This window comes from Loxodonta africana, chromosome 1, assembly GCF_030014295.1.
Source record: "Loxodonta africana isolate mLoxAfr1 chromosome 1, mLoxAfr1.hap2, whole genome shotgun sequence".
Lineage (NCBI taxonomy): Eukaryota > Metazoa > Chordata > Mammalia > Proboscidea > Elephantidae > Loxodonta > Loxodonta africana.
The window spans coordinates 106,757,751-106,829,839 of record NC_087342.1 but is presented as its reverse complement, the minus strand read 5'-3'; the positions used below and the strand labels follow the sequence as shown (position 1 = coordinate 106,829,839).

Sequence of the window (72,089 nt, the reverse complement as noted above, 5' to 3'; positions counted from 1 at the left end):
TTTTTTTAATGCTGAAAGATGAGCCCCCTAGGTTGGAAGGCGCTCAAAATACACAGTGGCCGCCATAACAGACTTTAAGCATGCTGTCTTAGTCATCTAGTGCTGTTATAACAGAAATACCACAAGTGGATGGCTTTAACAAAGAGACATTTATTTCTGCACAGTAAGGTAGGCTAAAAGTCCAATTCAGGGTGTCAGCTCCAGGGAAGGTTTTCTCTCATTGTTGGCCTTCTCATCAATCTTCCCCTGGACTAGGAGCTTCTTTGCACAGGAACCCTGGGTCCAAAGGACACACTCTGCTCCTGGCACTGCTTTCTTGGTGGTATGAGGTCCCCTATGTCTTTGCTTACTTCTTTCTTTTATATCTCAAGAGATTGCCTCAAGACACAATCCAATCTTGTAGATTGAGTCCTGCCTCACTACCACAACTGCCGCCCATCCTCCCTCGTTAATATCATAGAGGCAGGGTTTACAACATACAGGAAAATCACACAATACCAAGAATCATGGCCCAGCCAAACTGATAACACATTTTTGGGGGGACATAATTCAATCCATGACACACAGCAATGATTGTGAAGATGGTGCAGGACTGGGCAAAGTTTTGATCTGTTGTGCATGGGGTGGCCATGACTTAGAACTAACTGGATAGCAACTAGTAACAATAACAACAACAACAACATATATAGAGAGTGTCCTTATTCTTTTTTAATAGTTGCGTAGTATTTTGCTGTATGGATGTACTATAATTTATTTAGCCAATTATCTATACATGGACATTTAGGTTGTTTCCATTTTTTTTTTTTCAATTATAAACAACGCTATCTTGAACATCCTGTACATTTACCTTTGGACACTTGCATGAATGCTTTTGCAGGATAAAATCCTAGAAGTGAGACTGCTAAGTCAAAGAGTATGAGCATAAAGAATTTAATGTTACTGTTGTTAGGTGCCATCGAGTAGATTTCAGCTCATGTCGACCCCATGCAATGGATTTGGACTGGCCCATAGGGTTTTCTTGGCTGTAATCTTCATGGCAGCAGATCGCCAGGTCTTTCTCCTGCAGAGCTGCTCGGTGGGTTCAAACCAGCAACCTTTTGGTTAACAGCCGAGGCCTTAACCAGGGCTCCTAACTTGTAGATAATGCCTAATTGTGCTCCAGAATATATTGATTTGCATTTCATTACCATTGTCCGAGACTGTTTGTTTAGCCACATCCTCCACAACACTATGCTTTATTAACTTTTGCCACTCAGGTAAGTGGAAAATCATATCTTGTTTTAATTTGCATTTAAAATTACCAGTGAGATTGCACATTTTGAGTATTTTTATTAGCCAGTTGTGTTCTCTGTAAATGATCTGTTCATATTCTTTGCCTGTTTTTAAATTGGATTGTTGGGTTTTTTTCGTTTGTTTGTTTTGTAAAATCTGTCTTTTCTTAAATTAGGAAAATTAGTACTTTGTCACACATCTTGCAAACATTTTTTCATTTTATTTTGTTCTTTGATTTTGTTCGTGGAGTTTTTTTCTTTTGATTTCTATGCAGGCACATTTATTAATCTTCTCTGCTATAAGTTCTGTTTTGTTCCATGACTAGAAAAGCCTTTGCCACCTTAGGGTCATAAAAACACTGACCTGTGTTTTCTTTTGGCACTTTTATGACTTTATTTTTAAAATGTTTTTAAATCTTTGATTCAGCTGGAATTTATTTCTGTGTTAGGAGTGAGGTAGGGATACAGATTTATCTATTTTTGTCCCACATGTTTGGTGAGTGTCTCAATGTATTAAATCCTCAATTTTTTTCTTTGTTGATTTCAAATGCCTTCTTAGGCAGATGCTTAGTTCTCATGTTTGCTTAGGTCTATTTCCAATTTCTTTATTCTTTACTGCTGATGTGTCTGCCTACACCAGTCCAAGACTACTTTAATTACTGTAGCTGAATAATAGTAAACAAAAATGTTTTATAGGGCTATTGCTCCTTTGTTAGTTCACTATTTCCACTCCCCAGGAATTTTCTGGTCATTGTTTTACATTTATTTTTCCAGATGAATTTATAATCATTTTGTCATGCTATCCCCTCCCCCCAAAAAAAATTTTTTTTTTTTATCCCAAAAAGGCAACTGAGATTTTGTATAGAAATCCATTGAATTGATAAAATAATTATGGGGGTACTGACGTGCCTAGAGGATTATTGGCTTTTTATCCAAGAACGAGATCACCCTCTCTCCCCATTTATTCAAATCTATGTTTTATAGCTTTTTCATGTACATTTGCACATTTTTTCTTACCTGTTTTATGTTATGTTCTTGTTACCTTTGTGGATGGGACTTTTTTCTATATTCTTTAAGTAGTTATTTCTTGCGCTTAGAGGATCTTTCTATAAATTGCCACCTTGTTAAATTCTCCGATTATTTCTAAAAAATTTTTAAGCTGATTTTCTTGGGATATACAAGTATAGAATAACATTACCTAATAATAATGGAAACCCTGGTGGCGTAGAGGTTAAGTGCTACGGCTGCTAACCAAAGGGCCAGCAGTTGGAATCCACCAGGTGCTCCCTGGAAACTCTATGGGGCAGTTCTACTCTGTCCTGTAGGGTTGCTGTGAGTCGGCATTGACTTGATGGCACTGGGTTTGGTTTTGGTTTGGAATAAGAGTAATAATTTCTCATATATATATATATATACACATACCTCTTACTTTATTCTTCTATCTAATAGCATCGATAAATGATTCTAGAACAATGTTAAATACTAGTGGTAATACTGATGGTGATAGTTTACGGTGACAGTTTATGACGTCCCAACTTTAATAGGACTATTTCTAGAGAGTCTCTCCATTAAACATGTTCGGAAAATTTTCTCTATTTTAAATGTTAATATAGTGTGTTACGTTAAGATTGCTAGTACTTAGCTTTCTTGCACTTCTGAAAGGACCCACACTTAGTTTTGATGTATTCTTCTATTCATAACATGTAAAAAATACCCCCTTCCTTAGCTCAGAGCTTCCTTCTTGGCTGATCATTCCTCCTTTGGGAGTAGAGGGACCCAGACAAGGGACTGAGATCTGAGATGGAGACTCGGCCAAAGGGAAGAGCTGAAGCTTATGATGTGGACTCTCAGCCTCCTGGCCCCAAGGGAGTGAAGATTCACAAGGGCCTTCCCCCAGACTGAGGGAGGAAGCAGAGCTGTGCGGGGAGAGGAGGAGGGCAGAGCTGAGAAGCAGGAGGCAGGAGTCCTTAGAAGAAAACCAAGGACTCTTCTACCTGTCCCCTGAAGATGTCCTTCTCCTCTATCACTTTCAGCTATCTTGAGCCCAGTCTTTTTGGAGAGACCTGGTCTTGTACCTTGGCCACTCTCAGGCTATGGAATAGACACAGGCACAGTGGATATTTCTGAGCCGGGGAGGTGAGACAGGCTAAAAGAGTGCTCTGAATCTGGTAGGAGATCAAGAGAGATGTCCAGTCTCTTTTAACTACTTCTCAACATCTGGACTTCGTGAAGCAGTGTCTAAAAGTAATGAGCATTTGTCTCCCCTACCTCCCTCTCAACCCACCTTCCCTCCCCTGTGAGTCCCTTCAACCAGTTGCTGTAGAGTCAGTTCCAACTCATTGTGACCTCAGGTACATCAGAGCCGGGTTTTCAATGGCTGGTTTTTCAGAAGCAGAGTGCCAGGCCTTTCTTCTGAGGTGCCTCTGGGTGGACTCGAACTTCCAAACTTTTGGTTAGCAGTTGAGTGTGTTAATCATTTGCACCACCTAGGGACTCCGTACAGGTCTCCAGGGCTGTTCTTTTGTCCTAAATACCTAACCTTGCCCCACCTTCCCTCCATTTCCTGATGCAACCATGAGGTCCTCTGGCCGTGACTCTTTCTTAGGAATCTTGTTTGATCTTATTGTCACCCTTGGGCAAACATCACTGTTCCCAAGGATTCCTGGAGAGAGAAGAGGGTTGGGGGAGAGAAGGAAGGGACTTTCCAATGTGGGCCACGACAGGTGCAGGAGATCAAGTGCATCTATGAGGTGTGGGGTGAGGACACTGCCAGGAGGAGAGAAGCAAGCCCTTCAGATATCTTCTCTGGTCTGACCTCCCTCTCCCTACCACAACCTTTAGCTCCAGGAGCACAGAAGGAACAACCCTTTGGTCCAGAATCTCAGCATCTTCCACGCCCACAAACTCCATTTAGCCCATAATTAACCCCCTCATTTAAAAGGAAGGGGATGTCTTAGTTATCTGGTGCTGCTATAACAGAAATACCACAAGTAGATGACTTTTTATGAACAGAAATTTCTTCTCTGACATTTTAGGAGGCTAGAAATCCTAATTCAGGGCACCAGCTTTAGGGGAAGTCTTTCTCTCTGTGTCGGCTCTGGGGGAAGGTCCTTGTCAGCAATCTTCCCCTGGGTCTAGGAGTTTCTCAGTGCAGGGAATCCTGTGTCCAAAGGGCACCCTCCGCTCATGGCTCTTCTTGCTTGGTGGTAATGAGGTCCCTCTCTTCTCTACTCGTTTCTCTCTTTTATGTCTCGAAAAAGATTGACTCAAGATACAACCTAATCCTGTAGATTGTGTCCTGTCTCATTAACATAACAGCTGCTAATCTTGTCTCATTAACATCATAGAGTTTAGAATTTACAATACATAGGAAAATCACATCAGATGACAAAATGGTAGACAATCTCACATTACTGGAAACCGTGGCCTAGCCAAGTTGACACACATTTTTGGGAGGCACAATTCAATCCATAACAGGGAGTGACTTTGTGGCTGTGTTTATATTACTCAGGTGGGAGTAGATACATTCCCTGATGCATCCCCACTTTCTCTCATGAGGAAAGATCAAGAGCGTATAAACAGGTGTGTGAGTAGTAACACCAAGTTTCAGGCAATGGCCAGCCATGAGATGATGAAAGGCCAGCAAGAGTTAATGATGGACACCCTGTCTTGGAGGCAAGAGATTGAATGCAATGCCCTCCGAATGCTGACGGTGCTGTGTGAATTAACAAATTCTTGAGTTTTTCCTGCCGCTTTTGGGGCATCTCAAAAGGATGCTAACTCCATTTCCCAGCCATGGGAGCTAACTCCATTTCCTAGCCATGGGAGACTAGGAATACAGTAAGGAGGTTGGTAACCAGGAAGGGGGTTCTGACTGGACTGGGGCTCATGGCAGAAATATTCAGTCCCTGGGTGGTGCAAACAGTTAAGCACGAGGCTGCTAACAAAAAGGTTGGAGGTTTGAGTTCATCCAGAGATGCCTCAGAAGAAAGGCCTGTGATCTACTTCTAAAAAATTAGCCATTGAAAACCCTATGGAGCACAATTCTACTCTGACACACATGGGGTCACCATGAGTCAAAGTTGACTCGACAGCAACTGATAAAACTGGGCAAGATAGGCAAGAGCAAGGCAGGTCCAACCTTGGAGGAGCCAGGTCCCCGGGTGGGCACTCAAGACAGGGGCTTGGATAGAAAGACTCAGGGTGCAGAATGAGGACTGGGCCTCAGGAATAAGGCAGAGGTACAGGATGGGATGAAGAATTCTTGGGGTATTTGAGCCGGCGTCTACCAACCACAGCCCAAGAGGACTTTCCCTGGAATTGTCTTGCAAAATCATGGTGGATTCTTAACTGATGTGGCTTCCTGTGGAAAAATAGGCACCATTGGTAGGTCCTGTTAAGTGCCCTGGCATGAGCCTTACTCATTTCCAGTCTTCTCAATTTCCACACCAGGCCCAGCCCCCCAGTGGGAGCTTCTAGTAAACACTTCCCAGATGTGCTGTGTGAGTTGAGCCAAGATGGCGGGATGACTGCATTTTGGAATAACAATGCCATGTCCCCAGAAATGCCTTCTCCTTTGGGCAGATATCGCCTGGTATTAACAGTTTACAAAGACCAATAAGAGCAACACCCTCAGAACCAGAGACCCTTAGGGGATTATTCTGAGGGGGTGGGAGGGCTGAGTAGGAAGGGCTTGGGCATCACCCAACCCTCCCCACTCCAGCTACAAGCAAAGAGGTGCGTCTGCTTTAATCTGTTGTACATACTGGGCTTCTGAGTACAGGATTTTTAGTGCCCTGCTTTTTCAGCTCATGTGATAGATTGGGGTCACTCAGATGATCTAGGAAAGTCTCCCTTTTTAAGGTCCTTAGCCTTAGTCACATTGCAAGTCCCTTTTGCCAGCAACAGTTAATGGTGGGCACCTTGCCCCAGAGGTAGGGGATTGAATGCAATGACTTCTGGATGAACATGTTCACCGGTTCCAGAAATGACGGCATGGGCATCTTTCGGCGTCATGATTTGGCCTACCACATTATGTGTTTATGTTCTCAGTTTTTTCTCCAGGCATATTATCTTTGTAAAGAAATATTTGTAAAAATGTGCAGGATTATCTGTTGGCGTCTTAGGCTAGGTTCTGTAGAGGAACAAAACCAGTGAAGTGTGTATATATACACTTTTATTTATATAAAATTTATTTCAAGGAAATGGCTCATGCAGTTGTGGAGTTTGGCAAGTCCCAAATCTGTGGGTCGGACGTCAGGCTGGAGGCCACTGACTCACAGGGGCTGACAAACCCCAAATCAGCAGGTCAGATAGCAGGCTGCTGGATCATTTCCCAAGAACCAGAGGTCAGAAGATGACAAGCCGGATGCAGGATCCAGAGTGGGTGAGCTTTGCCAGGATATCTGTATATATTGGCTGCAAGCCTGGTGAAACAGTGGTTAAGCACTCGGCTGCTAACCAAAAGGTCGATGGTTTGAACCCACCAACTGCTCTACAGGAGAAAGATATGGCAGGCTGCTTCCATAAAGATTTCAGCATTGGAAACCCTTTGGGGAAGTTTTACTCTGTCCTATAAGGTTGCTATGAGTAGGAATCGACTCGACAGCAGTGGCTTTGGTTTTGGTTTAGGCTATACCCCCAAGGAAACTCCCCTTTCAACTGACTGGCTGTTCACATCAGATCACAAAATAGAGGATGATTACATAATATCCCCCAAACCACTGAGAATCATAGCCTAGCCAAGTTGACACATAGCCTTAGCCATCATGGTCTACCCCTTGTCAACTTGGCATCTGTACATATCTTCTTAGATCATTTGTGATCTCTAAATAAAGAGAATTATGAAGTCATACTTACACCTAACATGGAAACCCTCATGGTATAGTGATTAAGTGCTACAGCTGCTAACCAAAGGATCGGCAGTTCGAATCCACCAGGTGCTCCTTGGAAACTCTATGAGGCAGTTCTACTCTGTCCTATAGGGTCACTGTGAGTCGGAATCAACTCAATGGCAACTTTTTTTTTTTTTTAACACCTAACATGATACAACTAACATGTATACAACAAAAAAACACACTAGGCCTGTTTACATCTTATATTTTATAACAAGTAGTGGAATAAAGGAGGAAAGAAAACAAAGACATTTGATACACACACACACACACACACACACTCATACAAGTATAATGAAACAAGGAAGAAATACCAAAAACAATTATAGTTCTCATTTCTGCAACTGGTCACATGGTCGTAGTTGGTATTTAGAACTACCTTCTTCCACTACCTATTCTGTATTTCTGTATTCCCTTTGCTCTCAGCAAGCAAGCACCTCAGCTGGTCATGGTTCTTTGCTTGGTGGGGTGATGCAAATCATCATTCCTGAAGGGTCTGGGCAATTAGTAGTCACGTTGAAATTGGGTTGCTGTAGTTTTCCAATGACTTTAATCACAGAGCATGGTAGCACTAAGAGACACCCTAAGGGAGCTCCAGTATTCCAGACATACTCTTCTTTACCTCCATTATGTAACATCAATCTACTTTTCCACTGGTAATCATATCAGTCACACCAGCCAGTATGGTAACTCTTTGTCTGTTGATCCAGAGGCATGAGGAGTGCAAAGTGGCTGGGTGGCATTCTTAATTTCCAGGTCAATGGAGTCAGTGTTCTATCTCCTGGCAGGAGCATTCCTCCCTTTGGAACTAAGACGTCTAGACCCACAGAGCATAGGATCACAGGGACAGGAAGCAAACATTTTGTGAGTGGATTACTAGGGGTAATAGTTAGTGGTGCCACTCCAATTTCCATCCCTTGATTCCTGGACCTGTGAATCCTTGCTATGGGAGAAACAGCACCATATATTGGATGCTGGCTTAGAGCATATACAGCCTCCTGGAGAACACTGCCCCAAACCTGCAAGGTATTGCCACCTAGCACTACTGTAATTGTGTTTTTAGAAGGCCATTCCACAGTTCTATCAAGGCAGCTGCTTCAGAATGATGGGGAACATGGTAAGACCAGTGAATTCTATGAGCATGGGCCCACTCCTGCATTTCATTTACTGTGATGTGAGTCCCTTGATCCAAGACAATGCTGTGTGGGATACCATGATGGTGGATAAGGTATTCTCTAAGTCCACAGATAGAAGTTTCGGTAGAAGCATTGTGTACAGTGAAGGCAAATCTGTATCCAGAGTATGTATCTACTCCAGTAAGAACAAAACACTGCCCTTTCCATGATGGAAGTGGCTGATCACCCGTAGGAATGGTGCCGTATTGGGGACTCAGTGTTAGTCTCTGCTGCTGGTAGATTGGGCACTCAACAGTGGCTGTAGCCAAGTCAGCCTTGGTTAGTGGAAGTCCAAGTTGTTAAGCCCATGCATAACCCCCATCCCTGCCACCATGGCCACTTTTTTCATGAGCCCATTAGGCAATGAAGGGAGTGGCTGGGGAAAGAGGCTGACTGGTATCCACAGAATGTGTCATCCTACTCACTTGATAAAATCTTTCTCACTGAGGTCACCCTTTGGTGACTACTCACATGAAACACAAATATCCTCACTTCTGTGGCTCATTTGGAGAGGTCTATCCATATTACCTCTTCCCCATACCCCCTTGTCACCAATTTTCCAATTGTGTTCCTTCCAAGTCCCTGACCATCCAGCCAAACCATTGGCCACAGCCCATGAATCAGTATACAGTCGCACATCTGGCCATTTCTCCTTCCAAGCAAAATGAACAACCAAGTGCACTGCTCAAAGTTCTGCCTACTTGGGGGGTTTCCCTTCACCACTGTCCTTCAGGGAGGTCCCAGAATGGGGCCGTAGTGCTGCCGCTGTCCACTTTTGAGTGGTGCCTGCATATCGCGCAGAACCATCTGTAAGCCAGGAACAGTTTTCTCTTCCTCAGTCAACTGACGTAAGAAACTCCCCATGAGGCCATAGGTGCAGACTGGGAGAAGGAAGGTAATGTGACAGGGCTGGGGACCATGGGCTTTTGGGCCACTTCCATTTGTAACTTATTTGTGCCTTCAGATCCTGCTTGAGCCTGATCTTGTATATACTACTTCCATTTAATAATGGAGTACTGTTTTGCACATTCGACTTTATGACTCTGTGGGTCAGACAACACTCAGTTCATGATGGGCAGCTCAGACCACATAGTGACTTGGTGTCCCATTGTTAAGTGTTCAGTCTCTACTACGGCCCAGTAACAAGCCAAAAGCTATTTCTCAAAAGGAGACTAGTTATCTGCAAAGAATGGTACAGCTTTGCTACAAAATTCTGTAGGGTCACTATGAGTTGGAATTGACTTGACGGCAAGAGGTTTGATTTTTTGGTACTGTGATTCACCAATAGGGGCCTGCTAAAGACTCCAAATAGCATCTCTATCTGCCACTGACACTTCAAGCACCATTGGATGAGCTGGATCATGTGGCCAAGTGGCAGAGTGGCTTGCACGGCAGCCTGAACCTGTTGCAGAGCCTTCTCTTGTTCTGGGCCTCACTCAAAACTAGCAGCTTTACTAGTCACTTGATAAATAGGCTGGAGGAGTACACCCAAATGAGGGATATGGTGCCTCCAAAATCCAAAGACTCCCACCAGGCATTGTGCCTCTTTTTTAGATGTAGGAGGGGCAACTCATCCTTCACTTTAGAAGGAATATCTCAGCATGCTCCATACCACTGGATCCCTAGAAATTTCACTGAGGTGGAAGGAACCTGAATTTTTGTGGGATTAATTTCCCACCCTCTAGCATGCAAATGTCTTACTGATAAGTCCAACATCATTGAGAATTCTTCCTTACTAGGTCCAATCAGCATAATGCCATCGATGTAAGGGGATCAATATGATGTCTTGTGGAAGAGAAAGGTGGTGAAGATCCCTGTGGACTACATGATAACATAGGGATGGTAGGACAGTGAAGATAGGATTGTGAAGGTATACTGCTGGATTTGCCAGGTGAAGATGAACTACTTCTGGTGTTCCTTTGAAACCAGAATCAAGTTAAAGACATTATTGGTGGATTAGCAGTACCCTCTTTACTACAGGAGACAGAGTCATCAACACCTTTAAGAGCAGCCAGCCTTGAGAACCAATTCAGAAAACTCATCCTCACGATTTTGTTTGTCTAGAACCACTCAGTACCAAATGTCTTAGGCTGGGTTCTCTAGAGGAGCAAAACCAATGAAGTGTGTAGATAGATAAGTATCTGTGGAAATGGCTCACACAGTTGTGGAGGTTGGCAAGCCCCAAATCTGTGGGTCAGACATCAGACTGGGGGCTTCCCCTGACTCATGTGGTTGCAGGGGCTGATGAACCCCAAATCGGCAGGTCAGACAGCAGGCTGCTGGCTCACGGGGTTGTGGGAGCCGGTGAATCCCAAAACCTGCAGGTCAGATGGCAGGCTATTGGCTCACGTACCAAGTACCAGAGGTTAAAGGAGGACGGTTTGGATTCAGGATCCAGGGAGGACATGCTTTGCCAGAACATCTATATATATTGGATGCAAGCCTGGTGATGGAGTGGTTAAGCGCTCCATTGCTAACCAAAAGGTCAGCTGTTCAAACACACCAGCCACTCTGTGGAAGAAAGTTGTGGCAGTCTGCTTCTGTAAAGATTACAGCCTTGGATACTCTAAGGGGCAGTTCTACTTTGTCTGATAGGGCTGCTCTGGTAGGAAATGACTTGATGGCAGTGGCTTTGGTTTTGGTTTTGGTTTAGGCTATACCCCCAAGGAAACTCCCCTTTCAACTGATTGGCTGCTCACATCAGATCACAAAATGGAGGATGATTTCATAATACCTGTCAAACCACTGAGAATCATAGCCTAACCAAGTTGGCACATAATCTTACCCATCACAGTTGACAACTCAATATCATTTCCCTCTTCCAGTCTATGCTCTTTCCTGCATGGCAGGGGCTGGAAGCCAGGGAGCTATAGTTCCCAGGATCCCCACTAGCCAGTAAGAAGGACTTATACAAAATTTGGCAGGTCAAAGGGAAACATAATTCATAGTATTGTTCTGGCTGCTGCAGGCAGATGTGTGGGCTTCAGCAGATATGAGACTTTAGAGCAGCTGCCAAGTATTTTGTCTGCTTTAGTGTTGAGGGCTGAGGTTTTGTGGTTTCATCTGCTTCCTGACTCCCTAAAAGCTAGCAATGCACCTGACAGCCAGCCCTTCCACAGCTTGTTAAATACCTAATCCCCTGTATTAAACCCCTTTCTACTTGAAATGTCTAGAGTGGTTCCTGTGTTCCTAACTGATTGATACGGGGACCTTATTGACTAGGGAATTATAACTTGCTTTTCCTCCCCACTTCATAACATATTAAAAAAAGAAAACAAAAAAATTTTTTTTTCCCTCCCAACTTCATAACATATTGTGAAGATAAACCTATCCATAGGTCATTCAATATTCTTAAAATAATAAAATGTGGATTTCCACAGCTGATATCATTATTATAATTATCGGATAGCATTACTATAATTTATTTATAACAAAATATAATGGATATACAGTTCTGGAAGTGCTTCCTTGTCTATGCCAAGAAATTTGGAAGACAGTTACAGGCCAACCGACTGGAAGAGATCCATATTTATGCCTATTCCCAAGAAAAGTGATCCAACTGAATGCGGAAATTATCAAACAATATTAATATCACATGCCAGCAAAATTTTGCTGAAGATCACTCAAAAGCGGCTGCAGCAGTACATTGACAGGGGACTGCCAGAAATTCAAGCTGGATTCAGAAGAGGACGTGGAGACAGGGATATCATTGCTGATATCAGATGGACCCTGGCTGAAAGCAGCGAACACCAGAAAGATGTTTACCCATGTCTTATTGACTCCGCAAAGGCATCTGACTATGTGGATCATAACAAATTATGGATAACATTGTGAAGAATAGGAATTCCAGAACATTTAATCGTGCTCATGAGGAACCTGTACGTAAATCAAGAGGCTGTCATTCAAACAGAACAAGGGGATACTGCGTGGTTCAAAGTCAGGAAAGGTGTGCATCAGGGTTGTATCCTTTCACTATACTTATTTAAACTGTACACTGAGCAAATAATCTGAGAAGGTGGACTACATGAAGAAGAACGGGGCGTCAGGATGGGAGGAAGACTCATTAACAACCTGCGTTATGCAGATGACACAACCTTGCTTGCTGAAAGTGAAGAGGACTGGAAGCACTAACTGATAATCAAAGACCACAGCCTTCAGTATAGATTACATCTCAACATAAAGAAAAAAAAATCCTCAGAACTGGACCGATGAGCGACATCATGATAAATGGAGAAAAGATTGAAATTGTCAAAGATTTCATTTTACTTGGATCCACAATCAACACCCATGGAAGCAGCAGTCAAGGAATCAAACAATGCGTTGCATTGCACTGGGCAAATCTGCTGCAAAAGATCTCTTTAAAGGATTAAAAAGCAAAGATTTCACGTTGGAAACTAAGGTGTGCCTGACCCAAGCCTTGTATGCATGTGAAACCTGGACAATGAATAAGGAAAACGGAAGAAGAATTGATACCTTTGAATTACAATATTGGCAGAGAGTATTGAATATACTGTGTGGACTGCCAAAAGAACCAACAAATCTGTCTTGGAAGGAGTATAGCCACAATGCTCTTTATAAATAAGCAAGTACGGCAAGACTACGTCTCGCATACTTTGGAAAAGTTATCAGGAGGGATCTGTCCCTGGAGAAGGACATCGTGCTTGGTAAAGTAGAGGGTCAGGGAAAAACAGGAAGACCCTCAATGAGATGGACTGACACAGTGGCTGTAAGAATGGGCTAAGGCATAGCACTGATTGTGAGGATAGCACAGGACTGGGCAGTGTTCCATTCTGTTGTACATAGTGTTGCTGTGAGTCGGAACCAACTCGACAGCACCTAACAACAACAATGGATATACTAAATTTATTTAACCAAGCCGCTTTTGGTAGATGTTTAAGTTGTTTTCTGTTTTTTAAATTTATTTATTGTGCTTTAGGTGAAAGTTTACAACTCATGTTAATTTCTCATACAAAAATTTATGCACATATTGTTATGTGTCCCTGGTTGCAATCCCCATAATGTAACAGCACACTCCTCCTTTCCACCCTGGGTTTCCCGTGTTCATTCAACCAGCTCCTATTCCTTTCTGCCTTCTCATCCCACCTCTGGACAGGAGCTGCCCGTTTCGGCTCAGGTATCTACTTGAACTAGGAAGCACACTCTTCACGAGCATTGTTTCATGTTTTATAGTCCTGTCTAATCTTTGCCTGAAGAGTTGGCTTCTGGGATGGTTTTAGTTCTGGGTTAACAGAGAGTCCGGGGGCCATGTCTTCAGGGGTTCCTCTAGTCTCAGTCAGACCATTAAGTCTGATCTTTACGTGAATTTGAGTTCTGTACCCCACTTTCCTCCCGCGTTGTCAGGGACTCTCTGTTGTATTACTTGTCAGGGAGGTCCTTGGTGGTAGCTGGGCACCATCTAGTTCTTCTGGTATCAGGCTGATGGAGTCTCTGGTTTATGCAGCCCTTTTTTCTCTTGGGCTAATATTTTCCTGTGTCTTTGGTGCTCTTCATTCTCTTTTGCTCCACATGGGTTGGGACTAATTGATGGATCTTAGATGGCTGCTCACAAGCTTTTAAGACCCCAGATGCCACTCACCAAAGTGGGATGTAGAACACTTTTTATTGCACTTTAGATGAAGGTTTACAGAACAAACTAGCTTTTCGTTAAGCAGTTAGTACACATATTGTTTTATGGCTTTGGTTAACAATCCCATGACATGTCAACACTCTCCCTTCTTGACGTTGGGTTCCCTATTACCAGCTCTCCTGTCCACTCCTGCCTTCTAGTCCTTGCCCCTGTGCCCCTTTAGTCTTGCTTTGTTTTGTAGATCTGTCTAAAATGGGTTGGAACCTTTGGCTGAAGGGTGAACCTCGGGAGTAACTTTATTACTGAGCTGAAAGGGTGCCTGGGGGCAATACTCTCAGGGTTTCTCCAGTCTCTCTCAGGCCAGTAAGTCTGGTCTTTTTTTGTGTGCGTGTGAGTTAGAGTTTTGTTGTACATTTTCCTCTAGCTCTGTCCGGGACCCTCTATTGTGATCCCTGTCAGAGCAGTCAGTGGTGGTAGCTGGGCACCATCTCATTGTACTGGACTCGGTCACATGGGTACCACGGTAGTTGTGGTTCGTTAGTCCTTTGAACTAATTTTTCCCTTGTATCTTTAGCTTTCTTCGTTCTCCCTTGCTCCCGGTGGAGTATCTTAGATGGCCACTCTCAGGCTTTTAAGACCCCAGATGCTACTCACCAAGGTAGAATATAGAACACTTTCTCTATAAACTATGTTATGCCAGTTGAGCTAGATATTCCCTCATACCATTATCCCCACAGCTTCCAGCCCAGCGATTCAGTCCCTCAGGGAGTTTGGATGTGTCTATGGAACTTCCACGACATTGCCTTGTACAAGTTGTGCTGGCTTCCCCAGAATTGTGTACTGTCTTACCCTTCACCAAAGTAACCACTTACCTATTAGTGTTTTCGCATCCTCACCTCTCCCCTCTTTCGTAACCATCAAAGATTGTTTCTTTTTGTGCATAAACCTTTTCATGAGTTTTTACAGTAATGATCTCATACAATATTTGTCCTTTTGCGATTGACTTATTTCACTCAGCATAATGCCCTCCAGATTCATCCATGTTGTGAGATGCTTTGCAAATTCATCATTGTTCTTCATCATTGTGTAGCATTCCATTGTGTGTATGTACCATAGTTTGTTTATCCATTTATCTGTCCACAGGTATCTAGGTTGTTTCCATCTTTTTGCTATTGTGAACAATGCTGCAGTGAACATGGGTGTGCATATGTCTATTAGTGTGACAAATCTTATTTCTCTAGGATATATTCATAGGAGTGGGATTGGTGAGTCATATGGTATTTCTATTTCTAGCTTTCTAAGGAAGCGCCATATCGTTTTCCAAAATGGTTGTATCATCTTGCATTCCCACCAGCAGCGTGTAAGAATTCAGATCTCCCCAAAGCCTCTCCAACATTTGTTATTTTCTGTTTTTTTTATTCATGCCAGTAATGCCGGGGTAAATTGGTATCTCATCGTGGTTTTGATTTGCATTTCTTAAATGGCTAGTGGGAAGCCCTGGCGGCATAGTGGTTAAGTGCTATGGCTGCTAATCAAAAGGTCGACAATTTGAATCCACCAGGCGCTCCTTGGAAACTCTATGGGGCACTTCTACTCTGTCCCATAGGATCGCTATGAGTCGGAATCGACTTGACGGCAATGGGTGTTGTGTTATGTTGTTGAATGGCTAGTGATTGTGAGCGTTTCCTCATGTGTCTGTTAGCTGCTTTAATGTCTTCTTTGGTGAAGTGTCTGTTCATTTCCTTTGCCCATTTTTAAATTGGGCTGTCTTTTTGTTGTAGAGGTGCTGGATTTTTCTGTACATTTTAGAAATTAGAACTTTGTCTGATTTGTAATAGTCCCAGTTTTTTTTCCAGTCTGTAGGTTGTCTTTTTATGCTTTTGGTGAAGTATTTTGATGAGTGTAAGTGTTTAATTTTTAGAAGACCCCAATTATCTAGTTTATCTTCTGGAGTTTGTGTATTGTTGGTTGTGGTTTGTGTCCTGTTAATGCTGTGTATTAGGGTCTGCAGCATTGATCTTGTTTTTTCTTCTATGAACTTTATAGTTTTTGGTTTTATATTTAGGTTTTTGATCCATTTTGAATTAGTTTTTGTGTATGGTGTGAGGTATGGGTCCTGTTTCATTTTTTTTTCCAGATGGACATCAAGTTTTGCCAGCACTAATTGTTAAAAAAATTTGTCTTTTTCCCATTTGATGGACTTTGGGCCCTTGTCAAAGATTAGGTGACTGTAGGTGGATGGATTTACATCTGCATTCTCAATTCTGTTCCATTGGTCAATGTATCTGTCTTTGTACTGGTACCAGGCTGTTTTGACTACCATAGCTGTATAGTAGGTTCTGAGGTCAGGTAGTGTGAATCCTCCTACTTTTTTCTTCTTCAGTAGTGCTTTACTAATCCAGGGCTCCTTCCCTTTCCATATAAAGTTAATGATTAGTTTTCCATCTCTTTAAAGAATGTTGTTGGTGTTTGGATTGGGATTGTATTGGTAAGTTGCTTTGGGTAGAATTGTCATTCTCACAATGTTGAGTCTACCTATCCATGAGCATAGTATATTTTTCCATTTATGTAGATCTCTTTTGGTATCTTGCAGTAGTGTTTTGTAGTTTTCTTTGTATAGGTCTTTTGTATCCCTGGTTAGATTTATTCCTAAGTATTTTATTTTTTTAGGAGCTATTATAAATGGTATTGTTTTCCTGATTTCTTTTTCACTGTTCTCTTTATTGGTGTGTAGGAATCCAACTGATTTTTGTATGTTTATCTTGTATACTGCTACTCTGCTGAATCTTTCTATTAGTTCCAGTAGTTTTCTCATGAAGTCTTTTGGGTTTTGTATGTATAGTGTCATACCATCCGCAAATAGAGACAGTTTAACGTCTTCATTACAAATTTGGATGCCCTTTATATCTTTTTCTTGTCTTATTGCTCTAGCTAGAACTTCTAGCACAATGTTAAATAGGAGTGGTGACAAAGGGTATCCTTATTTTTTTCCTGTTTTCAAGAGAAATGTTTTCAGCCTCTCGCTGTTAAGAATGATGTTGGCTGTTGGTTTTGCATAGATGCCCTTTATCATGTTGAGAAGTTTCCCTTCTATACCTATTTTATTGAGAGTTTTTTTTTTTTTAATCAGGAATTGGTTTTCGACTTTGTCATATGCCTTTTCTGCGTCGATTGAGATGATCATGTGACTCTTTTCTTTCCTTTTATTTATGTGGTTTATTATGTTGATTGATTTTCTAATGTTGAACCATCCTTGCATACCTGGTATAAATCCTACTTGGTCATTGTGGTTTTTTTTTTTTTTGGATACAATGCTGAATTCTATTGGCTAGAATTTTGTTGGGAATTTTTGCATCTATATTCATAAGAAATATTGGTCTGTAATTTTCTTTTTTTGTGTGGTGTCTTTGCCTGGTTTTGGTATCAGGGTTATGCTGGCTTCACTGAATAAATTTGGAAGTATCACTTCCTTTTCTATGTTCTGAAAGAATTTGAGTAGTGTCAGTGTAGGCTCTTTTCTGAATGTTTGGTAGAATTTTCCAGTGAAGCCATCTGGGCCAGGCCTTTTTTTGTTGGGAGTTTTTTAAAATTACCTTTTCAATCTCTTCTCCTGTTATGGATCTGTTCAGATTTTCAACATCATTTTGTGTTAGTTTGGGTAGGTAGCGTGTTTCTAGAAATTTGTCCATTTCCTCTAGGTTTTCAAATTTAATTGAGTATGGTTTTTCATAATACTCTGTCATGAACCTTTTTATTTCAGTTGGGTCTGTTGTAATGTCCCCTATTTCATTTCTTATTTGGGTTATTTGCATTCTCTCCAGTTTTTGTCACTTTGGCCAGTGGTTTGTCGATTTTGTTGATTCTTTCAAAGAACCAACTTTTCCTTTTGTTGATTCTATTATTGTTGTATTCTCTGTCTTATTTAATTCTGCTCTAATTTTTATTATTTGCTTTCCTCTGGTGGCCGAGGGCTTCTTTTGATGTTCTCTTTCTATTTGTTCAAGTTGTGTAGCTAATGTTTTTATTTCGTCCCTTTCTTCTTTTTTGATGTGTGCATATATTGCTATAAATTGACCTCTAAGCACTGCCTTTGCTCTGTCCCAAAGGCTTTGGTATGATGTGTTTTCATTCTCATTTAATCCTAGGAGTTTTTTATTCCATATCTGATTTCTTCTACTACCCAGTGGTTTTTAAGCAAGGTGCTATTCTGTTTCCATGTAATTGATTTTTTTTTTTCCTTGCTCTTCCTGTTCTTAATTTCTACTTTGATGGGGTTGTGGCCAGAGAAGACACTCTGTATTATTTCAATGTTTTGGATTTTTTTTTGAGGGTTGCTCTGTGTCCTCAATTTTGGTCTACTCTGGGGAACATTTCTTGTGTGTTGGAAAAGAATGTGTACTTTGCCACTTTTGTGTGGAGTGTTCTGTATATGTCTTTTGTTTGTGGATTTTTTTCCATTTCTTTTGTTTTTGTAGATTTTGTTTTTACTGAGACTTTGTTTTTCTTCATTTTGATGAGTAGGTTTGTTAACTTTTTTTGTGGTTACCTTGAAATTTATCCTTATCTTCCTAGGTTTGAACCAGTGTATTATTATTTGGTATCACCTTGCCTTCCTCTCTGTTAGAAAGTTCTATACCTACACCATTTATTCCCTCTTTTATTATTCTGAGCTTGTTGTCATTTACAGGTTAACCTCTCTGGTTCCCTGTTGTAATTCTTCTGGTTTTAGGTCGCCCCTGAGAGTTCATTTCCTCAGGTGGTATCTGGCTGGTGTAATCTTGTGTCCTAGATTCAGGCTGTGGTCTGATGTTGTTTGCTCTCAAACTGAAGGACTCCCTTTAATAATTCTTGTAAGTTTGGTTTGGTTTTTACATAGTTCCTTAATTTGTGTTTATTTGGAAATGTCCTAATTTCACCATCATATTTGATTCAGTGTTTTGCAGAATATAGTATTCTTGGTAGGCAATTCTTTTTTCAAGGTTTTATATGTCAGCCCATTGCTTTCTTGCCTGCATGGTTTCTGCCAAATAATCAGAGCTTAGTCTTATTGTTTCCCCTCTGTATATGACTTTTTGTTTTTCTCGAACTGCTTTCAGGATTCTTTCTTTGTCTTTGGTTTTAGTGAGTGTGATTATGATATGTCTTGGTGTTTTTCTTTTGGGGTCTAGCCCGTATGGGGTTTGTTGAGCTTCTTGGATGGTCATCTTTTCATCTTTCATGATATTAGGAAAGCTTTCTGTCAGCAATTCTTCAATTGTCCTCTCCATGTTTTCTGTTTTCTCCCCCTATTCTGGAAGTCTGATCACCAGCAAATTTTTGCTTTTGATTGTATCCTACATAATTCTCAGAGTTTCTTCATTTTTCTTCATTCTTTTTTCTGATTTTTCCTCAAAATTGTAGTCGAGCGTTTGTCTTCAATTTCACTGATCTTGTCTTCCACTGTTTGAAATCTGCACCTCAGCCCTTCTATGACACTGTCCATTTCTGAAATCTTGTTGTTTACCTTTTGAATTCCTAAATGTTGTTTTTCTATGATTTCTAGTTGTGGATTTATTTTGACATTTTGTTCCTGTATTATTTTCCTGAATTCTTCCATTTTTTTTTTTTTTGGTTTGTATTTTCCATGAATTTGTCTGCCTTTTCCATTAATTTGTCTATTTTTTCCTTATTTTTTGTCTGCTTTTTGCTTCAACTCTTGGATAGCTCTGAATATTAAGAGATTTGAATTCACTATCAGATAGTTCTAGTGCCTTTTCTTCTACTGGATAGGCATCTGGTATTATATTTTGGATGCCTACTGATATTGTCTGCTGTCTTTGGGATATTCAGTAGTTATTTTCTTCACTTATTGATTACAGATTTGTTTGTTTCATCCTACTTCTTTTGTCTTATATGGTTATGTCTGAGTAGGCAGGCTGTGCATTCTTTGTTGTTTGCTTATCTGTGGACACGACAATTTTCACATCCTTGTCCAATGGGCAGGACCAGTCATTCAGCTGTGGTGCAGCAGGGCAGGTCCAGCTTAAGGAAAGGGACTGGGATGGGTTGTTTGTGGCAGGTACTAGGGCTGACAGGGTGGACTGGGAGTCTGTGCAGGGCAGATTTCGGTAGGCCATGCTTGTGCTGCTTGGGGGTGTGATGTTCTGCGCATGGTGCAGTTAGGCAGGAAGGAGGGGGAAGGTTTTGATGTGTGGAGCTAAGATGGGTATGGGGAAGAAGACAGGGGAGAAACAGGAACCAAAAACAAACAAAAAAAGAGTTCTAAGGGAGTTTGCCACTGGAGTGGCGAGATGAGAAATCAAGAAATGGACTAAAACAAAAAGGAAAAAAAGAGAAAAAGCAAAGAAATAAAAAAAATTTCTTTAAAAAAGAAAAAAGAAAAGCCTTCAGGGATCCTACCAGTGTGTCTGTGTTGACTGGTAAAGTGGCTCCCTGGCTGTGCAGTACAGTCTGGCTAGAAGGAGCAGAGATGTTCCACAGTGCCAGGTATTCAGGAGACAGGAAAGGAAGTTAAGTACATAGAGATGAGAAACTGAGAAATGAAGAAAAACGAAAAATGAAAAGAAAAAAGAGAAAGAAATGCCCCCAGGGATCCCATAAGCTTGGCTACATGATCGGGGGAGTGGCTCCCAAGCCAGGCAGTGCAGCCTGGCTAAAGGGGGCTCTTGAGTCACGAGAAGAAAAACAAAACAGAACAAAATTAATCAAAAGCAAGCAAATAAACGACAACAAAACGAACAAAAAGGCCTGGGATTCCACCAGCATGGTGGTGTGGACCAGGGAAGCAGTTCCCCAGCCGAGCAGTGCTTCACAGCCTTTCAACTAGAAGCAAAGATGTCACACGAAGCCAGGTGTTTGAGAGAAGGGAGGGGGAGGGGTGAGAGTCAGAGAAGAATCCAAAAGAAACACAGAAAAGCAACATTAGCAACAAAGAAATGGCACTGACAGAGCTAGCCAGTGTGCGCAGGGTGAATCCAAGCAGCATAGAGTTGGATCCAGTACCTCCCAGCCAAGAGACTGGTGGGAAGCAATGGAGGCCAAGCACGGGGGCAGGAAGAAGGTGGGGGTGCGTGGGAAAGCAGGTATCGCTGGTTACTGGGTGTTCTGTCTCCTTTTGGGAGCTCTGTGAAGCTGCTTTCCTGTACTCCCTGTCCACCACCCTTCCATGTGGGCGGGCGAATCCAAGCAGCAGCACGGAGCCCGCAGCTTTCGGCCAACTGAGCAACCACAGTCAGCTGGGAAGTGGCGGGTGCCAAGCTGCAGGGAGAAGGACGGGGTGTGGGAAAGCCTGTATCCCTGGTTACCGGGTCCTCTGTTTCCTGCTGGGAGCTCCACGAAGCTGGTTTCTTGTGCTCCCTGTCTGCTCATCTCCGACAGAAGTCCAAGATGGCAAATAGGTGCTGCCTTAGCTGATAGGGGACCTCTGCTGGTATCTGTCCTTGCTCTCTGTTCTCTGTCAGTTTCTTATTCCACTCGGTGCTTGGCTGAGTTCTTTGTCTTTTCATCTGATGCTTAGGGCTCCAGAATTGATGTTTGTTTCTGTTCTACTTTTTTTTGATCTTTGCTGTGGAGGGAAGGCGTGGTGCGTCTGTCTATAGCACCATGTTCTCTGTATTCCACAGAACATTTTCTTAATAAAATTTATTATTCTTATTGACCTAGATGTCCCCTGAAGCCATGGTCCCCAGGCCCCTGCCCCTGCTACTTAGTCCCTTGAAATGTTTAGTTGTGTTCAGGAAGCTTCTTAGCTTTTGGTTTATTCCAGTTGTGCTGACTTCCCCTGCATTGTGTGTTTTCCTTCCCTTCACCTAAGATAATTCTTGTCTACCGTCTAGTTAGTGAATTCCCCTCTCTCTCCCTCATAACCATAAAAGAATGTTTTCTTCTGTGTTTAAATCTTTTCTTGAGCTCTTATAATAGTGGTCTAATACAATATTTGTCTTTTTGCCACTGGCTAATTTCCCTCAGCATAATTCCTTTCAGATTCATCCATGTTGTGAGATGTTTCGAGGATTCACCATTGTTCTTTACCAGTTGCGTAGTATTCCATTGTGTGAAAATACCATACTTTGTTTATCCATTCATCCGTTGATGGGCACCTAGGTTGTTTTTCATCTTTTTGCTGTTATAACAGTGCTGCAATGAACACAAGTGTGCATATATCTATTTGTGTGACGGCTCTTATTTCTCTAGTATATATTCCAAGGAGTGGAATTGCTGGATCATACAGTGCTTCTGTTTCTAGCTTTTTAAGGAAGTGCCACATCGATTTCCAAAGTGGTTGTACCATTTTACATTCCCACCAGCAGTGTACAAGTGTTCCAGTCTCTCCATAACCTCTCCAACATTTATCATTTTGTGTTTTTTGAATTAATGGTAGCCTTGTTGGGGTGAGATGGTATCTCATTGTAGTTTTGATTTGCATTCCTCTAATGGCTAATGATCTTGAGCATTTCCTCATTTATCTGTTAGCCACCTGAATGTCTTCTTTGCTGAAGTGCCTGTTCATATCCTTTGCCCATTTTTTAATTGGGTTATTTGTCTTTTTGTTGTTGAGGTTTTGCAGTATTTTGTAGATTTTAGAGATTAGACCCTTATCAGATATGTTGTGGCCAAAATTTTTTTCCCCAGTCTGTAGGTTGTCTTTTTACTCTTTTGGTGAAGTTTTTGATGAGCATAAGTGTTTGATTTTTAGGAGTTCCCAGTTATCTAGTTTCTCTTCTGGTGTTTGTGCATTGCTAGTCATGTTTTGTATTCTGTCTATGCCATGTATTAGGGCTCCCTAGTGTTGTCTCTATTTTTTCTTCCATGAACTTTATCATTTTAGATTTTATTTTTGGGTCTTTGATCCATTTTGTGTTAGTTTTTTGTGCATAGTGTGAGGTATGGGTCTTGTTTCATTTTTTTGCAGATGGATATCCAGTTATGCTAGCACCATTTGTTAAAGAGGGCACCTTTTCCCCATTTAAGAGACTTTGGGTCTTTTGTCAAATATCAGCCACTCATAGGTGGATGAATTTACATCCGGATTCTTAATTCTGTTTCATTGGTCTACGTACCTGTTGTTGTACCAGTACAGGCTGTTTCAATTACCACGGCAGTTTAATAGGTTTTTTTTTTTTTTTTTTTTTTAAATCAGATAGATAGTGTGAGGTCTCCCACTTTGTTCTTCTTCAGTATTGCTTTACTTATCTGGGGCCTCTTCCCTTTCCATTTGAAATTGATAATTTGCTTCTCCATTTCATTAAAAAATGTCATTGGAATTTGGATCGGGATTGCATCATATCTGTAGATTGCTTTGGGTAGAACTGACATTTTCACAATGTTGAGTCTTCCTATCCATGAGCAAGGTATGTTTTTCCACTTATGTAGATCTCATTTGGTTTCTTGCAGTAGTGTCTTGTAGTTTTCTTTGTATAAGTCTTTTACGTCTTTTACACTGGACTTTGTCACATGCCTTTTCTGCATCAATTGATAAGATTGTGTGGTTCTTATCTTTTGATTGCATTGATTGTTTTTCTAATGTTGAACCATCCCAGCATACCTGGTATGAATCTCACCTGGTTATGGTGAATTTTTTTTTTTTTTTTGACATGTTGTTGAATTCTGTTGGCTAGAATTTTGTTGAGGATTTTCGCATCTATGTTCATGAAGGATATTGGTCTGTAATCTTTTTTTTTTTTTTTTGTGGTGTCGTTACCTGGTTTTGGTATCAGGGTTATTCTGGCTTCATAGAATGGGTTCGGGAGCATTTCATCCTTTTCTATGCTCTGAAATACCTTTAGTATTAGTGGTGTTAACTCTTCTCTGAACGTTTGGTAGCATTCTCCGTTGAAGCCATCAGGGCCAGGGCTTTTTTTGTTGTTGTTGGGAGTTCTTTAATTACTTCTTTAATCTCTTCTTCTGTTATAAGTTTATTTAGTTGTTCTACCTCTGTTTATTGGGACCTCTGTGTTAGTTTAGATAGGTAGTGTGTTTCTAGAAATTTGTCCATTTCCTCTAGGTTTTCAAATTTGTTGGGGCACAGTTTTTCTTAGTATTCTGTCATGATTCTTTTAATTTCAGTGGGGTCTGTTGTAATATCACCCATCTCATTTCTTATTCAGGTTATTTGCTTCCTTTCCTGTTTTTCTTTTGTCAGTTGGGCCATTGGTTTATCACTTTTGTTGATCTTTTCAAAGAATCAGCTTTTGGTCTTGTTAACTCTTTCAGTTGTTTTTCTATTCTTTATTTCTGCTCTAATTTTTATTATTTCCCTTCTTCTGGTGCCCACGGGCATCTTCTGCTTCTCTCTTTCTATTTGTTTAAGTTTCAGGGTTAATGTTTTGATTTTGGCCCTTTCTTCTTTTTGGATGTGTGCATTTATTGCTATAATTTGACCTCTGAGCACTGCTTTTGCTGTGTCCCAAAGGTTCTGGTAGGATGTGTTTTCATTCTCATTTGATTCTGTGAATTTCTTCATTCCATATTTGATTTCTTCTATAACCCAGTAGTTTTTGAGCAAGGTGTTGTCCAGTTTCCATGTATTTGGGTTTTTTTCCTTGCTTTTTCTGTTATTTGCTTTCTACTTTTATGGCTTTATTGTCAGAAAAGATGCTTTGTAATATTTCGATGTTTTGGATTCTGTTAAGGCTTGCTTTGTGGCCTAATACGTGGTCAGTTGTGGAGAATGTTTCACGTGCATTGGAAACGAAGCATATTTGGCTGCTGTTGGGTGGAGTGTCCTGTATATGTCTATGAGATCAAATTCGTTGATTGTGGCATTTAGATCTTCCATGTCTTTACTGAGCTGCTTTCTGGATGTTCTGTCCTCTACCAAAAGTGATGTGTTGAAGCCTCCAGCTATTATTGTGGAGCTGTCTATTTTTTTTGTCTATTTCTCTTTACAGTGCTGTTAGAGTTTGTCTTATGTATTTTGGAGCCCCGTCATTGGGCATGTAAATATTTATTATGGTTATGTCCTTCTGAGGTATTGACCCTTTAATCATTGTATAGTGTCCTTCTTTATCCTTTGTGGTGGATTTTGCTTTAAAGTCTATTTTGTCAGAGATTAACATTGCCACTCCGGCTCTTTTTTGATTGTTGTTTGCTTGATATATTTTTTCCATCTTTTGAGTTTTAGTTTGTGTCTTTAAGTCTAAGGTGTGTCTCTTGTAGGCAGCGTATAGACAGATTTTGTTTTTTAATCCATCCTGCCACTCTCTGGCTTTATATTGGTGCATTTAGTCCATTTACATTCAGTGTAATTATTGATAGATATAAGTTTAGTGCTGTCTTTTTTATGTATTGTGTGTGTGTATGTGTTGTTGACAGTTTCTTTGTTCCACTTAATTTTCTATGCTGAGTTGTTTTTCTTTATGTATTATTTTCTTTTCATCTTTTTCATTGTTGTTGATTTTGTATTTGCTGAGTCTTTTATGTTTTTCTTCATTTTGATACGTAGGATTATTAGTTTTCTTTCTGTGTTTTCGTAATATTTACCTCTATTTTTCTAAGCTTTAAACCTATCTTTTATTTCTTGGTATCACCTTGACTTCCCGTCCATCTGACAGTTCTATGACTACATTATTTAGTCCCTCTTTTTTGTTTTATTGTTGTCATCTTTTACATATTCATGTTTCTGTTTCCCTATTTTCAGTGTTTTAGCTTTGATTTATTTTTGTGACTTCCCTATCTGGGTTGATATCTGGTTGTTCTGTCCTGTGTACTAGTCTTGGGTTGGAGTTTAATGTTATTGATTTTCTAGGTGGAGGACTCCCTTCAGCAGTTCTTGTAATTTTGGTTTGGTTTTTTAAAAATTCCCTTAACTTTTGTTTGTCTGGAAATACCCTAATTTTACCAACATATTTGGGAGACAGTTTTGCTGGATTTATAATTCTTGGCTGGCAGTTTTTATCTTTCAAGGCTTTATATGTGTCATCCCATTGCCATCTTGCCTGCATGGTTTCTGCTGAGTAGTGAGAGCTTAGTCTTACTGACTTTCCTTTGTAGATGACTTTTCGTTTATCTCTGACTCTCTTAAGATTCTCTCTTTGTCTTTGGTTTTGGCAAGTTTGATTATAGTATATCTTGGTGACTTTCTTTTGGGATCTACCCCGTGTGGGGTTTGATGAACTTCTTGGATAGATATTTTCTCATCTTTCACAATATCAGGGAAGTTTTCTGCCAACAAATCTTCAACAATTCTCTCTATATTTTCTGTTATCTCCTGCTGTTCTGGTACTCCAATCACTTGTAGGTTATTCCTCTTGACAGAGCCCCACATAATTCTTAGGGTTTTTTCATTTTTTTAAATTCATTTATCTGATTTTTCCTCAAATAAATTGGCATCAAGTGCTTTATCTTCAACCTCATTAATTCTGACTTCCATTGCCTCAATTCTGCTCCTTTGGCTTTCTACTGAGTTGTCTAATTCTGAAATTTAATTGATAATCTTTTGGATTTCTGTTTGCTGTCTTTCTTTGGATTCTTGCAGTCTGTTAAATTTGTCATTATGCTCTTCTTAAGTCCCTGTGTTGCTTTGTCTGTGTGTTCCTTGGCTTGGTCTGCATTTTGCCTTATCTTCTTCCTGATCTCTTGAAAAGCTCTGTATATTAACCTTTTGAATTCTACCTCCAGTAATTCCAAGAGTTTCTCTTCCTCCAGGAAGTTTTTTGGTTCTTTGTTTTGGTCACTTGTTGATGCCATCATGATCTGCCTCTTTATGTGATTTGATATTGACTGTTGTCTCTGAGCCATCAGTAAGTTATTATATTGATTTATTTTGTGTTTGCTTACTGTGTCCTAGCTTCTTGTTTTGTTTTGTTTTGATATGCCCACATAGGCTGGTTGTGTGAGCTACTTTGAATATTGGCATTTTTGATGCTCTCAATCCTGTCACCAGGTGGTTAGAGCTGCTACTAGGTATGTGAGCCCAGGAATCCATTTACTTTTCTTGTGTGGATTCAGCTTCGGTGTCCACATCATCAGTCACCCAGTGTGTGGTAAAGGCTCTCACCTACAGTCCTAGACGGGCAGGGTTATGTAGGACTGATTGGAGCAGGCACAGGTATCTGGGTGCAGTAGGGGGTTATGTGCTGAGCAAGGTAGGGGGCTGATGGATGCCCCTGCGTGCCTCAGTGGAAAGCATGTCCCTGTTCCCTAGAGCTCATAGGTGGGTGGGTTTTGCAACTGGACTTTGGGCACCCAATGCTGTTGGCTGTAAGGACTGGGAGACACCATTTATTCTCTGACCCCTGTCATGAGTGGCTAGGGTGGAATGGGTGGAGCCACCAGTCTTCAGGCCCCTGATGTGTGTAGGTGAGAACCCTGCTTAATGGGCAGGGTGGTGTCAAATATCAGGAATCTGCCACTCGCCCTTAGCTGTTGCAGTTGAAAATAAGCTTCAGGTATATACCTTATTGCATTATGCCAATGAGGGCCTACGCTGTTGAAATGGGCCCACACAGGTCTAGGCAGGAGTGAAAGGCATTCAAAGTCCATAGGCCATTTATGCCTGTGCCAGCCCTGAGTTCCGGACTTGGGAGAGATGGCAGATTATTTATTCTGTTTGTTATTTGTTAATTTTTTCCCTCTCCAAAGCCGGGAGAATGGCTTGGAGTGCAAGTGATGGGACTAACTTCTGGCCCAGGGGGTGCAGCGATCACTGAAGTTGTCCTAGGGCCAAAGCAGAGTAGAGATGGGGCGGGGGAATGGGAGAGAGGTACTTCCCAGAGGGGAAAGTGTTTTTTGATATTGCGCGGTAGGTTAGATGCTTGCACTTAATTTTTGCAGATCTAGTGCCACTTTCCCCTGGTTCCACAGACTTGCACAGACTCTCCACCACTCAGTTTCTCCCAGCGTGGAAAACGCATCTGGAGCACTACTGCTTGCTTCAGCTCATGTGTGCCTGCTGATCCAGCCTGCAGGGTGCCGCCTGGACAGGTCTGGCAAACCCTCACTGCTTCTGAACTGTCTCTCCCTCCCCTACCACTGAGTCCGACTCCTCAACTTTGTCTTTGACATTCAGGACTCCTAGATCGTCATATACACTTGATTCACTTGTTTTTTTGGGTCTTTGTTGTAAGAGGGACCACGGGAAGCATCTGACTACTCTGCTGTCTTGGCCCCACCTTTCTGTTTTTCATTCTTATAAACCATGCTATCAAGAACATCTTCGGCCATGAATCTTTGTGCACAGTCAAGAGTATTTACTTAGAATATATTCTTAAAGTCTCCTTGGCTGTTTCCTCCTTATCTCCCTGATCTCTAAACAATGGAGAGCCCCAGGCTCAGCCCTAGCCCCTCTTCTCTTTTTATCTACACTTATTTCCTTGGTGAATTAATTCCCTTTCATTGCTTTAAATACTATTTATATGCTGATGACCCTTTTGATTATAACTTAGGCCCAAACCTTTCCTCTGACCTCCAGACTTGTGTATTCAAGTTGCCAGCTCAACATCTCTACCTGTAAACATAAAAATCCATGTTTCTAAAACTGAGCTCCCCATCTTCCCTTCCAAACACGCTTTCCCAAGTCTTCTCATTTCAGTTGATGATAACTGCCTCATCCAAGTTGCTCATACCCAAAGACCTGGAGATGTCCTCGACTTGTCTCTTTTTCTCACACCCTTCCATGAACCAATCCTATTAGTTCTGATTTCAGAATATATCCATAATGTGACCACTTTTCACCAGCTCCACCATTACCACCATTGTCTCTCAGCTGGATTTCCCAATAGCCTTCTAATCGATCTCTTTGCTCTGCCCTTGCTAAATATATTCTCAACAGCAGCCAGAAGGAGCTTGTTAAAACATAAATTAGATCAAATCGCTCTTCTGCTCAGGACTTTCTGGTGACTGCCATCTCCCTCAAGCGAAAGCCCACTGTGATGGTTAATTTATACATCAACTTGGTGGGGCCATTTTTCTTAGTGGTTGGGCAGTTAGGATGTAGTTTGGCAGTTATGTAAGGTTGTAATCAACTTCACGATGAGATCTGCTATCAGTTGAAAGGGAGTTTCCTGGGTGTGTGGCATGCCTCTAGTATATAATGGATGTTCTAGCAAGGCTCTTGCTCTGGATCTTGTATATGGCTTATCATCATCTGACCTCCAGTTCTTGGGACTTGAGCTAGCAGCTTACTTGCCAGTCTTGGGATTCATTAGTCTCCAAAGCCTGTGAGTCAGCAGCCTGCCACCTGACCTGCTGATTTTGGCTTCATTAGGCCCTGCAGCTACATGAGTCAGGGGAGCCTCCAGCCTGACACCTGACCAATGGACTTGGAACTTGCCAGCCTCTACAACCACGTGAGCCATTCTTGAGACAAATCTTTCTCTCTCTCTCTATGCTGTATTAGTTTTGCTTCTCTAGAGAACCCAGCCTAAGACACCCACATTCTTACAACGGCCCACAAAATCTTCACTCATTCTCCCACTGCCTCTCTGACCCTCTCCCGCATCTTCCCTCACTCACTCCACTCCAGCCACTTGAGCTTTTTTGTTCTTTCTCAAACATTCTAGGCAAGCTCCCCACCTTGAGTTGTTGCACCAGCTGTCCCCCTCTGCTTTGGGCACTTTCCCCAGGTGTCCATATGACAGGCTCCCTGACCTCCTTCAGGTCTTTGATCAAATCAGTGAAGATTTCTCTACCCCTTAATGTAAAATGGCAATCCCTAGCCACCCTCGCATGCTCAACCCCATTTCTACTTTATTTTTCTCCAAAGTATGTATCACCATCTATCAAATATATATAATAAATTTTATTTGTGGTAGTTATGCTCTATAAAGGTGCCACAATTACTGAATTAGTGAATATAGAACCATTTATCCTAGAGAAAATACAGGGCTAGGTTCCTGTGATCCTCTGGTCACAATATTTTCATCAAGCGATCAATACATAACATTGTTTTATATGTTCTCCTGCTTAAAGACACCTTATTTCACATATATTTATTACAAATAATTATATGCAGCATTTATCTATAATAAACACTAGCTGAGAAGGGCTTAAGATTTTCTTGACCTTGGGTGACGTGATTGTAAATTTCTTTGGCTTTCAGCTTCACAATAATGCTGTCCATTACACTTTTTTTTTTAAATCAGTCATCATCTTTTGAATCCACAAATTTATCCCTTTTTTCTTCTTTTCCATAGCTTTATCATGTACTATAGATGTTACTTTAGCACTTTCTGGAGTGGCCTCATGTATAGATGGGTGAATTTTTTCTTTTCTTTTCTGCATGTTGACTCATTAACATTGAGCTCATGGCCAACAGCACTGTAACGCATGCCTGAATGACACTTATCTAACACGTGTGTTTTTCTCCTTAAGGCACATCACAGTCTTCTTATGCTTAGGAACACTAGACAGTACTTCAGCGCTATGCTTGGTGCTATTTTAAACAGTGAAATCACCAGCAAAAAGCACAAACATGAGAAAAACATGGCACTAAATAGCTAACACAAGAAGGCAGAGCATTGTCTTGTTTGACCTCAGCTGGGAACATATGCACTGGGCGACCCCTCTGGCCTGTGGTTTGTGAGTTAATGCTTATAAGCACCTTCTATGTGTTAGGGACCTTCCCACAAAGCAGCCATGACAGAACCTTCAAAGGAAGGGAATATGAATGAAAATTCAAAACAGATGGAAACATTGAAGACAACAAGCTCTTTTCCACACTCTCTCTCCCAGGTTAATCTTGCGGAGTGGGAGTGGGGTTTGTTCCTGCACTTGTTCCCTCCTGAAGCTGGCCTTGTCATCGCCTCCTCATCCTTCTGAGAACTTTCTCCTTGTCCCCAAAGAACCCATGTTCCTTTTCATGGAGCGAGGCTGTAATTACATTACGGCACCCTCCCCACTGCCTGGGCCTGGCTTGCTTGGGCCACCGGGTGCAGCAGGGGCAATCGAGACAGATGGGACTCAGAGGGAGATTCAATTTCCTGCTTCCTCCCCAAAGCCAATCCGCCCGGTAACTGCAGTAACTGCATTATGGGCCTTTATTGATAGGTCTCTTCTCAGCTGCTGCTTGAGATCCAGTTTGTCTGTGACTTGTTATTCCCCTTGGAGCCTGAAGATGGATGAACTAGGGCCCAGCTCAGAAGTCTGCGGCTAGGGAGGTGGAATGAGGTTGGGGTGAAGGAGCAGGAGGTTAGCCAGGGCCAAGTCAGAGCTAGAGACAAAGGCATAAGTGTGAGACAAGGGAGAGAAGGTAGGCAAGGGAGGCAGTGGCCTTGAATGCCAGGCCGAGGGGGCTAGTTTGGCTATGGTCAGTTATGGGGAGCTATGGTAGGTTCTTAAGCAGGGGAAGTGAGAGGCGAATATGGTTTTGGAGGAGAGGAGCAAGGGGGTATGGCAAAAAATCAGATGTGATCAGGAAGGTTGGAACCCGAGGCCTGGATGCACTGGATTCAGACAGAGGAAAACAGGAAGTGGGGTCAGGTACCAACAGACACTCTGCTAGACCCCTGTCTGTTAAATCTCACCCAGTTCTTGAAGCAAGCCCGTAAGACACGTTGGTGTTATATCCACTGGGAACGGCGGCTCAGCGAGGATGAGTCATTGGTCAGGGTCCAACCTAGCCTGTCTGATGCCAACACCATGCTCTCCCCAATGAACCATCCAGGGCTCATGACGGCAGGGTGGTGTCTGGGGGGCAAGCAATAGGTACCCCCATTCTTACCCCCTCCCTCTTATACTTCGAGCCTGTAACAACACTGGAATAGTGAACCAGCCACCACTCACTGGTCATCACACGTCTAGGCACTTCAGACTCATTCTCACAAGTTGTGGTCAGCCTTGATAAGAGAGGAAGCAGAACTCATAGAAGTCAATGGCCTGCCCAGACCACCCAGCTGGTGCGTGCGGCGGGCTGAGCAGGGATTTCATTGCAAGCCTGTCTGGTACTTTCACTACACTGCACCCATTCCCAGACTCTGGCTCCTGTTTTCCCAGATTCCATTTACTGTAATCCTGGGATTCATGAGGAGGGAGAATTGGCAGAGTGGCTCAGAACAAGCTGCTCAGCATGGAAACTTTCTCTGAGAATCCCCAAGCCTGCCTCCTCCCCAGCTTGACTCCCTATACATCTCAGACCTCCCTCTCTCTAGGCTGAGGCCCAGAGGGCTGGGGAGAGAGATTACGGGCAGGTCTGGGGAGGGTCTGGGGCCCATGGGGACATAGGGGTGATGGGGCTGGGTTGCACCTCTGGGCTTCCTATTCCAAGTTTTACCAAGGAAAGGGGCAAAGGTGTTGAGGGGAGGAAAGGGGACCGTGGTAAGCAGGGGGCATGTCCCTGCAGGAAGCCAAGAGCCTCAGCCGAGGACCAAGAATTACTGGGCCTCAACCCAGCCCCTAATCCCTCTACACACACTCACTTCCCTAAGGATTCTCCTCGGAAAGAAATCTGTTTAATTTTCCCAGCTCAGAGACAATGAATGGAGGATTTGGGGTGGGGTAAGAATGGGTGATGGGGTCGGGGAGGCACATGGGACTTGCCATGGGAAAAGACGAGCAAATGGAAAAACCAGTTTCTGATGTGCCTTCTCCCCAGGAGGAAGGCAGGAATGCAGGCTGTCTGACTATAGGACCTGTGCAGCCCCTGACCAGCCATATGATCAACAGGCATTTTTTGGTGGCAGCTGTGCTAGTTTATTTTGTTGTTTGCATGTTCTCAGAATAGGAGACCCCTAAAGACAGAAACTACACATGTCCAGCACAGGAAATCTCATATTGGTGAGCATAATTATTGTGGTGGGGTGGACAGTGACGATGGTGGTCATAGTGGTAGAGGCCATGGTGGGTGTGATGACGGTGACAGTGTGGAAGTGATGGGTGTGGTCATGGTCATGGAAACCCTGAAACCATGATGGGGGTGGGCTGGGGTGCCGGCTGAGGGGCTAGACTTTGTGACTTGGCACATCTGCGTTTCCATACTAGCCCCATCTCTCTCTGCAGCCACTTAGGCAAATCAACCTCTCCGAACTCACTTACCTCATCTGAAAAATGGGACTAATAACAGCTATTGGTGGAGTTCAGTTCTCTGACTTCCTCAGTTCTTCCTGATCTCTGGGGCCTCTTCGGTCTATCTCTCTGCTCTGGCACCTTCCCTCCTGCCCACGAACTTCCTCTAGTCATTCCCACTGGCTGTGGCCTTAATCACCATTCCAACTCCTTCCTTCACAGCCCCACACATTCTAAAAAAGAAGTCTGCACTCCTTGCCTCTACTTCCTGGCCTCCCACTTGCTCCCCAACCCCTCTCTATAGCCTCTGGGTCCCAACAGTCTGCTGAAGCTTTTGTCTTGAAGCCAGAAAGGCCTGCCACATATCTCAGCCTTAACCTCTGGAAGGAATTTAGCCCTACAGCCAGTGAGGCTTTAAGAGTCGCTTCCCAGAGCCTTCAGGACCTGGCAAGTTCAGCCTCCCTATCATCTAGAGCTCTTTCTGCCTCCCTCATAGACCTCAAGCCCCCTGCCCTCAAAGATTGGTGCTGTGACGGCATTCTCCCCTCTCTTTACACTCTCCATCAGGATAATTGAACTCCTCTAGTTCTAATTCAAGCCTGTGTGCAAGGCACTTCCTAGTCAATGTCTCTGGTCCATCAGCTTGCCCAGGTAGAACCCCAATTCTTTATGCCATGTGTTAGGGCTTCTAGCATTGTCCCTATTTTTTCTTCCATGATCTTTATCGTTTTAGATTTTATATTTAGGCCTTTGATCTATTTTGAGTTAGTTTTTGTGCATGGTGTGAGGTATGGGTCTTGTTTCATTTTTTTGCAGATGGATATCCAGTTATGCCAGCACCATTTGTTAAAGAGAATGTCTTTTCCCCATTTCACTGACTTTGGGCCTTTGTCAAATATCAGCTGCTCATATGTGGATGGATTTATGTCTGGATTCTCAATTCCATTCCATTGGTCTATGTATCCATTGTTGTACCAGTACCAGGCTGTTTTGACTACTGTGGCAGTATAATATTAGAACCCTGATTCTTGCTGCTGACTGTCCTCCCCCATGTGCTCTCTCCAGCATATTAAACTCAGCCTGTCCAGGGCTGAATTTATTATTTTTTCCCAGATCTACCTGCAGTCTCCCCTCCCCATCACCCCAGCTCAAGTCCTTGGCTTCTCTCCTCCTCCTGTAAATTCCCGCCCCATCCACCAGTGCTGTCAATTCTCCTGGGTCATGGTTCTTTTAAAATAAACTCAGAATCTAATTTTATTTTCAAAACAATAAACCAGCTCATGATTTCACTTTGTTCTTTTTAAGTATATTATCCTGATGAACCCTCTTTGATATTAATACTGATAAATTACATAAATCTCAGATTTTTTTTTTTAATTAAAAAAGAAAACTCTGTTCTGGCAGTCCATAACATGTTAGCCTGTGTTATATAAACTGTTAGCTTATAAAAACACTTTTTGACACTGTTGCAAGTATCTCAGAAACTTTTTACACATTATTGTATTTGCTTCCAGTAATAGCAGAATTGGTAATTTTGAACAACCCTACTGCTGAGGATAAGGAGACAAGTTGAACTTTAACACAAAATGAAACAATAACAACAAACTGCTTAAAGCCTCTGAGAGCTAAGAAGATAAACAAGGTGGTGAAGAATCAGTGAGAAAGGATATGGAGAGGAGAGAGACCAGGGAGATGAGCCTAGCTTTGGAAATGCTTTTCCCTTGGGGGTAGAGGGAGTGACTGAAAGACCGAAAGGCTTAGCAGGGATTTTAAGGGTCTCCTGGAGATTTGAGAAAAGGCCTACCAAAAGGAGTGTTTGGTGAACCCCCTTGTTTTGGATCGAGACCCAAAAGGAGTAAGAAGGGTAAAGAGGAGCTGGAAGTAGATAGGCTCTCACAGGGCTTCGCCTTAGCTTTGACTCATCTCAATTCCTAAAATTGGATTAAGGTGATACAGCATTGCTAGTATGCTCTTGTTCTTGTAAATCTTCTCTGGAAGAAGATACCATCCTGGGCTTAAATATTTCTGCAAACAATTTTGGAATTACAACATCCGGAGTACAAAAAACAAAAACCCAGGCAGATGATGAGACAAGACAACATGAACAAAGTAAACAATATATGGCAAGGGTTATAGATGTTGGAGTTATCAGACACAGCTTATCAAATTAAAAAACAAAAAACACCAATGCTTACTACGTTCAAGGAGATAAAAGGTATGATTAAGAATTTTGGAAGAGAATTGAAACTGTATTTTAAAAAACAAAGGGAAATTTTGGAACTGAATATTAAAATAACTGATATTAAGAATCCAAAGAATAAGTTTAACAGCAGATTAGACACGGCTGAAGAAAGATTTAGTGAATTACAAGACAGATGAGGCAAAATATTCAGAATGAAGCGGAAGGGCAAAAAGGTGGAAAGTGTTGAAGAGAGTCTAAGAGACATAAAGAAAATAGTGGGCAAAATCAATGTATGAGGAGATAATGGTTGAGATTTTTTCCAAAACTGATGAAAGATACCAATGTATATGGTCAATGAACCCTAAGAACTGAAAGGAGAATAAATGAAAAGAAATCCACACCTAGAGCTAAAACTAAAAGCTGAAAATCAAAGATAAAAAGTGCTTTAAAACAGTCAGAGAAAACAGATTATTTTCAAAGGGGCAACAATCAGATATACAGCTGATTTTGTAATGGAAACAATGTAAGTCAGAAGATAGTAGAATTCTTTAAGCTCCTGAAAGGAAACAACTGCCAACATATATAATGATAAGAACACAATTCGATATCCAGGAAAAACTAATTCAAGTGTGAAAGTTAAATAAAGACGTTCAAGACAAATAAAAACTGAAAGAATTAATCACCCGTAGACCCACCTTAATAGGATATTTATAGGCAGAAGGAAAATGACCCCAAATGGCAGGTCAGAGATGCAGGAAGGAATGAAGATCAATGAAAATGGTAAACATGTGGGTGAATATCAAATAATATTGGCTGTACAGAATAATAACAACAAGGATAATATTTGGGGAGGATTTCAGGCTCTAAGGTCCCTGCATGCATTTTTGGGGAGGAGATTCTTTTTAGAATAAATTAATAGTAAGTTTTGATAAGTCAAGAATGCTTTCTTTAATCTGTGGGTAGCTACTGAAAAAATAATAAAGGAATGAATAACTTACAAATTAATAACCTGTTGAAAAAATCTGTTGCCATCAAGACAATTCCAACTCATAGCAACCCTATAGGACAGGGTAGAACTGCCCCATAGGGTTTCCAAGGAGCTGGCTGGTGGATTCTACCTGCCCACCGAGCTCTTAACCACTATGCCACCAGGGTTCCCACTCCACTTTAATAAAAAAAAAAAATAGAGGGGGAAAATTGAATAAAATAATTGCAAAAAGAAGACAAAGAAAGGAGAGAAAAAGGAACATAGAGCAGGTTGTGGTTGTTGTTAGGTGCCGTCGAGTCGGTTCCAACTCATAGCAACCCTATGCACAACAGAACGAAACAGTGCCCGGTCCTGCGCCATCCTTACAATTGTTGTTATGCTTGAGGTCATTGTTGCAGCCACTATGTCGATCCACTTCGTTGAGGGTCTTCCTCTTTTCCACTGACCCTGTAATCTGCCAAGCATGATGTCCTTCTCCAGGGACTGATCCCTCCTGACAACATGTCCAAAGTATGTAAGACACAGTCTTGCCATCCTTGCTTCTAAGGAGCATTCTTCTGGCCGCACTTCTTCCAAGCCAGATTTGTTCATTCTTTTGCCAGTCCATGGTATATTCAATATTCTTTGCCAACACCATAATTCAAAGACATCAACTCTTCTTTGGTCTTCCTTATTCATTGTCCAGCTTTCACATACATATGATGCGATTGAAAATACCATGGCTTGGGTCAGGCGCACCTTAGTCTTCAGGGTGACATCTTTGCTCTTCAACACTTTGAAGAGGTCCTTTGCAGCAGATTTATCCAGTGCAATGCGTCCTTTGATTTCTTTACTGCTGCTTTCATGGCTGTTGATTGTGGATCAAAGTACAATGAAATCCTTGACAACTTCAATCTTTTCTCCGTTTATCATGACGTTGCTCATTGGTCCAGTTGTGAGGATTTTTGTTTTCTTTATGTTGAGGTGTAATCCATACTGAAGGCTGTGGTCTTTGATCTTCATTAGTAAGTTCTTCAAGTCCTCTTCACTTTCAGCAAGCAACGTTGTGTCATCTGCATAATGCAGGTTGTTAATGAGTCTTCCTCCAATCCTGATGCCCCGTTCTTCTTCATATAGTCCAGCTTCTTGGATTATTTGTTCAGCATTCAGATTAAATAGGTATGGTGAAAGAATACAACCCTGACGCACACCTTTCCTCACTTTAAACCAATCAGTACCCCCTTGTTCTGTCTGAACAACTGCCTCTTGATCTATGTAAAGGTTCCTCATGAGCACAATTAAGTGTTCTGGAATTCCCATTCTTCGCAGTGCTATCCATAGTCTGTTATGATCCACAGTCGTATGCCTTTGCATAGTCAATAAAACACAGGTAAACATCCTTCTGGTATTCTCTGCTTTCAGCCAGGATCCATTTGACATAAGCGATGATATCCCTGGTTCCACGTCCTCTTCCGAATCCGGCCTGAATTTCTGGCAGTTCTCTGTCAATATGCTGCTACAGCCATTTTTGAATGATCTTCAGCAGAATTTTGCTTGCACGTGATATTAATGATATTGTTCTATAATTTCCACATTCAGTTGGATCACCTTTCTTGGGAACAGGCATGAATATGGATCTCTTCCTGTCAGTTGGCCAGGAAGCTGTCTTCCGTATTTCTTGGCATAGACGAGTGAGCACCTCCAGCACTGCATCTGTTTGTTGAAACATCTCAACTAATATTCCATCAATTCCTGGAGCCTTGTTTTTCGCCAATGCCTTCAGAGCAGCTTGGCCTTCAGAGCAGCTTGGACTTCTTCCTTCAGTACCATCGGTTCCTGATCATATGCCACCTCTTGAAATGGTTGAATATCGACTAATTCTTTTTGGTATAATGACTCTGTGTATCCCTTCCATCTTCTTTTGATGCTTCCTGCGTCGTTTAATATTTTCCCCATGGAATCCTTCACCATTGCAACTCGAGGCTTGAATTTTTTCTTCAGTTCTTTCAGCTTGAGAAATGCCGAGCATGTTCTTCCCTTTTGGTTTCCCATCTCCAGCTCTTTGCACATGTCATTATAATACTTTACTTTGTCTTCTCGAGAGGCCCTTTGAAATCTTCTGTTCAGTTCTTTTACTTCATCAATTCTTCCTTTTGCTTTAGCTGCTCGGCGCTCAAGAGCAAGTTTCAGAGTCTCCTCTGGCATCCATCTTGGTCTTTTCTTTCTTTCCTGTCTTTTCAGTGACCTCTTGCTTTCTTCATGGTTGATGTCCTTGATGTCATTCCACAACTCGTCTGGTCTTCAGTCACTAGTGTTCAAAGTGTCAAACCTATTCTTGAGATGGTCTCTAAATTCAGGTGCAATATACTCAAAGTCATATTTTGGCTCTCATGGACTTGCTCTGATTTTCTTCAGTTTCAGCTTGAACTTGCATGTGAGCAATTGATGGTTTGTTCCAGAGTCGGAACCTGGCCTTGTTCTGACTGATGATATTGAGCTTTTCCATCGTCTCTTTCCACAGATGTAGTCAATTTGATTTCTGTGTGTTCCATCTGGCGAGGTCCATGTGTATAGTCGCCGTTTATGTTGATGAAAGAAGGTATTTGCAATGAAGAAGTCGTTGGTCTTGCAAAATTCTATGATTCGATCTCTGGCATTTTTTCTATCACCAAGGCCATATTTTCCAACTACTGGTCCTTCTTCTTTGTTTCCAGCTTTTGCACTCCAATCGCCAGTAATTATCAATGCATCTTGATTGCATGTTCGATCAATTTTAGACTGCAGCAGCTGATAAAAATCTTCTATTTCTTCATCTTTGGCCCTAGTGGTTGGCGTGTAAATTTGAATAATAGTCGTATTAACTGGTCTTCCTTGTAGGCGTATGGATATCATCCTATCATTGACAGCATTGTACTTCAGGATAGATCTTGAAACTTTCTTTTTGAGGATGAATGCAACACCATTCCTCTTCGAGTTGTCATTCCCAGCATAGTAGACTATATGATTGTCCAATTCAAAATGGCCAATACCAGTCCATTTCAGCTCACTAATGCCTAGGATATCAATGTTTATGCGTTCCACTTCATTTTTGATGATTTCCAATTTTCCTAGATTCATACTTCGTACATTCCAGGTTCCGATTATTAATGGATGTTTGCTGCTGTTTCTTCTCATTTTGAGTCATGCCACATCAGCAAATGAAGGTCCTGAAAGCTTTACTCCATCCATGTCATTAAGGTCGACTCTACTTTGAGGAGGCAGCTCTTCTCCAGTCATCTTTTGAGTGCCTTCCAACCTGGGGGGCTCATCTTCCAGCACTATATCAATGTTCCACTGCTATTCATAAGGTTTTCACTGGCTAATGCTTTTCAGAAGTAGACTGCCAGGTCCTTCTTCCTAGTCTGTCTTAGTCTGGAAGCTCAGCTGAAACCTGTCCTCTGTGGTGACCCTGCTGGTATCTGAATACCGGTGGCATATCTTCCAGCATCACAGCAAAACACAAGCCCCCACAGTATGACAAACTGACAGACATATGGGGTATAGAGCAGGTAGAACACATAAAAAGCACTTAAACCAAAACCCGCTGCCGTTGAGTTGATTCTGATTCATAGTGACCTTACAGGACAGAGTAGAACAGCCCCATAGGATTTCCAAGGAGTGGCTGGTGGATTCTAACTGCCAAACTTTTTAGTTAGCAGCCAAGCTCTAACCAAAAGAAATTTCATTATTTGTAAAATAACTAAATTTTCCCATTAAAAGGTAAAAATTTTCAGAACCAAAACCCAACTATATACAGTCTACATAAGATATACCTAAAACATAAAGATACAGAAAGATTAAAAAATAAAAGGATGGCAAAAGATACAATGTGCAACATTAAAAGCAAAACCAGTATAGCTGTATTAATATCAGTCTAAACAGATATTGAGGCAAAAAGCATTACTAGGTATAAAGAGAGACACTTCATCATGATATAAAGTTCAATTCACCAGGAAGATATAATAACTCTACATTTGTATGCATCTGATAACTTGACCTCAAAATATATAAAGCAAAAATTGAAAGCCATATTATATTTTACATTCCTTGTCTACCTTTCCAGGGTCACAGATGGTAGCCATTTAAGCTGTCAGAGCTCTGTCAAAAATATCAAATCTGGTTCACTTATAAAGTCATATTTAGACAGGAAACCATCTTGGCTAACTCCTCCACTTGTGTGTAAAGGATGTCTTTTGCAGATGCTATCAATGCCTTGTCTCATCTTCCAGACACTCACTGTTTCCCCACGTAGCTACCTGGTGGTTCCAAATGAAAGTACCTCAGATTCTATACCTGAGGGCTCTTTCTGAGCAGCTGCAGAACCTGCTTCTGCATGTGGGGCACACCAGAAGTGCCAGGGAATTACTGTTCCCAGGAGCAACCTTCAAACAATGACTGATGGGGATCAGTGGGTAAATGCTCCAGCTCGCTTGCCCTCCAAGCAATAACTCAAGAGGTGTGTGTATCCCAGAAGTCTCCAGCAAGACTGATCTCCATTTGCCCACAGTGGTATCTCACTTGATAGAACACCTTTTATTACTGCCTTCACTTTCCTGCCTGACTTCCCCACTCCACTATTGAGGTTTCTTGAGATCATCTTCCAAATAAACTATATGCAAATACTTACTTTAGAGTCTGCTTCCAAGGGAGCTCAAACAAAACAAATATCTTTCTTTTAATGGTAAGAGCATCACTAATCCCTGCTGTGTAGCTTGGCTTTGAGGTTTTATCCATTCCTTCACACAACCCCTTTGACCTTGTCTTCATCCAAGACCTCATCTGGTCTGTTCTGATAGTGGTTTCCTGCCCTACCACCTCCCTCCCATTGCTTCTCCACAGGCAGCCCCAGTAACCTTCCTGTTAAGCACAGAGCTCCTCATTGTACACCTTCTACTCTGATATCTTCATTGGCTTACCGTTGCGCAAATCAGAAAATCTCAATACTTTGTTGACATGAAAAGTGCTCTGTGATCTAGGTTCAATTTAGGTTTCAGCCACTCCTCATTCTCCACAGCTCTCCTTTCCAAAGCCTGTGCTTATTTTTCAGCCACCATAATTCCTGGGCACTAGTCCTCATGCCTCACCATTGCCCACTGTGCCCTCCCCCAATTCCAGGGGCCATAAGTCCACTTACCATCCTGCATGGCTCAGTTTGAGTGATACCTCCACAAAATCTTCCTGATATCTCACGTTAGTCTTTGTCTTTCCCATAGTGCTTCAAACCTGGTGACTGCTAGTGGATTTTGTTGAAATCCTCAAGAACAAGAACTCCTGGTTTCCCTCTTTGAATTGACTGTCAAGACAAATCTGCTGTGTAGCCTTGGGCCAGTCTCTTACCCTCCCTGGGTCTCAGTTTCTACCACTGCACAATAAGTACCTTGGACCAGAATCTGTGTTTCTCAAAGAGGAGTAGAGGTAGAATTCTTCATCGTGTGGACTGCCTTGTGCATTGTGGGACTTTTAGCATCTCTGGACCATGATACTCAATGCCAGAACACCTCTAGTCACTGTTAGAATTAAAAAGACTCTAGTACATTTTGTAATACTCCAGAGAGCATCACCACCAGATGGGGTGATTCCTTAGGATCTTCTAGTTTGGATACTCTTGGAATCCTCTGGTTGGTGTGTAGGGATCACTGGTGGCCAAGAGCTATGCAGAGACCTGGAAATGGTCAATGAGGTAGGTAAAGCTAGAACCAAGCTGGAGGTAATGCCCAGGCTCTGTCTCGCTCCTGAGGGCGGAACTAGTGTTCGGCTTCCCAGCCTTCGAAGGGGCACAGACTCCCAGCTGGCTCTGGCAGGCCTCCCCCTTTGAGGAGCTTCAGTCAGCCTGGATGGACAGGAGACCAGACAACAGGTGATGCTACTGATCAGGAGTGGGCCAGCCATAGTAGGACTCTAGGGACAGGAGCCAGCTGGGGCTGGCGGGACAAGAGCTGGGCTTGGACAGGGTAGTGGGCTATCAGTGGAGCTAGAACAGCAGACAAGAAAATCAGGGCTTCAGACCAGTTTGTTCTGGTTTAAACTCATGCTGAGAAGTTGCATTCCTATCCAAGATATACTGAATCAGAATCTACATTTTAACAAGATCCCCAGGTGCTTCTTATGTATAACTTCTGGGAACTTGTTAGAAATGCAAATTATCAGCAGGGGTTGACAAACCGGTTTGAAGCTCTGAAAAAAATCAGTTTTCCTACGCACTGGTGTCACCGGGTGGGTGCGGGGAGTGTGGAGCGCACTGGGTGACACTGTCAGAGAGAGTGACCACCAAATGACTGTCAATAAAATTTTTGTGCAGTGTTTTCAGCAGAAATTTATTATTTTTTAATACAAATATCCGTGTAGTTAGTTATAACAACAACAAAAAATTTTTTTGTAAGCCCAGCTTACATGTATCAATATACCTACAAGGCTAAACCTCTGTGCTAATTTATTTTTGAATCTTCTAATGCGCCCTGTCAGAGCTGTCATTATTACCCAATTACAACGATGCTGTGAATCACGTGGTTTCTTCCACCTGTGCTACAAGCATGCACTATTTTTTTGTTGTGGCTGCTGTTTTAATGGTCGTTGATTTTGTCAAATTTCGTGGTGTTTTAGCTACCATGCTGTGGTAATTAGTCTTTGTGAATCTACATCAATAATTTTTTGAGAATGAAGTAGTAATTAAAGGAAAAGAAGGCAAAAAAAAAAAGGCTTCTGCTCAGTTACTAATAATGTAGTTCAATATAGAAAGATTTTACAAAACAGTTTTCATATGATCTAAGAAATATTACATTTAAGTAATTTACAGCTATATCACATATTAGTCTAGGATTAAAATCGATATAAACTTATATGTATAACAATTGTTGATTATATAACTCTTTGATAGAGAAACTGACAGTTTAAAACATGAAGTGGGGGAAATGCTGTATTTCTTGGTACATGTTTACAAATATAACTTAAATCTTAAAGTCAGTTTTTAAAAAATTTCAGTCTTCTTAAAATTTGCTTTAAAAACATCACTGTCTTACCAATATATATCTGACTTCAATGACATTTTCAGGGTTCAAGTTTGAATTATAGTTTAAATAATAGTGACACATTAAAAAATGAGTTGGTGAAAGGCATTGATTTTGATGAAGTCATTCCCAAGTTCTCAGCTTCGAAGGCCAGGAAAGTTCTGATTTAGTCAAAATGTTTACTAAGAGCTGAAATGTGTGTATATGTGTTCCTGTTTAATGGTTTTATTTCATTTATGAGTATATTTCTATATGCATTTGTCTACAATTTCTACATTATTTGGGCCACTATGCATTATGCAAACCCAGTCCCTTAATGTGGAAACCCTGGTGGCATAGTGATTAAGGGCTACAACTGCTAACCAAACGGTCGGCAGTTCGAATCCGCCAGACGCTCCTTGGAAACTCTATGGGGCAGTTCTACTCTGTCCTATAGGGTCACTTTGAGTCGGAATTGACTCGACGGCACTGGGTTTTGTTTTGTTTTGTTTGGTAATCCCTTAATGTATGTCATGTAACAGTGAAGTTTAGCATTCAAATGAACATAATTTTGATGTAGTTCTTAATGTTTTTACTTCGAATTCTAAATTTTTACTTTAACCACAGGGACCTATGTACATGCAAATACATTTAGGCTGTGGCTATGATACTGTAATTTAAAGGTGTAATTATAATTTTGCTAGTTGTTTATCTCATTACTACTGCCATTACATTCAGTGATATACAGGAATTACTATCTATGAGTAACATTAGTACAAAAACCATTACTAAGGACTCTGTACGGTCTGGTACCGGAGGAGGTCCATGGGAGGGGGTGACACCATGAGCTTCCACACTGGGTGACATCAACTCTAGTGAGGTCACTGTTCCTGTGTGGGCCATGATGGGGAGGCTGGGTGGGGTAGGTTGGGACAGCTGTGACTTGGGGAGCAGGAGAGGGCTCAGGGTTGATCATCAGGCATGTGGCTGGTGATTGAGGGCAGGAGATGGGTTGTGGCCTCGCTCCTGCTGGGGAGGCTACACACATACCTGGTTTCTAAGCTGGATGGGGGAAGGGGGGGGCAAAGAAAGGTTGCTTTGTGACGGAAAGTGACGAAAGCTGGCAAGAGTGGCTGAGACAATGGCAGGGCAGCCTGGCCTGGAGGTGGTTTGTGGCTCCAACCCTGGGAAAACAAGCAAGAGTGTTACCCAATGTTAGGAGGATGTTCTGGGAATTGTTTCATTCATTGATTCACCTAGTCATTCATTCAACAAGAATCTCTGGGGGTGGAATGAGACCACCTCAACCTTGTACATGTTCTGGGACCATAACTCATCTGGTGTAGGTATCAGAGCTTTCGTGACTGATAAAGGAGGAATTTGTCCATGTTTACCCAACTAAGTCCAAGGCAAGCAGGCTCTGAGTGGCCGCCAGCTGATGATGGGGGGGGGACAAAGGGGAAGGGGAGGAAGTGCTTTACTTCCTGATCTAATGCACACAGCTGCCCAGTGAGTTAGAGGCTATCACTTCTCCCATTTTGCGGATGAACAAGCAGAGGCCCAGCTCTCGAGTTCAGAAGGGCACTTCTTCGAGCTTATCCAGCTTGATTGCACTGAGAATCTCCAGCTGCCATTGCTGTGGTTTCTGCAAGCCTTGGGTCTCGGGTGGAAGGTGCCAGAGGGGAAGTCAGCCTCTGTACCAGCTGCGGTCCTTCTGACAGAAACACCTGTCCCCATGGTAACACCACACATCAGTTTTCCAGAAGTTTCATTATGTGGCCAGTCTCCCGGAATCTGCTCATCCTTGGGCAAAGTAATAAATCTGAAATTTTGAACTTTTTTTTTATTGTGCTTTAGATTAAGGTTTACAGAGCAAATTAGTTGTGCATTAAATAATTAATACACGTATTGTTTTGTGACCTTGGTTGCCAGCCACATGACATGTCAACACACTTCCCTTCTCGACCTTGGGTTCCCCATTACAAGCTCTCCTGTCCCCTCCTGTCTTCTCGTCCTTGTCCCTGGGCCAATGTGCCCATTTAGTCTTGTTTTGTATTATGGGCCTGTCTAATCTTTGGCTGAAGGGTAAACCACAGGAGTGACTTCAGTACTGAGTTAAAAGTGTGTCAGGGGGACATACGCTCAGGGTTTCTCCAGTCTCTTTCAGGCCAGTAAGCCTGGTCTTTTTTTGTGAGTTTGAATTTTGTTCTACATTTTTCTCCAGCTCTGTCTGGGACCTTCTATTGTGATCCCTGTCAGACCAGTCAATGGTGGTAACTAGGCACCATCTAATTGTGCTGGACTCAGTCTGGTGGAGGCTGTGGTAGTTGTGGTCCATTAGTCCTTTGGACTAATCTTTCCCTTGGGTCTTTAGTTTTCTTCATTCGCCCTTGCTCCAGATGGGGTGGGACCAGTGGAATATCTTAGATGGCTGGTCACATGCTTTTAAGACCCCAGAGGCTACTCACCAAAATAAGATGTAGAACATTTTCTTTATAAACTATGTTATGCCAGTTGAGCTAGATGTCCCTCGAGACCATGGTCCCCAGCCCTCAGCCCAGTATGAAAGTTTGAACTTTCTACACCAAAGACCAAGTCTTGAGACTCCATGAAGCACCCATAAGAATGTTAGCCAACATTTTTTGTTTTTTGGGGGGGGGGGTTTGTTTTGTGGTTGGCACTTCTCTAAGCAATTTAGATACATGAATTCATTTAATCCTCACATCAACCTGTGAGGTAGGTACCGTCATTAGCCCCATTTTACAGATGAGGAAACAGAGGCATAAAGAGGCTGAGTAACTTGCCTAAAGTCTTATAGCTGATAACTGGCAAACCAGGATTCAAATCCAGGCATCCTGGCTTCAGAGTCTCCAGCAGTCTGGGGAGGGGCAGCCTAAAACAGATTTCTCCCTGATGTAAGGACAGCTGGATTTGGACTCCCAAAGCCTGTGGTCAATTTCCGACGGCACCACCAATTAGCTGTGTGACCTTAAACATATCACTTACCCTCTCTGACTCTCCGTTTCCTCTCTGGTTAAATGAAAGGGTTGAACTGGATGCTCCTTAGCTCTGTTCCAGCTCTGACATTTCCAGAGGCTTCATCAGGCTAAAATAAGCAGCCAGAACCACGCTGCGGTTGGGCTAGAGCAGCCTGGGATATGCGTGCGTGGAGGCTGGGAAGCTTTCCGTGGTGAGGGGGTGTAGAGGGCTGCTTGTGAGTCCATGAGCTCAGCTGAGGCCACTTTCTCCCCTCGTGCCCACAGCTGCCCTGTGAGTCACTGATGGGTCATTGGCCGCAGGGGGGCTGCTGCAAACAGGGCAGGCCTGAGCATGGGCAGATGACAAGTCCAACCTTGTCCCAGCCTGGGCTCCAAGGGGCCTGCATGGTTTTCCCAGTCCTGTCTAGATGCTACTGCACCCCCAGCCCAGGAAGGCATTCCATCTCTGTTTCCCTGAGCTGAATAGAACACTCCTTTCTGTCTTTAGCTCTGCTAGCCCTGGCACCCTGTGCTGTTCAGTTCAACCCTAAGCACCTACTCTGGATTGGGGTGGATAAAGAGGCACATAAGTCATGGTCCCTGCTCTCAGGTAGCTCACAGACTGGGGGTTGGGGCCTCCTGAGCCTCAGCTAAGCATACATCTTGGGCTTCTGACCTTGCCAGTGGGGGCTCAGAGCTAAGGAACTCTCCCCATCTCTGCAGACCAAGGCAGTACCAAGTCTCCACTTTGGCCTGAGATGGAAGCTGCCTCAGAAGAGACTCGTGCACTGCTTAGGCCAACTGGTCACCCATGGGAAAGCGCCCAGTGGGATTCTGGAAGGTGACCTGCAGAAAGCTGGGACAGTATGGGGAATGGAGTCAGGCCGAGCTTCTCCCCAGACAACTCTCTCCTTGTCCTGCTATGGATGCCCCTGGCATGGCTGGATGGATTCCAAGTGTGCATCCCTGTGCATGTGTGTGTCAGTGCGCGCCTCTCTCATAAACTGTGAGCTTCTTGAGGACAGGGCCCATGCTGCATTGTCTCCCTGGGGCCTGGCATGGTGCCCACCTTGCAGACTCTTAGCTCTGAGGCAAAGATCAGATGTCTCCAGCCTTCTGTGAGTGCTTGGTAGTCATTGGGTATCTTTCTTTCTCCCTCTCCCTCCTTCCTTCCTTTCTTTCTTCCTGTTCTTTCATTCATTTGTCATTCATTGATTCCATCCTTCAACTAATAGCACCCTTGTGTAGTTTTCCTATTGGTTCTACTTAAGCTCATCCCCCAAAGCTCACATACTTCTGGGGCAGCCTAAGTCACATTTTGATGGCTAACAGTTACAACTTTTTACTGTACACAATATGAAATCTGGCTCCTGAAGTTCCCCTTCATTGGTGCTCCATCTGCCTCTGGAGAACCAGCTTAACTCTCCTTTATATGGCAGCCTTCTGAGAGTTGAAGACATGCTCAACTCTCCCTCCTACCCTCAACCCTTCCTCCTTTCCTTTGTTCTTGCCAGACAATTATGGCACTTCTATTAGGTGCTGGCACCAGTAAAATAATAGTAGGCCCTAAGTCACACATCAGATGATCATGTGGATACCTGTAACGGTGCCTGGCCAGTGCTATCCAGGAGTGGGACATGGTGTTGAGCAGAGCACATAAAAGTGGGCCATAGTACACAGAGAGGTCAGAAACGGCTTCTCAAAGGAAGTGATGCTATTATAAGTGGAATTGTATCCCCCCAAAATGTGTTGGAATCCTAACTTTTATTCATGTCTACCCTGTGTTTGTTCCACCATCATACTCTGGAAACAGATAATTTGTATTCTAGATTTCACAGGTCCAGAGACGGAAAGGAATTTTGCGCTAGGATGGAATATGGATTCAGAAGATGAGACTTTATTTAGGCTTAGAGTTGATATAAGACTTTTGGGATGATGTGATAGGGTGAACGTGTTTTGCACGTGGGAAGGACACGAAATTTGAGTGGGCCAAAGGGTGGAATGTTATGGGTTGAATTGTGTCCCCTCAAAATATGTATTGGAATCCGAACCCTTATACATGTAGATGTAATCTCATTTGGGAACAGGGTTTTCTTTGCTATGTTAATGAGCCTATATAGGTGTGGGGTGTGTTTTAAGCCAATCACTTTTAAAAGATATACAAGAAACAGATTAGGCACAGAAGAAAGCAAGCATAGATGAGGGAAGCTAGATGTCACATCACATGAAGATCACCAAGGAGCCAAAGGACAGAAGCTGAAAAGAGACAAGGACCTTCCCCTAGATCTGATAGAAAGAAAGCCTTCCCCTAGAGCCAGCGCTTTGAATTCAGGCTTCTATCCTACTAAGCTGTGAGAAAATAAATTTCTGTTTGTTAAAGCCACCCACTTGTGGTATTTCTGTTAGAGCAGCACTAAGAAACCAAGGCAGATGCTTTCGCTGATACGAGGAATGCACAGGGCTTGGCTAGGTGAGGAGGAGCAGGTGGAGATACCGCTCGTGTGCAAGCCTTTGACCGGAGCCTGATGCATCCCAGGTGCCCAGGTGTGTCTCTCTGGGGGCTAACCAGCCCTGTGGCATTCCTCACATGAGGAAGTGTCATTGTCCCACTGAGAGGGAGATCCCCAGGTCCAGACCCACTGCTCCAGGGGCCATGGACACTGCCCTGTCTTCCATGTAGCCAAGTGTGCACACCTGTTGCTCCTGAGGGACAAATCCCCTCCCCAGGAATACTCACACAAACAGACTGTTGTTACTGGCAGCCTCCCTACTCTGGTGTCTGGGCTGCTGTGTTTGACCGTATATTTGGCCCTGGGACCACTTCTCTGCCTGGTATGGTCTGTCCCCTTCATCCTGTCACAGGCTGTTTTGAGTCGGGATTCTGCTGCTGGCTCTGATGTCGAGGCTGCATTCCCTGCGAGTGAGACCAGCAAGGAGTCTGCACATCCCAGATGGGAGCTGGCAGAGTCTCAGTTCATGTGGGGTGGGTACCCCATGGGGTCTGAGCCCTGGGAGGGGGCTATGGAAGGACATCTACCTGGGGCTCCAGAAAGAGGTGTCCAGGCTCTAGGCCCGAGCTATGTGGGGTCATGTTGATCTGTGACCTCTGACCCCCATCCTCTGACCGACCTAAACAGAGAGTAAGAGTGAGGCCAGCTACACAAGAGTTCGTGTGTCTGTGTGGTATGCACACACATCTGTGTATATGTGTGGGATAGAGGTGGGGTGGGGTGCATGAGCCCATGTAAGTCATCCAGCCAGGTCTTGCTGTTGGCTGGCACCGTTCTTTTTTGCCACCTCTCAGGGGTGGCCAGGTTACTAGAGCCTCTGCCAATAGCCCCACCCAACCTGTCCTGCCTAATAACCACCAGGCAGCTCCATCTGCCCTCCTGCCCACTCGTCTGTCTGCAGGGTCCTCACTCACCCCGCCAGCCCCCAGGGGCCTGACTCTGGGGAAGTGGCAGCCGGGCAGGGCCTCCTCCTCAGTCCTTTACTCTCTGCGCCTGGTGCCACCCCCTCCAGCCGTTTTTCCTTGCTGTGGCCTCTGCAGGAAGCTTTCCTTCTTAAAGGACACCTGGCACTATCTCCTATGAAGGACATCCAGGGGCTTCGCTGTGGCCTACATGGCCTCTCATGCCCAGCCCTAGCCTGGCCCCCAGCCTCATGTCCCCTCAGCCCCCTCCAATTCAGGTTTGGGCATTCTGTAGACTTAGAGATCCCCGCTGGGTACATGATGCTGCAGGCCTTTGCACAGACTGCTACATCTGCCTGGAATATTAGCCCCTCCAACTGGATTCACCTGCCACCCTTCCTCATGCTTCCAGACCCAGGTTAGGCGTTGACTCCTCCAGGAAGCCTTCCCTGACCCTCCTCTGTGCTTTTACAGACTATGGGCTCTAAGATGGTAGGGCCCAAGTGTGATTTATTAGTGTTTTCAGAGGCCAAAAGAAAAACCAAATCCATTACCATTGAGTCCATTCTGACTCATAGTGACCCTACAGGACAGAGTAGAACTGCCCCATAGTGTGTCCAAGGAGCACCTGGTGGATTCAAACGAGGGACCTTTTGGTTAGCAGCCAAGCTCTTAACCACTGTGCCACTAGGGCTCCTTTCAGAGGCCAGCACTCAATAAACGTTACTAAAAGAATGAAAAAATAACCTCTTTGGGTTCACGTCTTTTTAAAATGAAAATACTACTACTTGACGCACTGGCTGCTGAGGAGTGTAGTAGGAGATGAGGTACGTGGATCTCCTACCACTGTGCTGGATGTACAATAGAGACCCCAGAAACACAGTTCTAGTTTTTCTCCCCTTTAATGCTTGTGGATACACACTCCTTTCTGTTAAAAAGTATTGTATATTTTTAGAGTCCTTTTGGCCTTTGTTATGGATTGAATTGGGAGACCTGGTGGCATAGTGGTTAAGTGCTATGGCTGTTAATCAAAAAGTCACCAGTTCGAATCCACCAGCCGATCCTTGGAAACCCTATGGAGCAGTTCTACTCTGTCCTATACAGTTGCTATGGGTTGGAATTGACTCGACGGCAATGGCTTTTTTTTTTTTTTTTAATGGATTGAATCGAGAGAGAGAAACTTCCCCTAGAGCCAGTGCTCAAATTTGGATTTATATCTCCCTAAGCTATGAGAAAATAAATTTCTGCTCATTCAAGCCACCCATTTGTGGTATTTCTTTTATAGCAGCACTAGGAAATTAAGACAGTCGCAAAGCATGACTGGCCTCTTGTTGCTCAGGTCTCTGTTCAAATGCCCCCTCCTACAAGATACATTCTTTCACCCCTTTATCTAAAATAGCCCCATCCACCCCATCACTTTCTACTCTAATAATTGCCTTATCATGGCCCAAACTTTATTATTATTTTTACTTATTGATGGTCTGTTTCTCCCACCCTAGAATGCGAGGACAGTGAGGGCAGCAACCTCAGCTGTCTTTTCCATTGCTGTAGCTCCGGTGTCTAGAGCTACACCTGGCACATGGCAGTCTAGTAGTTTCCCAGACAAGGCTGTGAAGTCTCTGGTGGCTCCCTGTGTATGTGTGTGTGTGTTTGGGACAGAGAACGGTGAAGCCTCTCTCTCACTCCCTCATCATACATTCCAGGGAAATACGGACTGGTGGGGACGGACTCTTGCTGCCCTCCCCCACATGGTCCCTGAGGAAAATCAGGATCAGTGGTCTCTCCAGAACTGTGTGGATACAGGCCACCTGGGGCATAGGGGAGAAGCTGCATCTCCTTTGCCTGGTAATCCCTGGGCGTCTGGGGCTGCACACAGGCCTTTCTCAGCACCCCTGAGTCACAGCCCACCTACTGGCCAGGAAGGGCTGAAGGTAAATCAACTCGGAGCATGTCTGCCATCCCCCCACTTTGGAGGTACCAGCCCAGTTGCCCTATGCTGGGGACTCCAGGCCGAGGCCTGCCTCTCTTCAGTGCCCTTTTCTTCCCTGCACCTTCCCTGCCCCTCTCCTCACTCTTGCCTTACTGTCACGGTGCCTGACTGCCCCCCCCCACCCATTTGCATTCCCTCTTGGCACCAAATTCTCCCACTCGCAGGTTTAGTGGTGCTGTGAGGTTCCCTGAATCTCTCTGCCTACACTGCCCCCTCGGGCTCCTGGTGCTCAGCCCTCACCCCTCAGGCACTGCTTTTGTCCCTGCTGGCCTCTCCACCCTGCCACCCTGGCCTTCATCTTGGGCATAGTGAGAGGGATTCCAGAGGAAAGCTCCTGGAGGCTCCCATTATGCCTACTGCCTCCTCCCCACTGAGGGACACTGTCAGCCTCTGCTTGCCCCCAGGATCCCCCACACCCAGCTTAGTGGATAGGAGACTTCAAGCTTGGATGGGTGGGGACGGCAATGAGGGGTTGTACGCAGCTGCTGCTTTGGACCCAGGCCCCTGCCAGGCCGCAGGCTGGGCCAGGCCAGTGTTAGGACTCCCTCCCCAACCAGCTCAAGCCCCCCCCCCCCCCCCCGCTGCCCTGCTCCGTAGACTTGCGGGGCTCCAAAATCATTGTCTCATCTTCCAAGCTTCCAGCACCCCAGCCTAGACCTCTAAGCCCTGTCAGGGCCCCAGAACATTTGAGCAGGAAGGGATTTCAGGGTCTGGAGGTTTGGGAAGTGTGCCCTGGAGGGCTGGTCTGAGTACATGTGCGTGTGTGCAAGTGCACGCTTGTGATAGACTAAACTTTGGGGTTTGGGGCTCCCACCCCCATTTTCACCACAGAACCCAAACTTTTCTCTGTTACCATTGGAGGTTCCATATAAGCTATTATTTAAACAAAAGGATACACAACTTAAAAAAAAAAAAAAGCAAGATTGAAAACCACGAAAACTAGACACAATTCCTCATTTAACACCTGGGGAAGATGAGGCCCGGAGGGGCCAATACATGGCTCTTCAAGGGCGCAGTGGGATCAGCAGCAGAACTGGTACCGTTCCAGGTCACCTGGCTCCCAGGCTGATATTTTTGCCAGGACCAGACCAAAATGTCCCTCTCAGGAGGTGGCAGATGGGGGCGGAGTGGCAGGAAGGCCCTGTTCAGAAGCGTGGGCTAAGGTCACAGTCCCCTCCCCCATGCCTGTGCACCCCACTCTGAAGTGGCTGGGAGAAGGGTGGCATTGAGAAAGGCTGCTCGGTTCTTCACTGGAGGCTCAGGGGTTTGGCAGTGGGAAGAGGCAGGAGCAGGGAGCAAGAGTGGAGTGGAGGGCCGGGGGACAGGGACTCATCCTCTGGGTCACTTACACCCCTTCCCCTAAAGTACCAAGTGACCCCTCCGGTTTCAGACCGTTTCTACATGTCCCCACGGTCACCGTGGCAGGTCTCCCCATCTGAGGAGCTCCTGTTGACCTTGGTGGACAGGAATCCATCAGGCACCCTCACGCAGCACTGGCCCACATCCCCCTGGAAGCAGTCCCCACCCCAAGCACCTGGCTTCAAAGCCTGCCCCCTCCACGGGGGTGGGAGAAGCAGAGGGAGCTGTTGTTCAGGGTTGGAGGGGGTGGGTGGCTCTGAGGTGATGATTTCTGGTGCAGGGAGGCTGTGAAGGAGGGGCTGGGATTTCAGTCTCAGGGGTTTTGTGGACACCCCTATGTTCAGTGGCAGCAGGACGGGCATAGGAAGGGGGCTCTGTGGCATTCACCATGCGCCCCCAACCAGTGCCTAGCTGGGCACCCTGCGAAATGCTATTGAATGAATGGATTATGTCCAGCTTCCTCCAGTCCTTCCGCAATCACCAGCCCCACCCCTGTCCTTTAGAGACTACAAGGACTGAGTTATTCTTAGTAAGTTTCATTCATCAAAGTGTGACAAATGGTGTCCTGGGAAGAATGCCTGGGCACAGAGGGAAGCCAGAGGCTGAGGTGCAAAGGCTCCATCTGAGGGGAGAATCCTCTCCTTTCAGGAAGCCCTGACTGATGAGGGAGACAGAGACCCTACCTTCAGAAGGCTCTTGGGCTGACGGAGGTGATACAGTCCTTGACCTCAGAGTCCCCAGTCTGAAGGAAGGAAACACAGTCCCTGTCCTCGGAGAGTCTCTAGTCTGAGGGGAGACACAGCCCTGCCCTCAGGGAGCCCCAGTCTGTGGATGAGACACAGTCCTGCCCTTAGAGAGCCCCAGTCTGAGGAGACACACAGCCCTGCTCTGTGGGAGCCCCAGTCTGAGGGGAGACACAGCCCTGTCCTTTGGGAGCCCCAATCTGTGGAGGAGACACACAGCCCTGCCCTCAGGGAGCACCAGTCTGTGGGGAGACACAGCCCTGCCCTCTGGGAGCCCCAGTCTGAGGGGAGACACAGCCCCGCCCTCTGGGAGCCTCAGTCTGTGGTGGAGACACCGTCCTGCCCTCAGAGAGCTCCCTGTGATGGAGGATAATTTCCCCTCCCCCACCCCAGGAGATTCCAGTCTAAAGGGAGAGATTCGATTTCTTGCCCTCAAGAAACTTCTAATCTCATGGCAGAAAAATAACTGCCATCCTTGCTGGAAAATATATGGTGCATACCCAAGACACAGACTGAAATGCAAGATGAAAACAGGGGGCCTCAGAGGGGTATCCAGAAACATGCGGAGCCTCTACTGTCCCCACATGTGGGAGCCTATAGATAGATGATAGAGGAGAGGGGCTCTCAAGGCCACTCCTCTAAGAACGCCTCCCAGGAAACACATAAAGACTGCAAAGGAGTAGCAACAGTGCAGACAGTTCCCAGGGCAAAGGCACAGGCTAAGTGGGCTGCTCTAAAGCAGAGCCAAACTCATATGCCTTTGGGGATGGGCACAGTCACACACGGGGAGCAAACAGGAGATTCGACTACTAGCCGGAATGTTGGTTGTTGGAACCCACCCAGAGCCACCTCGGAAGACAGGCCTGGCAATCTGCTTCCAAAAGGTCATGGCCCTTGAAAACCTTATGGAGCAATTCTCCTTTGCACTTCGGGTCGCCACGAGTCGGAGTTGACTCAATGGCAACTAACCACAACAATTCAGCACACAGTAAGAAACAAACAAACAAACAAAACCCATAGACTCACTGCAGGCCAAATGAAACCTCACTTAAGATGGAGCCCAGCCCACAGGCCATGAGTTTGTGACACCCTGGAAATCAGAAAAAAATTTCTAAAAACAGGTCTGAGCCTGGTTTGGATGAAGAAGCTGATGACCAGGTTGCACCCCTTAGTCTTGGCCTCCGGGCCTGGCTTCTGTGTCTTCAGGACCTCCACCCACCCTTGCTGGGCTGGGAGCTTGAGCCACCCCACTGCTCACCAGCTCCCTTGTGACCCACAGGCCACAGCTGGTCGGCTAGCAGGGGTTCCAGGTCTGTGTTGGAGGATATCACCTTTCTCCTTGGGAAGGTAATTTTCTTGCTTAGGGAAGGAGCCTGTGGCTGGCTCCTCCACCTCCTGGATGCTCTTGTTGGGTGGCCTTCCCTGAGAGCCTTCACTTTTACCTGTCTCATGTGCAAAATGGGGACATCTTAGCCCTGCGTGCCCTACCCATCTCTCCCTCTGACAGTTTCCATCAGGCTTCAGTGTCCCTGTCAACGAAATGGGTCCCCACCTTCTCCCAAGTTCCTTCTTGTGGAGGTACCTTTGAGGACTACAGGTTTAGGGGATAGGAGGGGCCGGCTTCCCCACCTTCAGACTCCGGATTCCCGCCCACCCCTCCCTGGGGAGGTGGGACTTATATACAGCTCTTGCCTGGAACCGCTGGGCAATCCCGGAGGGCGGCAGGCGGTGGCAGTGGCGGGCGGAGTCGGTATGCGTGCTCCTGGGCACAGGCGGCGGGTTCCGGGAGAGGGGAGGGGCGGCCTAATTACGGAGCGTTGGCCCAGCGGGTGACACCGGCAGTGGGTAATTAGAGCGCATTAGCCGTGCACCTAAATGAGCCCTGGCGGCGCAGTGGTAAAGCTAACCGAAAGTTCGGCAGTTTGAACCCACCAGCCGGTTCCGTGGGAGAAAGATGTGGCAGCCTGCTTCCGTACAGATTACAGCCTTGGGAACCCTATGGGGCAGTTCTACTCTGTCCTATAGGGTCACTATGAGTCGGAATCGACTCCACCGCAGTGGGTTTGGTTTTTTTGGTCAGCCGTGCCCCTGCAATCCTGTAATTTCTCCGCTCGCTCCGGGTGTGTTGTAGGAGGTGAAGCGATGCCGGCTCGACTGTGAGTCAGACTCTCGGAAATCCGGGTGGGGACACAGGGGGCCGCAGAGGCCTTGAAAGGACTCCCGCCGTGGGAGGCGCTTGGCGCCTGTTCCTAGCTAGGAATCGCTCCTCCCGGGGCTCCTTGCAGTGCGCCCCTCTTCCCCGGGACAGGGGCGCGCAAAGTCTGGGGGCGGGGCAGGGAGGGAGCTGGCCTGTGCCTCCTCCGCCTCCAGGGGGCGCTCCTTCAACCTCTCAGGTCCTGCAGGCCATTGAGACCAGTTCCCTGGACCCAGCCTCGTGGCACTGCCCTTGCGCGCAGGTGAACTGAAAAATAGGGATGGAAATGCAACGGGCGAGGCAGAGACCTTCCAAATCCCAAATGTTCCAGAGAATCAGAGATGGGCAACAGACCTAGGCCAGCGACAGGAAAAAAAGAAACATTGGAAGGGAATAGGGTGTGGGTGGGGGCGCTTGTTCTAGCTGAGCCCTGAAATCAATTCAGGGGAGCGGTGAGGAGCCGGGGGGGCTGGTGCTGGGAGGGGAGTTTATTTATTAGCCAGATTAGCCAGCATTAATGGGAGAGCGGTGGTGGCCGCTGGCGGCGGGGACATTGCTGGCATAACTGGCATAGCGTCGGGGCCTCCCGCGGCGCGGGGCTCTGAAGGCTTCAAAGGGGCTTAGAAAGGCCGGTGGTGGCACTACCACTGCCCCACGGGGGAGGGCGTGAGCGCGGGCGGCGGGGGAGAAGGCTGCCATTGTGCACGAAGGGATTAGTGATCTGGCCTGGAAGGAATTTTAAATTGCTGCGAGCCGGCGCCCCAGGACTACCCTCCCGTCTCACCCCTGCCCTCCCCAGCAGGCTGAGATATTTACCTGCATTTCCATGTCTGGGGGTCCTCCCCCAACCCCCGCCTTAGACTAGAGGTACCTAGGGTAGCCAGTTTTGACGTATACAAAGACAGGACGTCCAGTTGAATTTAAATTCCCAATAAACTAGAATACTTTTTTAAAGTATAAGTATGTCCCAAATATTGTATGGGGCAATACTTACACTAAAATATTATTTGTTATTTATCTGAAATTCAAATTTAACTGGACAGCCTGTATTTTTTTCGGCAACCCTGTCCCCCCTCAGACTGTGGGTTTCTAAAAGTCCAAAGTGTGTCTCCCTGATTTGGAAGACCCCTGAGGACAGGTCCTGTGTCTCTCCAGTCAGACTGGGAGTTTCCTGAAGCCAGATACCGTGTTTCACCCTTCAGAATGGAAGTACAATGTCTCCTGCATCAGACTGGGGACAGAGGCTGACTTTCAGGGATCAGACTACAGTGCTGAGGTCAGAGCCTGTGTCTCTTTCCTCAGACTGTGCCTCCCTGAGGGCAAGTCTGTCTCTCTCCTCCCTCCCTAGGCTGGTGAGCCCTCCCCCACAGTGATTAATTTAGCTTCTTGCCCATAGGGGGCGCTATGGGCTCAGAGGACTGACCTCTGGATGGATGATGGGTCCTGTGTCCTGCTGACTCAGTGTTGCAGTTCTCTGGGGTTGATGAACCTGAGGATTTGAGGAACAGGGCCCCCATCCTGTCAGCTCCAGACCTGGTCCCGGCCCTTGCTCGGACACTCAATGACTAGGCCTGCCTTGGCGAGAGGCTGTGGCCAGAGTGTGGGAGAAGCTCCAGGTGCTGGGTGCCCACAGTTTCTGCCATGAAGAGACAGTGTGGCCCTTGGTACGGAATGGCCCTGTCCACCTCCTCTCTCCACATAACCATGGCAGCCCAGCCCCACTGCTCCACCAACCTCACTAAACCTCCACTGCCCAGCCTTTGCTTGTGCTGTTCTCTCTGCCTGACACGCCCTGTCTTCCTGTCCTTGAAGTCAGCTGACCTCCCACCGCTTCTCAGGGATGCTCTGGCCATCAGCAGGGTGGGGATGGCCAGGTAGGCTGCTTGTAGCCTTCTGGTGAATAGAAACCTCCACCCACTCCCTCTTTTCTCACCAACCGTGGCCACAGGACCAAAGAGAAGGCTAAGAGGGGGGTGCAGAGAGATGGGGTGGGGTGGCGGGGCGGGGGGCTACTGTAGATGGAAGAGGAGAAAGAAAAGAACCCTTTACCACCATCTCCTCCTGCAGTCCCTTCCCAAGTCCCCTTATTCCTTCCGGCCTCTGAACTCTCTTCTCTTGGAACTGAGGGGAGCCCGGAAGAAGCCATTTCCAACAGTTCCAGCCTCAACATCCCTCCACCCCCTTTCTAGAGCTCCCTTCTCCTTTGGCCATGGCCACCTCAGCCTTGTCCTCTGCAGAGCCACGTGCTCATCCGTGCAGTGCCCCCTCCTCTGGCTGGGGCGCCTGCTTTCAAGAGTGGCCTCATCACCCCACATCTCAGGCCGCCCAGTCATCAGGTCAGCAATTAGCTACTTCCTCCTGGCTGCATGAGGCCACCCAAACGTCACAGCCCCTCCCCAGCCAGCTTCCGCTGGCGAGAGTGCTGCGGGGTGCCCCCCACCCTTTGTAGTCAGTGTCAAGTGCTGGCGCGACCTCCCCTCTCGACCTCCTGGGAGCTGGGATAATGAGCCTCCCATTGAGGGAGCCCAGCGCGCTCCCCGGCGCTCCTGGGGAGGGGAGGAGCCTTGCTGCTGCCTCCTCCCTCCGTTCCCATCCCATTGGGTGACGACACTCCCGTTGCCTGGGTGAGGCCATTCAGGCTCAAGGGCACCGGCCGCCTGGGCAGGGTTTGAGACCCTACTCAGGTGTCTCTGTCCCCAGTCCCAGGCGGTTTCCATCAGGCCCCCACCTGGGGCCCGGGAGCCTGAACTGAGGCTGGTGGCCGCTATTTGGGAAAGGGGGAGAAATAGAGAGTCACTCTTCAGATGCCCAAACACCCAGGGGAGCAGGCTTTTCATGAACACCCCCACACAGGCTCACACACCTGTGCCCAGATACACACACAGATACCACAGTGCAATGTATGCCCCACTGCAGCTACAGCCGCCTGAAGGTGCACCTTATGCCCAGGCCACTCCCCATTCCAGACATGCGCACACAAACCAGGGACTACTCAAAGAGCACTTACCCACACTCCGAAGTTTGAAGAGACCGTAAGTTCACACACCCAAAACAAAACCAGGGCACCGCAGAAGAATCTAGGAGGCTGAGAGGAGAAAAGAGACAACCCCAACACCCACCTCCACCCCCACCGTGGGCTACAGAGTCTTCCCAGGGAACGGTGGGGGAAGCCTGCCCTTCGAGGGTGTGTGTGTGTTGGGAAGGTGGCCATGGTGGGAACATTGTAGTCTGAGTGTGTGGGAGAGGGTGGGTGGGCGTGGATTTCCAAAGAGAATTAAAAAAGTCCAACAAACTCAAATCGGAGTAATCTTAGGCAGCTCACTTAATAATGCCTTGGGATCTCAGTAGACACATTAAAATGGGGACGATGAGAACACCGTTCAAACTTGATAGTGAATAAAATAATCCGGGCTAGGAGCAGGCCCCGAGCCAACAGTATCCTGTTGCTTGGTGGTGGGTTTGTTTGAAAGAGCTGTTCTGGGGAAAAAAAAAAAAAATTTTTTTTTTTTGGGGGGGAGATAAGCAACCGCCCCCTCCATTCCGCCCGTCCTGGGCCTTACCTGACTACCTGCTCATCCCTGTCTATTTCCTGGGGTCCAGCAAGCTTTCAGGAGAGAGGTGAGAGGCGTGGCCAAGCGTGGCCGGGCGTGTGGGGCGTGATTGGATGGTGCTCAGGACTGGCCTGAATGACAGGGCTTGGGAGGGGCTGGCTATCTGCCCCGCCCCTACCTGGTTGGCACAACAGGTAGCTTTGGAGGTATGTCATGGCTTCAAGCCCCGGGAGGGAAATGAGTCAATCAGTGCCTCCCCGCCCAGGCAAACGGGGCGCAAAGGACAGGAGCTTGGGTGGAGGGGCTTTCTAGGAACTGTTCTTGGAAGAGGACCTGGGAAGAAGACCTGTCGGCAGGAGCCACCCTCTTGGCCTCCCGCCTGGGCCCTAGCTTGGTGAACACCCTTATCCTTGTTTCTCAGAGCCCACCTCTGCCAGCCAGCCCTCCAGCATTCATTAAGGGAGACCACTCTTTAAAGGCAGTGGGGGACGGGGTTGCTGCCACCATCCTGTATTGCTACCCTTCTCAGCCACATCCAGCAGGGTCTCATGGACACAGGAGCACACATACACACGCTTGTATACACATACTTGTATACACACACTTGTATACATACCCATGGTCACATAAGCACAATTAGAGACACCAACACAGACACATTCTCACAAGTACTCACACATTCACACTCTCTGATATACTGCCTCACACATATACACACACTCATGCACACTCACAATTTCATACACACAGTTGTGTCCACTCTCACAAACATGGAGAGTCATAACCACACCCACATACACACTCTTACCAACCAAATGCATGTACACACATACACACATACACACAAATGCATGCACACGGGATCGGCTACTGGCCCAGTGGTGAGTTCCTCTTGGGGGCTGCTCTGTCTCTGGCCGCTTGTCCCTGAGACTGGTCTGGTGGGTTCAGGAAAGGTCACGGCCAGGAGCAGGAGTCAATAATTTTAACCTTTCCTTTCCTCCCTCTCCCTACCCCCAATCAAAATCTGCTCTCAGGAATGTGTCACCAGGCACATGTGCACCAAAAGACATGTACGAAAACGCTGTGGCAGCTTTAATCTATTGATTAAAAGATGGAAATAACCCAAATGTCTATCAACAGCAGAATAGATAAGTAAATCGTGGCATATCCACTCAATGAAATACTACTCAGCAATGAAAAAGGAAGAACTAGTGCTACGTGAACAATGTGGATGAAACTTGCAGACATAATGTTGAGCAACAGGAGCCAGACACAAAGATTGAAGACTATGATTCCATTTACATGAGGTTCAAGAACAGGCAAAATGACTCTATGGTGATAAAAGTAAGACTGCTACCTCTAGGGGATGGTATTGACTGGGAGGGGTGGGAGGGAGCCTCTTGGGTGCTGGAATGTTCCGTGCTTGATCTGGGTGGTGAGTCCATGGGTGTATACAGATGTAAAAATTCACTGAGCTGTATCTTTAAGATTTGTGCAATTTAATGCATGCAGCTTATACTACAATAAAAATGTAAATTTTAAAAATGCATTCCCAGAAAGTCAGTGACCAGAACCACTGGCAGTGTCTTCTAGGGCATTTGCAGCTCAAGCTTGGACTTCCCAGTGCAGAAGAGCTTGGCCCCTGTGACAAACACTCGTAGTATTAGTCAGTAGGTACGGGAAGGAACTCCACTCTTTAGTTGTGACTGGGCTGGACACACACGTACACACACCACTCAAATTATGCTTCTTGGTGGTTTCCTTTCCTCACTCACAGATGCATATTTGAGTGGATACGTCCCCCAGGCTCTATGAGGCCACACTTAAGGCCTTGCTATTTGCTGACTGCAAATGCCGAGACTGGGGCTACCTGGGAAGGACAGGGAGGGTCGTGGCAGTCAGATTCTTGAGAGATGGGTCTTCGGGGTGGGAGTGGGAGGTGCACAGGATCACAATGCAATCGGCCTCCCTGATTAAAGACCAAATATGATGATTTCTTCCACTAAAAGCACCCATTTCAAAAGAATACCAAAACCAAACCCATTGCCATGGAGTCAATTCCAACGCATAGCAACCCTATATAAGACAGAATAGAACAGTCCCATAGGGTTTCCAAAGCTGTAATCTTTATAGAAGTAGACTGCCACATCTTTCTCCCAAGGAGTGACTGGTAGGTTCAAACTGCCAACTTTTTGGTTAGCAGCCAGGTACTTAACCACTGCATCACTAGGGTTCACTTTTATTCAGCTTTTGCTATCTGCCAGGCAACATACTAAGCATGTTTTGACATTATCCAACTTCATCCTCAAACAGGCTTTGAGGTAGGTTATAGCGTTGCCATTCTGCAGATAAGAAAACCGAAGCTCCGAGATGTTAAATAACTCCCCAGGGTCGCACAGGACGTTCAGCAGAAGGGATTTGGGTTGATAGTTCCATCAGACTGGGGCTCCCTGAGGGCAGGGCTGTGTCTCCTCCTCAGACTGGGGCTCCCTGAGGGCAGGACCGTGTCTCCTGCTCAAACTGGAGGCCTCTGAGAGCAGGTCTGTGTCTCTATCCTCAGACTGGTGCTCCCTGAGGGCAGAGTTGTGTCTCCATCTCAGACTGGTGCTCCCTGAGGGCAGGGCTGCGTCTCCTCCTTAGGCTGGGGATTTCTGTGTAGAAGGGGCTTAGAGAAGAAGCTTCTCTTGAGCCTGATGCTTCTCCTGGAGTGGCTGGGAGGTGTCTGCTGACTGGACCAACTGCTTCTCTCCCACCTGGCTCTTACCCCCAGGGCTGGCCCAGGACTCTGCTCACAGGTGTGTCGTAATTTGGCACCATGAATTTGGGAGAGCCTGGAAGGGTTTTGGGTGACCCTGGAAGGCGGCTGTGACGGGATCAGTATTGGAGGCCCTCCCTCCCTTCTCTTTCTTCCTAGTTGGGCCCACTGGGGCTCAGGACCACCCAGCTGAGCCAGCCCAGAACCACGCTGAGCACTGAGCAGAGAGCTGGCTGGATTCCATGCATCCCTGAGGATCAGCTGGGAGAAGGGCTGAGGTGGTAGGGGACCCTGGAGCCCCACATCCTGTCCATTTAGGGATATGTAGGGGGTAGTAGTAGAGCGTGAGGCGGCCCCCAGCAGTGTCCTGGTCTAGTGCTCCTCACTCTGCCCACGCCTCACCAGCAGGAGCTGGTCATATGATGGGGTGAGGTGGCAGGTGTAATAGGAGCTGAGATCCTCCTTGGCCAGCCTGTGACTATATTAAGTTCTGTGCCCTGGCCTCCCTTCCCCCACCCCAGGCCTTTCCTTCCTCCCCCAAAGGATCCTGCCCTGCCCTGCCAATTCAGGAGGCACCCGCTCCACCGTCCTAGGAAAGGGGCAGGGGCTTAATGGGGTCAGAGCCGCTTGGTGGTGGAGCAGCAGCAGTTAATTTAGGCCTTAGGTGCTAATGAACTGCAGAGGGAAGCACCTGGGAGGGAGGCCGCCAGCTCCTCTGCCTTAGCACCCCTCACACTCAGTTGCCTCCCCCACCCACAGCCACCCACACATGTCACCCAGATGCTCACATAGCTTTGCACACTTCTAGGCCAATGCACATGTACCCAGGCACGCACGCACGCTCGGGAGCGAGTTGTCACACTCGTAGCCCTGCTTGGGACTCACGCCTGCACCCAGCCATGCATGCAGACACCCATGCATGCCTGCAAGCCCATGCACGCTACACACCACCCATCCCACTCCACCACTTATCCTAATCCCCCAGAGTCTATGGTCAAAGCTGAGGGAGCTCTGGACTGCAGGGGGTGGGGAATGTAGTCTGGGGGCTACATCCCTTATCTAGATCTAAGGGCTTCCCTAACCCCACAGGATTCACTGCTATGAGTCTGAATCAACTCGACTGCAGTGGGTTTTTTGGGGGGGAGGGTTGTGGGCCCAGAAGCCCCAGGAAGCCTTTCCTTCTCCCCTGGGTGAGGGCAGGGGGCAGAGGCAGGGTTTATTAATAAACTCACTCCTGACTGGGAGGGCCTGTGCAGAGGTCCCAACCTCAAGCCAATCAGAGCAGAACTTTCCAGGAATGTCACCCCAAAGCAAGCCTTCCCCTGACTCCAGGATTATTTCCCGCCCCTGACTTCATCCCCTTGAAGTGTGGGGCTCCTGCCAGGCCTGGCTGGCTCTGTAGGCCCACTGTCACCTGGCAGCTGACGTCTGCCTCGGCCGCTGCCCAGAGAAGGTCACATAGCACGTCAGTGGTCAGGTTGGGATTGGAACTGCCCTGTTTGGCATCTCAGTCCTGCCACCCCCACACCCCAAACTGAGGATGGCTGAGCTCACTGTCTTGGGAATGCAGACGCCTCAGCCTCACCACCCACGGCACCTTGCCTGACTCAGGTGTGGAAGAAGCTGAGAACCATGGGCCCTGAAGGCAGAGGGCCTGGGCCACTCAGGTTTCTGCCGCTTACTGGTCATGTGACCTTGGGCATGCAGGGTTTGACTTGTTTGTGGCTCAATGTCATCATCTGAGAAATGAGGATTAAAATGCCCACCTGAAGGTAGCTGCAAGAATTAAGATGTGTGATGGCTGGTGTAAACTGTGAAGGGCAGGACAGGATAAAGTCAATGGCATTTATGTTCCCACTTCTATCACAGAGACCATTCCCAATGGTGTGGGATCTTAAGGCAGCACTAAATCTCCAAGGGGGAGCTACATGGCCTTGAACGTAGTAGATATTCAATAAGTATTCTTCAAGTGATTGAATGGTGATAACACGGTAGTTGTGGAAGAGGTAGTGAGTGAGAAAAAAATTTTTTCTATCACTTATTTTTTGATCACTAATTCTGTTCCCATCTCCATCACTGACATCACTACCATCACCATCAGCATCATTGCTCTGTTTTCTCCTCACTCACTACCTCTTCCACAACTACCGTGTTATCACCATTCAATCACTTGAAGAATACTTATTGAATATCTACTACGTTCAAGGCCATGTAGCTCCCCCTTGGAGGTTTAGTGCTGCCTTAAGATCCCACACCATTGGGAATGGTCTCTGTCCTTCACTTTCATTAAGCCCTGACTCACGACCCTTCCTTAATCTACACATAGCAAAGTGGCTCTGCATTCCAATCCAAGCTCTGACACTTTCTGGCTGTATGATCTCAAACAAGTCGTTTTGCCTCTTTGCCTTGGACTTAATAATAATACCATGTCTTATAGAGTTGTAGTGAAGATTCTGTGAGACACTGTACAGTGCTTAGAACCGAACTAGGCACACAGCAAGAGCTCAATAAACTTTGTTGTTGTTAGGTGCTGTCAAGTCAATTCTGACTCATAGCAAGCACTTGTGACAGAGTAGAACTGGCCCGTAAAGTTTTCTGTAATCTTTACGGGAGCAGATGACAGAGTCTTTCTCCCACAGAGCTGCTGGGTGGGTTTGAACTGCCAATCTTTCGGTTAGCACCAAACTGCTTAGCTGTTGTGCTCCTTCCATAAACATTAGCTATCGGTATTGTTGCTGTTGATGGTCTGTGCCACAGTCGGGCTGTGCTTGGGCTTGTTCTGACTGATGGTTTGAGCTTCTCCGTCGTCTCCTTCCGCAGATGTAGTCGATTTGATTTCTGTGTGTTCCAGTCAGGGAAGTCCACATGTATAGTCGCCGTCTATGTTGTCGAAAAAGGTATTTGCCATGAATAAATCATCGCCCTTGCAAAATCCTATCATGCAATCTCCGGCGTTGTTTCTATCACCAAGGCCATATTTTCCAACTACCGATCCTCTTCTTTGTTTCCAACTTTCGCGTTCCAATCACCAGTAATTATCAATGCATTCTGATTGCATGTTTGATCAATTTCAGACTTCATAAATGGGTGAAAATCTTCAGTTTCTTCATTTTGGCATTAGTGGTGGGTGTGTGACTTTGAATAGTTGTGTTAACTGGTCTTCCTTATAGGCATATGGACATTATCCTATCACTGACAGCATTGTACTTTCAGGATAGATCTTGAATGTTCGTTTTGATGATGAATTCAATGCCATTCCTCTTCAATTTGTCATTCCCGGCATAGTATTATGATTGGCTAATTCAAAATGGCCAATACCAATGTTGATCTTCATGCGTTCTACTTCATTTTTTACGGCTTCCAATTTTCATACTATCATACTTTGTACATTCCATGCTCTGATTATTAACAGATATTGTCTTGAGCTGTGTTCTCTGGAGAAGCAAAACATAAAGAATATAAATATCTATATATAGACAGATTTATGTCAAGGAAACGGGTCAAGCAGTTGGAGAGGGTGGAACAATGTAAGTCCAATGGTCAGGCTGGAGGCCCCTTCTGATTCACATAGCCACAGGGGCTGGTGAACCCAAGATAATCAGGTCAGACAGCACGGCTCTTGCTTACAGGCTTCCAAGACTGAGGAATCCCAAGATCGGCAGGAAGATGACAGGTAAGCCGCTAGCTCAAGTCCGAAGAACTGGAGGCTAGAAGAATTGGAGCCAGCTGCAGGATCCAGAGCAAGCAAAAGCCCAAGAGCTATACTGGATGTAGGTCATACCCTCAAGGAAATTCCCTTTCAACTGATTGGCTACTCACAGGAAATCCCATCATGGAGGTGATCACATTATATCAAATCTCATCATGGAAATGATCGCATCATGACAGGACTGCCAAACTACATCATAACTGCTGAACCTTGGAGAATCATGGCCCAGCCAAGTTGACACACGACCTTAATGATCACAGATGTTTCTAGCTGTGTTTCTTCTCATTTTGAGTCGTGCCACATCAGCAAATGAGGATCTGAAAAGCTTTACTACATCCATGTCATTAAGGTCCACTCTACTTTCCATTGCTATTCATAAGGTTTCCACTGGCAATATTTTTGAAGAAGTAGATTGCCAGGTCCTTCTTCCTAGTCTGTCTTAGTCTGAAAGCTCCACTGAAACCTGTCCACCATGGGTGACCCTGCTGGTTTTTGAAATATCAATGGCATAGCTTCCAGCAACAAGGAAGCCTCCATAGTACGACAAACTGATAGATGAGTGGTAGAAGGTCAGATGAGTTATGGGATGACATCAAGGACATCATACATGAAGAAACCAAAAGGTCATCAAAAAGACATGAAAGAAAGAAAAGACCAAAATGGATGTCAGAAGAGACTCTGAAACTTGACTTACTCTTGAATGTAGAGTAGCTAAAGCAAATGGAAGAGATGATAAAGTAAAAGCTGAACAGAAGATTTCAAAGGGTGACTCCAGAAGACAAAGTATTATAATGAAACGTGCAAAAACCTGGAGTTAGAAAACCAAAAATGAAGAACACATTTAACATTTCTCAAGGCGAAAGCACTGAAGAAAAAATTCAAGCCTCGAGTTGCAATATTGAAGGACTCTATTGACAAAATATTGAACGATGCAGGAAGCATCAAAAGAAGATAGAAGGAACACACAGAGTCACTATAACAAAAAGAATTGGTTGACATTCAACCATTTCAGGAGGTAGCATATGATCAAGAACCAATGGTATTGAAGGAAGAAATCCAAGCTGCAGTAATGGCATTGGTGAAAAACAAGTCTCCAGGAATTGATTGAATACCAGTTGAGGTGTTTCAACAAACAGATGCAGCGCTGGACGTGCTCACTTGTCTATGCCAACAAATTAGAAAGACAGCTACCTGGAGAACCTAAGAGAAGGGATCCATATTTGTGCCTATTCCAAAAAAAGGTGATCCAACAAAATGAGAAAATTATAGAACAGTATCATTAATACACATGTAAGTTTTTAAGTAAAATTTTGCTCAAGATCATTCAAAAATGGCTGCAGCACATCAACAGAGAACTGCCAGAAATTTGAGCTGGATTCAGAAGAGGATGTGGAACAAGGGATATCGTTGCTGATGCCAGAAGGATCTTGGCTGAAAGCAGAGAATACCAGAAAGCTTTTTATCTGTGGTTTATTGACTATGCAAAGGCATTTGACTGTGTGGATCATGACAAATTACGGATATTCTTCAGTTGAAGAATGTGAATTCCAGAACACTTAACTGTGCTCGTGCGAACCCTGTACGTAGACCAAGTGGCAGTCGTTTGAACAGAACAAGGGGATACTATGTGGCTTAAAATCAGGAAAGTTGTGCACTTCATCATACTTATTCAGTTTGCATGGAAATAATCTGAGAAGCTGGACTATATGAAGAAGAACCCGACATCAGGATTGGAGAAAGACTCATTAACAACCTGCATTATGCAGATGGCACAACCTCCTTGCTGAAAGTGAAGAGGACTTAAAGCACTTACTGATGAAGTCAAAGACTACAGCCTTCATATGGATTATGCCTCAACATAAAACAAAAATTCTCACAACTGGATCAGTAGGCAACATCATGATAAACAGAGAAAAGATTGACGTTGTCAAGGGTTTCATCTTACAACACCCATGGAAGCAGCAGTCAAGAAATCAAATGACATATTGCATTAGGCAAATCTGCTGCAAAAGACCTCTTTAAAGTGTTAAAAAGTAAAGATGTCACTTTGAGGACTAAGGTGTGCCTGAACCAAGCCATGGTATTTTCAATCACCTCATATGCATGTTAGAGCTGGACAATGAATAAGCAAGACCAAAGAAGAATTGATGCCTTTGAATTACAGTGTTTGCAAAGAATATTGAATATACCATGGGCTGCCAGAAGAACAAACAAATCTGTCTTGGGAGAAGTACAGCCAGAATGCTCCCTAGAAGCAAGGATGGTGAGACTTTATCTCACATACTTTGGACATGTTTTCAGGAGGAACCGGTCCCTGGAGAAAGACATCATGCTTGGTAAAGTAGGGAGTCATCAAAAAAGAGGAAGACCCTCAACAAGATGGATTGACATAGTGGCTGCAACAACGGGCTCAGACACAGCAATGACTGTGAGGATAGCGCAGGGCTGGGCAGTGTTTCGTTCTGTTGTACACGGAAAAAAAAAACCAAACCAAACCCACTGCCGTCGAGTTGATTCCAACTCATAGCAACCCTATAGGACAGAGTGGAACTGCCCCATAGATTTTCCAAGGAGAGCCTGGCGGATTTGAACTGCCGACCTCTTGGTTAGCAGCCACAGCACTTAACCACTACGCCACCAGGGTTTCCATTGTACATAGGGTCGCTATGAATTGGAACCTAGAGGATGGCACCTAACAACAACATTGTTGCTATTATTATTATTAGTCTTTCTTCCTGCCAATGCTGGGCACAGAACTTTACACTGTCAATGAGAATGAATGGACACCCTCTTCCTCTCCAATACTAAACATATCAGAGGAGGAAGGACTGAGCCTCTCTGAGAACTGTCATGCCCCTCTGCCTGCTCCCAGAAGGCACCTGAGCTCTCTGGGGAAGGGGTGGGCAATTGGTTGGAAAGAACTGTGCGGGGAGGTTGGAGCCAGGCAGATCTGAGTTCAAATTCTGACTTTACCAGCTGAACAACTGTGGGCAAGTCACCCACTTTGAACCTCGGTTTCCACATCTGTAAAGTATGTCACTGTGTGGAGCCACCGTGAGGTTCTCATCTCTGCTGTACTTCTCTTTGAACTTGAATTCAGGAGCCACAGATACCTGTGGGTGGGACTCAGGGCCAGTACACCCTTTGGGCCTCCACTTTCCTGTGCAGACAATGGACAATCCCTGCAAACCTTGCTTCCCAGAGTAGGTGGAGAAGATGCTTAGGGATGGGAAGTGTTCAGAAGAGTAACCCCGTTGCCTTCGAGTTCATTCCGACTCATAGCGACCTTGCAGGGCAGAGTAGAACTGCCCCATAGAGTTTCCAAGGAGAGCCTGGTGGATTTGAACTGCTGACCTTTTGGTTAGCACTTAACCACTAGGCCACCAGGGTTTCCCAGAAGAGTAAAAAAAAAAAGCTCCAGGAACAATATTACTAATGATTAACCCAAGTGAGGCCTGGTCTGGCCTGAGATGAGGAAATGTGTTGTGGTCTGACCTGGGTCCCTGGGCAGGACCAGGGGACCAAGGGGGCAGGTGACCACGGGACCCCTAATCGCAGGCTTTGGAGGCCGCTCTGTACTCAGACTGTCACGTACAACACGGCGTTGGCCACGGAGCAGGGATGGGCCAGTGGGGACTTGGCAGGAGGGGGTGGCCTGTGAGGCTGACAGGCTTTCCTGGGGTCCTGTATGTTGACGTTCACACAGCTGCAGCCACCCAAGGATTTCCCCCGCCCCCTCCTGTGGTGGCGCCCTGGCCATGACCTCCAGGGAATAAACAGGAGCAGCAACCGGCTGGCTGCTGTGTACTCCTGGTCTCCACAATGTAAACTCCAGAACGTATGTATGTTGTCTGGACCTGGCCTCAGCTCCGGCACCCTGCTCAGCTCAGAGGGGTCACACCATGCCACATGTCACACGTGCTGGATTCTTCCATGTGGTGGTGGGAGTGGGGAAGGACAGGGATGGGGGGTGATAATGGGGACAAGGATCAGAGACAGCTGGAGCTGATGGCCAGAGGGAGGGGCAGAGTTGTAGGAGTTGCAAAGGGGAAGGAGCAAGCACTCTTACTGAGCAGTCAGACCTATCCTGTTCCTAGAACTGCAGCCCAGAATCCTAGGGTTTCCCTGGCCCAGCCAGTGACCTGGGTCACTCTGTGGCCTTCCAGGCCCAGGGTCACGGGGCCTAGGGCCCTGCCCAACCCACAGATGGCCTGAGAATTGGCCCCGCCAAGACTTTCTTCGGTTTACCTTTTTCCTACCTTCTATCAGGCACATGACCTGCACTGGGCACTGTGCCAGGCCTCTTGTGTACAATATCTCATCTAAGCCTTACCACTAGCTGGGAGGTAGGGACTGCTGTTTTCCTCACAACCCAGTGCAGCCTGGGGGGATGGTGAAGTAGGTTAAGTGGCCTGAGGTAATGGAGCCTGGGTGTATTCAAGCTGGCGTTTGAACCTGGATCCATCTCTGCTTGTAAGAGCCCTGCCAGGCAGGCCACTGCCCTTGGGGCAAAGTGATGCCAGAATCACCATGAGAGCCTGACTCCTGAGTCCTGAGTCAACTCTTTCCATTAGGTGAGAAACAGGGTGGTAAAGAGGCACAGACCTGCCCTCAGGGAGCCCCAGTCTGAGGGGAAGACACAGGCCTGCCCTCAGGGAGCCCCAGTCTGAGGGGAAGACACACCCCTGCCCTCAGGGAGCCCCAGTTTGAGGGAAGACACAGCCCTGTCCTCCTGGAATCCCCGGTCTAAGGGATGAGACTTAGGCTATGGCCTCATGGAACCCTTCTGGAGGGGGAAGGTGCAGCAGTGATCTCAAGGAACCATAGTTTGACGAGGGAGCCCCAGACCGAAGTAGCAGTATTAAAAAGCAGTTGCTGTTGAGGGAGCCACAGTTTTTGAGGTCAAGGGTCACCTGGAGGAACAAAAGAAAGTACTGACTGGCCACGCCACTAGGGAGGGACGTGGAGCCAGAGGGCTTCATACAGCTCCAGTCAATCTGGAAAGGCTTACCGAGGGAGAGAGCTGGCAGCCTCTATAGGAAGGAGAAGCTGGGTAAGTGGCGGGCAGCTTTTGGTGACCTTAGAGGCCAGAGCTGCATTCTCACATTGCCCTGATTAGGAAACAAGGCTCATCTCTGCTCCACCACCACCCAACCACCCCTCCTACCCCCATCCCTGGTAGAACTGCCATCCTGGCCCTGTCCACCCTGCCTGGGAGGGCAGGTGGAACACAGCCGTGTGACAAGCATGCCTCGGGAGCCCAGCACCTCTCAGGAATGACACCAGGGAAAGCTATTTTAATCTGGGAAGTTGCCTGCGCCTCCTGCCTACCCCAAAATAACCCGGTTCCTGAAGGAACCTGCAGCATCCTGGGCTGCCAGCAGCCAGGGCCTGGGCACTGCCTCGTGGACCACTCCAGCCCCTACAGCCCCTGCACCCAACTGAGGGGGCTGGCCTCCCTCCTCAGATTGGGTCTCCTTGCTCAGATTTGTAGCTCTTCCAAGCGGGCGCTGTCTCCTCCCTCATGGGCCTCCCTGAGGGCGGGGTAGTGTCTTCCCTCAGACTGGGGCTTCCTGAGGGCAGGGCTGTGTTTCCCCTCAGACTAGGGCTCCCTGAGGGCAGGACTGTGTCTCCCCTTCAGAATGAGGCTCCCTGAGGGCAGGGGTATGTCTCCCCTCAGACTGGGAGCTCCACAAAGCATTTAGGCCCCTGAGCCTGCCTTCCTGTGGAACCTGGAAGTAACTGAGTTCTAGGTGGCTTTCCCCCTTCCTGGCTGTGTCAGAGAGGAGGACTTTGTGTTGGAGAAACCAGATTTCTTCTTCCTGCCCGCCCCCTCTCCCAGGGACCACAAGTGCATCTAGCTGGTGGGCTCATGCAGGGCCTTGGCTATGTCTGGCAGTGCCAGGCTGCCCTGCTGCAGGCCACATGGCCCCTGACAGGAGGGTTCACACCTCCCAGCACCAGCCAGCCACCTGCTGCCTCCTGCCTCCCAAAATAGGAAAGCACTGGCCTTCTCCCGTTACCAGCCGAGTGCCCCACTGTCCTTGTCCTCAAGACAGGGCTCTCACCATTCCCCACCCTGCTGCTCTGTGGGATGGTGCAGAGGTCTGACTGTCTTCAGAGCTGGGTGACCAGATGTGACCAAGGGGGGGTTACTCAGTTCTTGGGCTACATACAAAATGGGGAAGGGGACCCACTAACTTCAGTGTTGCACATTCTTGTTCACTGGTGCTGTTAAGAGGGTCCCTGATTCCCCCACCTTCTCATCTTGCCAGCATCCAACACAATCCCTGGCATGGAATAGGAGGGTGTAACTGCTGATCAAAGTAATATTATTAAAAACCAGTTGCTGCTGAGTTGC

At 45.6% G+C, this 72,089-nt stretch overlaps 1 protein-coding gene across 1 annotated transcript; it reads right to left on the bottom strand.

The window, feature by feature from the left end:
- Positions 1–52,297: 52,297 nt before the first annotated feature.
- Positions 52,298–62,940, bottom strand: LINC03040 (long intergenic non-protein coding RNA 3040). Its single transcript, XM_023543464.2, is given in 6 exon segments — positions 52,298–55,674; positions 55,677–55,772; positions 57,247–57,300; positions 57,458–57,517; positions 57,519–57,722; positions 62,860–62,940. Coding segments are annotated over 6 exon segments (654 nt in total). The 3' UTR covers positions 52,298–55,515.
- Positions 62,941–72,089: the final 9,149 nt, after the last annotated feature.